This window comes from Triticum urartu, chromosome 5A (assembly GCF_056163025.1).
Source record: "Triticum urartu cultivar PI428250 chromosome 5A, HENAU_Tu73, whole genome shotgun sequence".
In the NCBI taxonomy this organism is placed as follows: Eukaryota; Viridiplantae; Streptophyta; class Magnoliopsida; order Poales; family Poaceae; genus Triticum; species Triticum urartu.
The window spans coordinates 144,309,771-144,379,353 of record NC_141877.1 but is presented as its reverse complement, the minus strand read 5'-3'; the positions used below and the strand labels follow the sequence as shown (position 1 = coordinate 144,379,353).

The following is a 69,583-nucleotide window of genomic DNA, read 5'->3' as shown; positions in this document are numbered from 1 at the left end:
CCTAAGAGCTACTTGAATTCCCACCTATGAAACTCCCGAACCTTTCCGGTTATGCAATCAGGTGTTGGGGATACAGGGGAAGCATAATATCTCACCCAAATCTAGCAAATCCTATATCCAGCTGTATCCATCCTTCAACACATAACCAAGAAACCTTCGGAAATCATCTACCTCAACCTTCGAAAAGCATCCGTTATACAAGTTATGGCGATACTCCCGAACTCCCGCCCCAGTACTGGGTGGCGTCGAGGTTATCTCACCAACGAACTGCATAAAAGAGATTTTCGATGTCGGCGTACTAAACTCAGGTATTTCAGAACTGCAACGATAAAATTATGACGACAACACCTCAGAGCTCAACTCCCCGGGACACTTCCACAAAACCCCTGACAGGAGGCACCAAGACAATGTTCTCATCATAAAACCATCGAAACGATTCCAAGATACCCGCGTGATCCTAAAAAAAATTTAGTGAAATTTGAGAAGAGAAGAGTCAAAACTCTACGTCAGGATGCCTTACCAGAGCGATGGGGAGACTGGGAAGTAAAAAGAATTCCTAAACTCTCCGATATATAATTCCTAATTGACTCAAAACATTTTTTTCTAGACACAACTCGGCCGCTAATAACGATCAAGCAATGGGGCTCCTAAGGTCGGGGAAGGCTCTGATACCAACTTGTAACACCCTCAATGCGACTATATCTCCCACGTGTCGAGACACGACTTAGAGGCATAATCGCACTGAAGGCATATGTCGCAAGTGAGGTAATCTTCACAAAACCCATGTAATATAATAAGGGAAAGAGATTACATAGTTGGCTTACACTCGCCACTTCACACAATTACATGAATAAACATTACATCAACCAAATACACTCATGGTCCGACTACGGAACCAAAATAAAGAAGAACCCCAAATGCGACAAAGGTCCCCGATCGACCCCAACTGGGCCCACTACTGATCAACTAAAATGAAACAACACAAAGGACAAGATCTTCATCGAGCTCCTCCTGAGCTGGATTGCGTCATCTGCATGGTCTCATCGGCACCTGCAAACTGGTTTTGGAAGTATCTGTGAGCCATAGGGACTCAGCAATCTCGCACCCTCGCGATCAAGACTATTTAAGCTTATGGGTAAGGTAAAGGTATGAGGTGGATCTGCAGCAAGCGACTAGCATATATGGTGGCTAACCTATTCGCAAAAGAGAGCGAGAAGAGAAGGCAAAGCACGGTCGATAAAAGTATGATCAAGAAGTGATCCTGGACTACCTACGTCAAGCATAACTCCAACAACCGTGTTCACTACCCGGACTCCGCCGGAAAGAGACCATCACGGTTACACACGCGGTTGATGTATTTTAATTAAGGTCGACTTCGGGTTTTCTACAACCGGACGTTAACAAATTCCCATCTGCCCATAACCGCGGGCACGGCTTTCGAAAGTTCAATCCCTGCAGGGGTGTCCCAACTTAGCCCATCACAAGCTCTCACGGTCAACGAAGGAATAGACCTCCACCCGAGACGTTCCGATCAGACTCGGTATCCCGGTACAACAAGACATTTCGACAGGGTAAAACTAAACCAGCAACACCGCCCGATGTGCCGACATCTTGATAGGAGTTGCACATATCTCGTTCTCAGGGCAACACCGGATAAGCAATCCGTACAACTAAAACCAGCCCTCGAGTTTCCCCGAGGTGGCGCTGCAAGGGGCTCTAGTTTGGACCAACGCTTAGACAAGCACTGGCCCGGGGGGGTAAAATAAAGATGACCCTCGGGATGCGCGACTCCCAAGGGAAAAAGGCTAGGTGGCAAATGGTAAAACCAATGTTGGGCATTGCTGGAAAAGCTTTACTTAAGGCGAACTGTCAAGGGGTTCCCATTATAGCCCAACCGCGTAAGGGACGCAAAATCCGGGAACATAACACCGATATGACGGAAACTAGGGCGGCAAGAGTGGAACAAAACACCAGGCATAAGGCCGAGCCTTCCACCCTTTACCAAGTATATAGATGCATTAATTAAATAAGATATATTGTGATATCCCAACAAATAAACAATGTTCCAACAAGGAACGAACTCCATGTTCCAACAAGGAACAAACTTCAATCTTCACCTGCAACTAACAACGCTATAAGAGAGGCTGAGCAAAGCGGTAACATAGCCAATCAACGGTTTGCTAGGACATGGTGGGTTAGAGGTTTGACATGGCAATTGGGAGGCTGACAAGCAAAAGGTAGGCATCGTAGCATTGGCATAGCAAAGAGCGAGCAAACTAGCATAGCAAAGATAGTAGTGATTTCGAGGGTATGATCATCTTGCCTGAAATCCCGCAAGGAAGAAGAACGAGTCCATGAAGAAGACAAACGGACGTAGATGAACGGATCCTCACAACACGACGTTACCGGAAACAACCCGAAGAAGCACACCGGAAAGAAGCAAACAACATGGTAAACAACCTTCACATAATCATGGCAAGATGCACAACCAAGTATGATGCATGTCCGGTTTAATTATGCATGGCATGGCAAAGTGCACAAACAATACTACAAATTAAGTGGAGCTCAATATGCAACGAGTTGCATATTGACGAAACACCACATCAATTATTTAGTTCACTCTCGGTTAGGTACTCAACAAAGTTAAATGTTGGTTAACATGGCAAGAGGTGAAACATAACAAAACTATACCATCTAAACAATTTAAATGGGGCCGGATATAATAAACAACAAATCCGGTAACTCCCCATATGCATTAGTAATTTAATGCAACAACAATTTAAACATTTTAATTGTTGTTATCATGATGCGGATGACATGAACAAGTTTATGCAAGTTTTTAAGAAAATGTTGATAAGAGCATATTATGAAGCATTTGCCACCGTGGTGGAAAGAAAAGGGGTGCCACGGCAATGAATCCGAAAATGATGCCACGGCAACATATCGGTTCTGGTAACTCGATTGAGATCCCGGTGCAAAAGAAAATGCGACGAGAGCGTGACATGCGATAGAATGCGGGGTGCTCCCGAATACCGAGTTCCCACATGTCGGTGGCAAGGCAAAAGAGGGGCGACGTTATCAAACAAGGGTGCATCTCATACAACATGCATCCATTTACGGGCATCGTCTCGGGGTTATACCTTTGAAGCGTGCATTATCGGAACGGATCGAGTTCGGTGGTAGGGGTACATTTGTCGAAGGGGGAAGTAGTTGTTCACGGTTCGTCGTGGGAAGTAGAGGAAGTAGTCGTTCAAGCGTCCGATGGTAATAGTACTCGGTCGTTTCGAAGAGGTACTTGGGGTCATTCGAACTTGCCGATCTCGTCATCTCGAAGGGGTACTTGACATTCTTAGCGATTCCGAAGACGAGGTAGAGGTACACTTGTTGTAGGGGTACTTGTCGGATCCACGACGACGGTAGAGGTACAAATGTTCTCGCGGTACTTGTCGGTCCAGTCTTGGTGTAGATGTACATCGCAAACGTAGTGGTACTCGCGGACTTCGGCGCCGGTAGTCGTACACGGGTTCGTAGGGGTACTTGGCGTTCTTGGTGATTCCGAAGAAGGCGGTAGATGTACTCGGCGAATCCACAAGGCGTGCACGGGTCGAAGTGGAACTCTTGACAAAATCCACGGGACTGACTTGGCATGCAACGAGCACGGCGCGATGGGCATGAAGGGCGGCGCTGGTTCTCTGCTCCAACAAAGCAGAACAACGGGCGAGCGGGCGGCCGACCTGGTGTCTTAGAGCAGCGGGGAAAGGCGGTGGTGAGCGACCGGATCGGAGGCAGAGGAGGTCACGGGAAGCTGGTCCGGCGGGATCCGGGCGAAGGAGGGCCGACCTGGGCGCAGGTCGCCGGATCGGGAGGCGATGGGCCTCGGCAGACCCGAGCAGAGCCGGGAGGAGGAGGTCGCGGGCGACGAGAGGGTGCAGTAGTTGCTGTAGCTGTCGGTGGCGACGAACTTGGAGGCGGGGCAGCGTGCAGAGCTGCGTGAAGGAGAGGCGGGGCCATGGTAGGCCTTCGTTGGCGGCGGAGCTAGGCTTCACCGGAGCAGGGGGGCCTCGGGCGTCATGGGGCGGCGCTTGGAGCTCGGGGCAGAGGAGGTAGAGTGCGTGACGGCGGCCTGGAGACGCGAGGGCGACCGGAGCAGAGGCGATAGTCAGCGCAGGGTCGAGGTTGCCGGGATCGAGTCGAGTTGGTGCATCCATGGCGTCCTGGTGGCTGCAGGCAAGGAAGCGCTCAAGGCGGCCTCTGGTTAGCTCGGTGGAGGAGAAGGTGAGGGAGAGAGACGAGGGGGAGGAAGAGAATGAGGGGATCGGGTCGAGGGGAGAGGGATGGCAGCGCGCGTGAAAGAGAGATCGAGGGAGATGGCGGCGGCGCTGGGGATCGAGAGAGAGGGTGCGCGAGGGAGATGAGGGTCGGGGCCTAGGGTGCGGTCGGGCTAGGTTTAGGATGCTTAGGTGGGCTGCGGGAGGCCTTGGGCCAAACGGGCCAGCGCGGATGGAGCCGACTTGGCAGGTTGCAGCCCAGCCGGGCTCTTTCTCTCCCATCTCCTCTCTTTACAAAAACAAAGAAAAAATAAGAGAAGGAAAAAAAAGAGAAGAGAAGGTTAGAGGAAGAATTTGGGCACAGGGATAATTTTCACGGACTCAGAAAAAATGTGCACGGTCCGGAAAAATAGAAAAAAGGTCAAGTTGAAAGATTAAATTCAAATTCCTTTGAATTTAATTCAAAAGGTTTGAGCTAGGATAGGTTTTTCGAAGTGCCCAAAAATGTTGAGAAATTAGGTGGAGCTCCGGAAAATGATGAAATGACATATGGCAAAGTTAGAGGCCAAGAGTTGAAATAATAAAAGGCTTTGGGATTTTTGCAAGTGTGTTAAGGTAATTCCACATAATTGGAATAATTACTATAGCTCTCTAAATATCGAGAGGATAAGCTGTAAAGAGAATCACCATGTGAATTCCCTCGATTTAAATGGATCAAAGATCCATACCATTTGTTTAGTTGAGTTTTAAAACGGGTTGCATGATGACATGATGCAATGCACATAATGACATGATAAGATGCAACACGCAAGCAAATGACATGGCAACGACAACGAATAACTGAACGACACCTGGCACATCGGTCTCGGGGCGTTACACAGCTCTTCATGTTATTCCGGATTGGACGCTTCCTTACCTGGCGTACAAGAACCGGGGCGAGTTGACAGCGGATGAGACTCTGGCCTGACAGATAATCCGGCGATCCAAGTCCATGACTATTATCAATGGCGAGTTGCATCATTGCAGTGTGTCAGGGGCGTTTCAATGATGTGTGTCTCCTGAAGAAGGCCGTGAAATTTTGCGTGAGATCCACGAAGGAGATTGTGGTCACCACGCCGGTTCAAAATCTCTGGTGGCTAAAGCGTTTCGTCATGGCTTCTATTGGTTAACTGCCCATGCTGATGCGGAGGATTTGGTCAGACGATGTGATGGTTGCCAAAGATTTTCAAGACGTGCTCATGTGCCGGCTCAAGAATTGAGAATGATTCCAATTACTTGGCCGTTTGCAACTTGGGGGCTGGATATGGTTGGGCCTTTCAAAAGGTCCAGAGATAAGAAGACCCACCTCCTGGTGGCGGTTGACAAGTTTACAAAGTGGGTGGAGGAAGAACCTATTAGCAAGTGTGATGCGGCCACGGCGGTTCAGTTCATCAAAAAGGTGATTTTCCGGTTTGGTTTTCGACACAGTATCATCACAGATAATGGTACCAATTTGTCCAAGGGTGCCATGAAGGAGTTCTGCGAACGGGAGCATATCCGGCTCGACATTTCATCAGTGGCACACCCACAGTCCAATGGTCAAGCAGAAAGGGCTAATCAAGAGATTTTAAGAGGCATCAAGCCCCGGCTCATGGTTCCTTTACAGAGAACGCCGGGTTGTTGGGTAGAAGAATTACCATCTGTGTTATGGAGCATCAATACAACACCCAACATATCGACAGGATACACACTGTTTTTCATGGTTTATGGAGCGGAGGTGGTTCTCCCCAGTGATATCCGTCATGATTCATGTCGTGTGACGACTTATGTTGAAGCAAACAATGAGACAGCACGGCAAGACGCTTTGGACCTGTTGGATGAAGAACATGACATGGCAGCTGCCCGTTCGGCGATTTACCAGCAGGATCTTCGTCGTTATCACAGTCGCCGAGTCAGAACCAGAACCTTTCAGGAAGGAGATTTGGTGCTTCGACTCATTCAAGATCAGACTGATATGCATAAACTATCCCCACCTTGGGAGGGGCCTTTCGTGGTCAGCAGGAATCTACACAACGGGTCATATTATCTGATCGATATTCGAGAGCATAAGGACTCATGTACATCAGAGGAGGAGACCAACAGGCCGTGGAACATAGCTCATCTTCGGCCTTACTACACCTAAGCCATTGGCTCTACTTATGTACATATTATGACAATGTATATATTATGACTAAATATAATAAATCGGAACCTCAGCTAAAGCGGGGTATCCGTTCTTTTACATCATGTGTGGTTACACGGAGCTGTTCTAAAGCGGCCTCCGGTTTACCCCTTGAGTTAGCTTTTTAAAAGTGTCATGTTATATCACTTGGGGGTTTGGTCGTGTCCGAACCAATACAATACCTTTTGATAGGCGAGAGCCACCAGATCACTTGGGGACTTGGTCACGTCTGAACCAGTCATGCCTCTTGATCGGCCTAAGGCCACAGAATCACTTGGGGGCTTGGTCGAACCCGAACCATTGCCATGCCACTTGATCGGCGTAAATGCCACGTTTCATTTGGGGACCTGGCTGACTAGAACCATAGTTACACCTATCGGGAGCTTGGTCGTGTTCGGCCATGGTAACGCCATCTGATCAGTTCAAATAAGTTTTGTCATTGCCTTTTGCTTTGCACTTTTCTTTGAAAGATATTTCTTTCTTTTTATCTGCGTTTTTTAAACCGACAAAGTTTTCAACCGGTTCACACTGTCAATTGACGGAACATGGTCCATTTTTTACAGCCGATTATTTGCTCGGTTTGATTTTTGTTAACATCCTATTATGGAGTAACACGGTGTTTATTATAACCCGGCACGGTTTACATGGTAAACCGGCATCATATATAGGAGCTGCTATCTCCTCCAAACAGAGTGGGTTTATAAAACTCCGCTTCAAGATTGGCCAAGCCAACTTCACGCTCAATGATGGCAGGTATTATGTATCTCAAAAATTTGGTCATATACTTAAAAAAATTCAGATGTCTTGATTTTATGTATGCAGACATCATATTCCGCCTGACGGTACAACCGCGGTGGTACTTTAAGATTTTTTTATTACAAAAAGTACTTTGGAAAGTTCATCACCCAAAGGAAGAGCAAGTTGCAGTAATTATGCACAGAGGCATATCAACATCAAAAGTATCAGCTAGCCTATTACAAGGCAACATGGTGCCCACAATAAGATCATTGTTTTTTTTGCAAGGAAGAAGCAGTTTTAAACCGGCTTCCGGTTCAAGCTTGGCCACCAGCCTGGCCTGATGGTTGTGGGTCATCCCGCGCCGCTTCAGCTCCAGTTTCTCTACCCAGCAGCTGGAAATCAACAGTTGTCCAGTCGATTCCCACTAATGCTCGAAAGACAGCTTCATCATGGATCAGCAACGACGGTTCAATATCGGGAGCATAAGTATGCTTATGGATTGGAGGGATAAGATTTTCCGCTTCATGAATTGGTGCAGCTACTCGCTTGTTTTGATTGTCATAATGAGCTTGATAGTGAGACAAGTCTGCTTCTTCAGCCAATTCACAAGCCAGCGAACGCACCTCCCGGTTTATTGCTCGCAGATCCGCTTCACCAAATTCTGACCCGTCTTCCTTCAGGCTGGGATAGCCCTGAGCCGCTTCAATAGGATCAAAATCTGGCACCCAAGCTTTAGCCCGGATTAAGGCGTTGATCGCGCCGGTTCGGGCAGCAGATTTCTTCAGTTCTTCAACCAGAGCAGGAAGCACCGACAGTTTCTGCAGAGTGTCCTGAATCAAAGTGGGCGCCGGTTTGTTGGGGGATGTAGTACAGATGATCCGTTGTGCACCAGTATATAGTTGTTCAATCAGTGTATAGGCGGCCTTCAATTTCTTCCGCACATCTGACCCCAGATGACCAATGCGTGTCCCTGCAGTGTCAAAAAGGATTAACAAACCGGTAGCTCTATAAGACGGTTGAGGCAATCTAGAAATTAAACCAGCTTACCAAAGATAGCACTGGTCATGGCATGCACATGCCGCTTTATGCTGGCCAATTCGTCTGCCACCGGTTTAAGTGCAACCTCAGCATCTTGTGCTTGTTTGGTTAAAGCGGATTTTTCAGTAATCCAATCCGCCCGTTCTTTCTTAAAGCCCTCTTTGAGTTGTTCCATGGCGCTTAAAGCGCTGGTTAACTCCTCTTTGGCTTTGGAGTTTTCAGTTTGTTGGGATTTCACATTTTCTTGGAGATCGGCGACTTGGCTTTCTTTCGTCTTCAGCTCAGCCTGCAGGCAGACAGTTATACGATTCAGCAAAACGATACAAGGATTAAAGTACCAAACACATAACAAGTTATGCACTTGGTACTTGGGGACTAATGCATATTTGATCTTCATCTTTCAATTGCTTACAAAGTCCCAAGATCAATACAAGTATTCAAATTGGCACTTGGGGGCTAATGGCTATTCGCTCGTATGTATTCTGAACCGGCCCTTGGGGGCTACATCAGCGAATTTCAAAACATTATGATTTATATTAGTAAGTCCTGGTTTGAAAGAAGATTACAAACCGGCCCTTGGGGGCTAGGAGAGTCAGTAAGAATTGAAGCATACAAACAGGAAAGAGCATATGGAAGTTACCTCATATTTATCTTTCATCATGTTAACCAGACCGGCTTCATAGTCACGGCTGGTATACAGCCGGTTCAGGTAGCCGGAATGGATATCTTGGGCGTTCAGAGCAGCATAAGTCGCCAGATCAGCATTCCACTTGCCTTTGCCAAAGGCAGCAACTTCTTCCTTGGCAGAGTGTTTGGACAAAGCGACAGGATTGTTTGGCTCTGTATGGCCAGTGCCAGTAATGACAACCTCATCATCCTTGGTATCGCCGGTTTGCACTGGGGCTGTTGGCTTGTCAATAGGTTTTGTTGGACCGGTGGATGTCTCATTTCGGATAGAGTTTGTGGGCTGATTGACAGGATTTGAGATATCAATAGGTGTGTCTTCAGCAATAAGATCGTCGTCTTGCTATGGTGGATCATTGGGTATATCCTCAGGAATAGCCGCTTCAAGATATGGTGTCATGCCCGGTTCAAGGACGGTATCTTCTTCGGCCGCTTTGTCTAGGCGAGCCTTCTTGCTTGGCCTAGGTTTGGCCCTGAAAGGAATAACAAAATCAAATACAACATATGTTTCAAGGCAATGTGCTGCAAATATTATGATAAGTATAGCTTACCCAAGCACCGTTTTGAGTGGTGGCAGCTGAGTAGCTGATGACTCGCCAGAGGATGAGTGGGAAGTAACCTGGTAATCGGAGTCAGATGGATTAAGAGGTTGACGAAAGCAGCCCGCTTTAGGACAAGCACTGACAAACAAATTAGAGACCTCTGAACGGCGTTTCCGAACCGGACTGTTCGGTAAACCGGCGGAGGTAACTACCTGGCCGCTGTGCCGAGTTGTGCGACGAGCTTCATGCTGTTGGGTCTTCATAAGAAATTGGGGATCCAAATAAGCAAGAGGATGAGAAAATTTAACTTTCCGGTTTGCCTGACGGATTTTTAGTGAAGGCAAAGGTTCTGAATCGGAAGAGAGAATAATTACCTCTACAGCATCAGCATGGCTGGCTTCGGCATCATCCTGACAAATAGCATCATCAATAAGACGCATGAAGAATAAGCCAAGTGAGTCAAGCCCTACCTCAAGGTCTGGATTATCCATGTCATCATCAGGGGGCGGGTTAGAGGATGCAGTGGTTCTTTTCCTGTGGGCAGTCTTCTTCACAGCTTTAGTCTTTTGTCGGGTTGCTCTTTCTAGTTTAGCTGGTTTTTCTGGTTTTTCCTGCGGCAGTTTTTTGCTCCAAAACGGATCATTGCCCTGGTTACACAAACACTGATATTAAACAATGACCAGATATATCAATAGCAGATTTAGCAAAAAGAAAAGTCAAACTCTTACAGCTGGCGATTTGTTGGTGGCACAGAAGGGAAGCAGACCGGTTTTAGCACAGATGTGTTCCGGTTCATTCAGCATCTTATTCACAGCCTCTGTGATTTCTTCATCGGTGAGCTGGATGTTGGAATGTCGCAGTGGGTCATCAACATTGCCAGTATACTCACACATCAAACCGGAGCGCTGGCTAAGGGGCAGTACGCTCCATGATATCCAACAACGGGCGAGGTCAACCCCTGTTAAACCGTTGGCCATAAAGGCTCTGAGCTTTGATAATTGAGGAGCATATTTGCTTCTCTCCTGGGCAGTCAACCTTTGCGGAAAGGGGTGTGTATTGTTGAGCCGCTCTGGACGAAATCCAGGCAAGGGATTTTCACCAGCAGGGGAGGTGTCTTTGCAATAGAACCATGTTTGATTCCATTCTTTGGGGTGGCTGTGCAGTTTGGCGTGAGGGTATGTGACTTCTTTCCTTTTCTGAATCGCCACGCCACCCAACTCCGTATTGGAACCGTCAGTAAATTCAGTACAGCGGTTTAGATGGAAACAATCTCTGAACAATTCCACTGTGGGCTCCTCTTGAAAGAACGCCTCACAGAGCACTTGGAAATGACACATGTTTGTAACCGAGTTGGGGCCAGTGTCTTGTGGATGGAGTTGAAAATCGGCTAACATGTCCCGGTAAAATTTAGAACCGGGCGGTTTAAAGCCCCAGGCTAAATGATCTACGAAAACAACGACCTCTCCTTCTTGAGGTGTGGGAGGACATTTGTTGCCAGGAGCCCTCCAATGGATGGTATCTTTACTGCCTAAGGCGCCGATCAGGACTAAATCGTTCAATTCAGCCTCTGTGATGCGAGAAGGAACCCAGTTGCACTCATATACTTGCTTGGCCATGATGAAATCTACAAGGTAGATAATCCCGGTTCAAAAAATGTTATACCGGAGACAGATCTATCTAAACCGGAGTTTTATGAAGCAACAACAACTGGCGGTTCAACAAGGGGACTAATGGTATATACCGGTTTGGCAATTTTTTCTACAAATTTAAACCGCCTGGCCTAAACATTGAAGCAGATGAGTAAATTTACAGAAACAGATTTCACAAGACTTCTCTACAGCAACGCATCTGAAGCAAGTTCAGAAAGGAAGGAAAATATTCAAGGTTCAAAAAAAGAACAGTACTGATCAATGGGCAGAGATACATATAGATCTATGGTCTTGAGGCATGAAACTGAAGGCGGATGCTAAAACCTACCACTACACAGAGCAAGGATTCACAGATGCATCTAGGATCTATCGTATGAACACGGAACAGGCGATGAACACTAGAAGAACATGAAACCCTAGAACAGATCTGTATTGAGAAGAGCAGAAAGCTTACCAGGGTTGAGGAAGACGCGGAAGGTCGCCGCGGTGCTTTGGTGCGTTCAGGTTGATGCAGCGGCCAAGGTTGGTGCAGAAGTTGACGGCGGCGGCGGAGCTCCGAGGATGGCGACGCGAGGAAGACGAAGAAGAAAGGCACGAAGGGGAGAAAGGAAATGACCTTTCGGTCCTATTTATAAGGCAAAAGGACATGTGTCAGGCGCGACAATCAAGGGGCCACGAAATGGAGCTGTTGCCTCGATTTCCGCAGATATATTAATCAAGGAAGCATAATGGATAAGATTCGTTATGACAGGTGACGTCACTCCGGTTTACAACAATCAGAGAAGATGACATCATGGCGGTTTACCAATTTATGAGAAGATGTTGAAGATGAAGTTTTCCTAAAGGATTGACATGAACCCGTTCAAATCAATCTGGGGCCTAATGTTGGGGATATTACCGCTGGGCGTAAACCGGCATATCTGGGCCGGGTCAACTTCATCAGTAATTCAACAGTACTAAAGCCCAAGAAGACAGACAAGGGCCTAAGGCCCGTGATCGGTTTTAGACTTGTAGCCGTAAACCGACATTTGTATATAAACTTGTATTGTAAGTTAGGAATAAGGAGAGACCAACCCGGATACGAATATGGACCGATGTTGGGACTCTATGAACCGACGGACGTCACCCGTGTATATAAGGGGACGACCCGGCGGCGGTTCAAGGACAGACAACAACTCGAGACATAGGCGAAGCTTGTTTGCTCCCTAGTCATCGAAACCCCATCAATTCCATCACAACTAGACGTAGGCTTTTACCTTCATCGAAGGGGCCGAACTAGTATAAACTCTCTTGCATCCCTGTGTCCGCTTTAACCCCTTCAAGCTAACCCGTCGCGATGGCTCCACGACTAAGTCCTTTCTCTAGGACATCTGCCGTGACAAAACCACGACACTATGGGTGACCTTCTCGTAGGGAGACGGGAGCGGATCCATAGTGGTGTATTGATATGGTGAATATGTGGACTCGTGTGCGCCACCTCAAAAGAGTTACTTGCAGTCGTAGTTCAGGATAGCCACTGAGCCAAAGCTGGCTTGCTGCAGTCAAACTCCACCACCCCTTTGTTGATATTGATACATATGTAGTTAGTTCTGATGTAAGTCTTGCTGGGTACATTTGTACTCATGTTTGCTTATTTTATGTTTTTGCAGAGAGACTTCAGTCTCGCTAGTAGTTCTGTGTGGACTTCGACGTTTAGCTTGATACCTCAGCTACGATCTTGTGCCCTCGACAGGATCTTGTAGATAGTCAGGTTTCTCAGTCTTTTTCATTTGTAGATGTCTGTACTCACACATGTCAAGCTTCCGCGTGTGCTTTGACTTGTATGCTCTGAATGTTGGGTCATGAGACCCATGTTTGTAATATCTCGTTCCTCGAAGCCCAATGAATAAATACTTTGAGTCGTAGAGTTATGTTGTGATGCTATGTTGTATTTACACATATCGAGTATATTGTGTGTATGATCACTACACCACGAACCTCTCTAACTACGCATACCTTCCAACGAAATAGCCATGTGTTGCTGGGATTGCCGCTACCACTTCCCATGACTATTAACCACTCCCTACGACAATTAAGGAAATATCATTTTCCAAAATAAAAATAAAGGAAACAACCCACTTCCTCCCGATAGGTAGGCACACCGCACAAGTCGCCCCCACCTACCTTCGTTCTATCGTGTGATCCCTGATCCAGATTCCTCCTGTTCGTCTCCGTCCTCGCCGCCTCAACTACGCCCCGTGATCTCGATGTTGAGGACTTCCCCATCTCTCCAGCACCTCCCTCCACTCCCACCCAGACCAATCTAGGATACGCCCCCAAACGCCAACCCTGCGGCATCGACGGAGCGTGACAATGTCGACCGCCCGGCGAGGCGGCGACTTGCCGGACTAGATGGTGCGGACCCTTCTGGAGCAGGAGAGTCTTCATCGGAGGCAAGACCACCTGCAGCTCCTTCATCTCCATCCTCGTAGCCGCCGTCAGCTTGTTCGTGCTTGTCCATCGATTCTGCCAGTACCACATCCTCGCCAAGGACTTCTCCAACCTCAATGCCATGGTAATTTTGTATTCTCTCGCCTCTCTCTTTGCTTGCTGCCAGTTCACTCAATCAGCCTAGGTTGTTGGTATTTGCGAGACAGGCAAACACTCATGCTGGCTATTAAAATGGAGACTTTCAATTTTGGGTGTTTTCGTAGGTATGTGGTACTACTTTGTGATATGTGGCTGGTTGATGAACCCTGTATATTCCCAATCCTTTGAACAGAGATTCTACTTGCGTTGGTTAGATGCTGGATTTCATCTTATACCTTCCTTGGAAGGTGACAACAAAAGATAAGGTCTGCGACTGGAAAATAAGTATGCTGTTTGGGCATTTTCATTTTAATATGTTCTGCTGATGACCGACTTTGTGTGAAGATTAAGGTGTCTACCTTGTAGAAAAAAATACCAATCATCTAGCAATTTCCTTTAAGTATTATAGTATTCCTGATCCACCGTTGTGGTTGTTGGCTTGCGCCGTTGTGTATGTACACGCTAATGACCGGCTGGCCGCAGCTAATTACTCATTATCCAATATGTTAATGAACTAGGACGAAATTAGATAATCCCAAAGCCAGCAGGAAATAGCCCATGTACGATCGTGGCTGGCTTATTTTGATCGATGAATCGATCAGATCATGACATGTGTATATGCATGTTCAGCACTTTCACCGGCTGGATATAGTAACTTCAGTTCAGATTTGATTGTGGCTGTCATCCTAGAGTGTAATAGCAGCTGCTGCTAGCAGCCTAACGCTGGAGCACTTGGTGTAGCGCCGCAGCATTGGTCTTCACAATAGTGTGTTTGCTGCGCACCGTCTTCCACGACGCGTTGATCTTCAGAGTCTTTGAACCTGGCGTCACAACTCATGTGAGTCAACCTTAAACTTAAGGTATATCATTACAAATTTATATTGTTGTTAGGACTTTTAAAGATTGCCAGTCAGTGTTTTTGTTCAATCTACTTAAATGTGCTAGCAAGTGCTTGTGAAATGAATCCATCATTCTTTACAGGACAAAAATTTCTTACATATTCATCTTTGGGAGTAGGGGTGCAGAGCGGCGTGCCGTGAAGTCCCAGAAAAGTGCCCAGCTAGTGCAAAATACTCTAACGCACTCTGATCAAGCTAAAACAGAATTTTCTCATTTTGAACTGGAAGTGGGGCGGATCGGGCACCGCCCTGCATCCCTATTTGGGAGAAAGTTCAGGGCATATATAGCGGGCTACTTCTGTAGAAGGAGGTACAACATGAATAATGTTGGATTGTAAAGCTGTAGGTGATTTAAGTGACATCATCTGCAGTGTAATTCAAAAAATCATGTTGAAAAAGATTTTGTATTCACTCAGATTACTATTGTTGTCAATCATATATATATATATATATATTTAAATGAAAATCACTAGAAAACACACTTGTTAACATTTAATACAGCCACCTGATTTAGCTTTGTGTGAATTATTTTCTATCAACTTCAAGTATTTCTGGACATTTTAAATCTCTGCATTTATATATGCACTATTTTGGTAACTTCAAATCTGTGTTTGCAATGAAGCATGCTCTATTTGTCGGCGGACATATTTTTTGGGCATTTACCTCCTTCATTATATTCTTTGTAAGGTGTTTATTAACTAATTAACATATGAATGGTCTGTTCATAAGGCTCTCTTTTCTCTGTCTATAGAGTTGAGTGCTATGGCTGGGACTGTAAAGAAGTGTTCAAATTATGATAGATCAAATCCCTTCACAGGTGATGACGTATGTTGGATGATGGAATGATTATTCTGTTCTGGTGCTTGCTTTGACTTGGGTGTTCAGAGAAGTAAAACTTTGAACTAACGTCTTTAGTGAAGCAACATATTGTATCTGAAGTGAAACTTTCTCTTTGATACGGAGATGCGAGCATCAAACTAACATCCATCTAAATAAGGTATGCTCATTTATCTACTGTTTGGAAATCAACATGCATGGTTGAGCAACAATTTATTATTGATCATTCATTTTGCAATATGAATGCTCATTGTAGTTCCTGCTTAGCTTGGGAAATCTAAACAAGAATGTTTCTCTTGCTACACTCCAAAGTACACTGACCTAGAATATAAAACAAAAATTGAGGGTGTTGAACTTGGTAATTGATTCTTGGTCGATACAACCACTAAAACAAACCTATTGTACATATAGCAAGATGAACTATCACATAGCCTTCAAGCTTCATATGTTGCTCTTTGTTTGAATTTTACTGCCCTATTACCTTGATTTTATTTTTTGGCACCTTATTTTCCCCATTTCTTTGTTGTTGTAGATTGCCAATATAAATCGATGATGCATGGCTCGGAAGTTGGTTGCAAAATCACGAAGGTGGCTACTACTCGATAGTTTTAGATTAGGTTATTAGAATGTCATTCAGGTCAATGTTTCAAACATTATGTTTTAGATGGCTGGCATGTTGATCGCAAGGTTGAGAATCAGACTACTACTAGATAGTTTCACATACTGTAATCTTTGTATCATGCTCTTTGTAAAGCAACCGAGTTGATTTAATATATGTGACCTTTCTAATTATTATATTTGTGTCTCCTATGCACTATCAACATTAACATAATAATTTAGAATTTTTATATGCAAAATAAATTAATTGTCCAAGCTATGCTTCTAGGAATTATAAGGATCTTTTTCTGGGCAGCCACCAACGCATACAGAGTGTTGTTAAGCTCTAGCTCTATACGTTGCCGCCTTACAACACATATTCATGCTGCTTACCAACGCATTTATATATGTTGTTGTAGACCTTTGCAACGCCACCAACGACAATGCATATAAATCCGTTGGTGTAGACCTTAGCAACGCTTATATGGACATACGACAACACATCAATGCGTTGCTTAAGGGGGTTCTTGTTGTAGTGGATTGAAATGCTTGGTATGTGTGAGATCCGACAACCTAGTTGTTCATCCTTGGTAGCCTCTCTTATGGGGAAATGTAGTCTTGTGCTTCCATGAGCCATAGTAGTCCACTACAGCCCGGTTCACCGGAGTCTTGCTAGCCCAGCACTACTGCTCCAGAACACTTGACTGACCGGCATGTGATTCACTTCGTTCCTGTGTCTGTCCCTTCGGGGAAATGTCACGCGGTGACATCTGGAGTCCTGCCTAGCCTGCTACAGCCCGGTTCACCGGAGTCCTGTTAGCCCAGTGCTACAGCCCGGATTCGCACGCTGCTGACCGACATGCTCGATGTTGATTCATGTATGCATGTCCCCGTAAGTTAGTGCCACTTTGGATTCACGACTAGTCATGTCGGCCCGGGTTCTCCGTCATATGGATGCTAGCGACACCATCATATACGTGAGCCAAAAGGCGCAAACGGTCCCGGGCCATGGTAAGGCGACACCCGTGGGAATACCGCGTGTGAGGCCGCAAAGTGATATGAGGTGTTACCGGCTAGATCGATGTGACTTGGAATCGGGGTCCTGACAACTTGGCACTCATCATGACCCATTTGGCATTGATGTTGTCAACCCTCTTCCCGGTGTTCGAGATCGAGTTGGCCTGGCCGGCCCCGATGAAGTTGGCGCACCCGGAGATATGGCCGCCGGTGAGGCGGAGGAAGAAGAAGTGGCGCAGCAGCGCCACGGACGGCATCACGCCCAGGTACGCTTCACAATAGTAGGTGAAGATAGACAAGAGAAGAATGGAGTTGGGATGGAGATGTAGCGCTTGCAGCCCGAAGTGGTCGAGGACCTTGAAAAGAAATTAGAAAAGGGGGAACCAACCCGGCGGTGATGCTGCTCGTGAAGAAAGGGAAGAAGGTGCTTCCCTCAGGCTCTGGCTCGTCGGAGGCAAGACGGAGCTCCGTCTTCCCCCTCTCATTGCTCTCCCCCGCCATCAGCAAGCGCGTGGCGGCTAGGTTCTTCTCCATGACGTTGGGCAAATCGAGGGCTGGCTCGAACCAAGCCGGCGCCGAGGAGAACTTGACCTTGCGCGGCGCCATTGGTCGCAGATGCGGAGCGAGGTTGGAGCAGATCTGGAGGTTTGGCAGCAAGGAGCGAGAAAGGGGGTCTGGAGCAAGGCGAGGAAGAAGCAATGAAGGCAAGCACTGTCTGTGTCAGCCTTTTTGTCAAGTCGGGCAGTTGCCGAGGCAGCGTGGGGAAGCGGAGACACCCACGTCTAATCAACCGCCACGCGTCAATCGAGGTCGCAGGCTTTTGGGGCCTGCGGTGCTTCGCGCTTGACCTTTGGCTTCACCTCGAAGCCAAGCCCGAGCGCGCCTTGGGCCCGGGGGCTACTGTCAGCGTTCTAGGAATGGGGGTCCCCAGACTTGCCTGCCTGCGGCCCACGGTGTGGCTGAGCTAGCAGGTCTGTACGGCCCATCTTCATCGATGAGGTATTCAAGACCCTCGTGAGGGGCCAAGCCTTGTGAGGCGGACGATGCAAGACCTCCTCAGGAGCGGCCTCGCCAGGCAGGCTCACGAGGGGCGGAGAGATCAAGGCAAGGCAAACCTCGCGAGGTCCTCGTGACGTGAGCCATGACGATCGAGACCAGGCGGGTGCCAGGCAGGCACCAGCGCGCGTAGCGTCCTTGTTTCCTCTTTGGTGCCAAGGGGGCAAGCGCATGCGCGGAGTACCAAGGCATCAAGCAAAGGTTTCCATATCAGTGCAACGAGACCAAGACCAGCAGGACGGCAAGATGGAGGTCGCCATGGAGCCCAAGATGGCGTCACCACCAGAGCCTTTTGCAGGAAAAGACTACTTTTGTCAGGATAAGCTGTACTAGTTGTCCCCTTTCAAATTGGCCATTGTTGGCTCCCTTCCCGCTCAATATTTGGGGAGAGGACCAGGGCCTATATAAGTAGAAATAGCCACCACAGAAGAGAGGAAAAAAGAGAGAAAAGAAGGACGACGGGGGAGAACTCATTCAGAGGCATCTCACCCACACAAGTTCGCCAACCACAAGAACACCTCAACCTCAGGAGGTTGTTCTTCCCCTTGTACTGTTCATCATCGGCCCAAGAGGCAATCCACGACCACCACACTGGAGTAGGGTATTACACCACAATGGTGGCCCGAACCAGTATAAATCTTGTGTCTTTTTCTTGTGAGTTCGTCGAGTTCGTCCGCGAGATCTTAGAGAGCTAGGGCGTGGATCGATAGGGAGAAAACCTTCGCGCGCTCCCCAGTGTTCGAACCTCGAGGGTTTTGCCGGAACCCGTGATCCGACACACGTCACCGATCAGTGCGGTGTCAAGCCGCAAAGAAGTTAAGTGGCAGCCATTCGCCACATGGCAGCCATTCCCTACAGAAGAAACCCACAGATGACACCCGTCTTGGGATGTGTCAAGAGAACAGGCGCGAAGCTGGCAAGATAGCCCGGCAAGGCTTGCTGGCAACCCACGATGTGATGTTAAGTAGTGCATTTAATGCACCTTATCAGCCCGCGGAGTTAGGTATGATAGCACTATTTGCTATCTTATCAGTGCATAATGACTACTTTGCCACTGTGGTTACCCCTTGATCTATAAAAGGAGGCCCATACCAACCATAGAAAGGGTTAGAAGGTTGGATAACTCACACCCCCATACGCGCGTACTCGTTGCTACCTAAGGCAACCCCTGCTGGACAAAGTGTACTACGTCCACCACCACCTTTTCCACCATCAATTCACCAAAGCAAGAGTAGGGTTTTACGCCTCACGGCGGCACGAACCTTGGTAAATCGCATGTGTGATCTCTGCCACACTGCCCCCACGCTCGTCTGCTCTTTGTGCGACGCGTCGACCCCCTGCCGAACCCAAAAGGGACCTCCTGGTCCCACAGGTGGTCGTGGTTTCCCACGACATCTTTGGCATTCCAGGTAGGGGTCTCGCTTGCGTGAACCTGAAGGCGTGCGCAGCGCGTCATCTTCATCACCATTTTCATCTTCGGCGACGCCATTGACCATGGTGCCTAAGAAGAAGCCCGGTCCTCCAGCTCATCCATCCACCTCGAGGGCTCCGCCACTCGCGGCCTCTAACGCTGCGGGGGGTGCGGAGGCGCACGAGGGCGCAGACGCTGCTAGGGAAGTGGTCGGAACAGGCGGCGCCATCACCATTTCCCCCGCGGCCGACGCAGGAGTAGGAGGTGCTGGAGGAGAGCTACATCAGCAGCACCACGATGGCCACGCTCCTGAGGTACTGGTGAGGGGGTCACTCCATCTGGGCCCCTCTCCCCCACCGACGGGCACAGCTGCAGGAACGGCGCTCAGACCGGGACGAACCGCCACCCTTCGGTCGCCCCCACCACGGGCGCGGTCGCAGCACGTGCACCTCCCCCGGGGCGGGCTGACCAAACCGCTGCGCCTGACGAAGCCACTGTCCCTCAAGCGCTTTCGCCGCAACACATCTAGGCAGTTGCCCTGTAGCAGCGGCGGGGGCGCAGTGCTACCACTGCTGGCATCGTCAGGAGCTGAGCGACGGTACGATCGACTTCATCAACATCCATGCCAAGTACGGCTTCAGAGACCATGGTGTGAGCTCAGCTATTGTTGAGGTTTTCGCCGCCCGCCGAGCAATTGGACGAATGGCGTTCCACCATCCAAAGCCTACTCGGTTTCGCCGAAGCCGAGGGCTCACGGCGAGCTGGTCCGCCACGACCTCCCCAAGTGAGAGCAACAGCTCGCGCTTCTGACAGCACGGAAGGGGCCATCCCCATGGTGCAATCTCCGCCGCGGCAGCCAGTACGAGCGCAACAGAATCAAGACCCCGACAACATCTCGATGGCCTCTTCTGACCCTCGAGCATGTACAGGCCAACGTCGAGCCCCGGAGGATAGTCGGAGGGGAGACGCGCGTGTCATCCAGCAGCGCTGTGACAACCTCCACCGGACCGATGGGTACGACGACCTCAGCGTTGACGAGCCTGCACTCGGTGTTGGCGGGTGCCTACCTTTCGAGGTTGGCTACCCTGCCTTTATACGAGAGTTGCGGCAAGTTCGTTGGTCGTCCGTTCGCACATTCAAGCCAGAGATACCTAAGAAGTACGACGGAAGGCTGAACCCGGCAGAGTTCCTGAGCATCTACACCATCGTTGTTCAGGCTGCCGGGGGGAGAGATGAGAAGGTGTTCGCCAACTACTTCCCTTTGGCTCTCAAGTCCAATGTGAGGTCTTGGCTGATGCACCTACCGGAGAACTCCATTTCGTCATGGGCTGACCTGTGCCACGAGTTCATTGGCGCTTTCACCGGCGATCATCAGGAACCCGGCAGGCCTAGCGATTTGCAGCTTCTCCAGCAGAAAGAAGGAGAAACCCTCCGTAAGTATTTATAGAGATTCAGCAAAGTTCATAGGAATATCCCAAATATCCATCCGGCAGTTGTAATAGCTGCCTTCCAATCCAATGTGCGCAACCGTCGTATCTGTTGCAAGATGAACGTGCGGTTGCCCAAAACTGTGAAGGAGCTTTACACACTAGTGGATAAGTGTGCTCGGATGGAGGAGGGAAGGAAGTTGCCTGGAGAGGAAGGTTGCACCAATGTTGATTCAGAAGATGATGATGAACCAACCAGTCAGAAGAAGAGCAAGAAGCGCAGTAAGAATCGGAGAGATAAGGCAGTGATGACTGTTGAAGGTTCGGGTACGCCTAGTACTGGCAAGAAGGCTAAAGCTGAGGCCCCGGCAAGGAAGCTACCGCATGCACTGACTGCTGGGAATCCGCTGCTGCTGAGAAAGTCGGGAAGGGTGATGGGTCGTACTGCAAGATTCATCGGACCAAGGGCCACGACCTTCAAGAGTGTTACCAGGTTGAGCAACTTGTCAAGAAACAGGAAGCAAAGTATGAGAAGCGAGATAAGGAAAAAGTTCAGAATGTTGCTGGCGATAAGAGCTGATGTGGTGAAGTAGGCCGCCCCGGCAAACCCTTTCAGAGCCAAGAAAAACCCATCAGATGTCGAGAGAAGGAAACATGTGATGATGAGAGTGATGGAGGGGATGAAAAGGAAACCAGTGACTAGGAGTTTCAAAAGGCCACAGACGCCCTGTGCATTGATGGAGGTGCATCTCTGCATGGTTCTCACCGCCAGCTCAAGCGGTGGGCGCGAGAAGTCAATTGCGTGGAGCCAGCGCCAGAGGCCCGGAAGCCGCTCAAATGGTCCCGTACGCCCATCATCTTCGACGAAGAGGACCGTCCTAGTCGTACCATGATACGTCTCCAACGTATCTATAATTTTTGCTTGTTCCATGATGTTATATTATCAATCTTGGATGTTCTATAATCATTTTATATCATTTTTTGGTACTAAACTATTGACATAGTGCCAAGTGTCAGTTGTTGTTTTTTCCATGTTTTCTACATCGCAGAAAATCAATATCAGACGGAGTCCAAATGCCACGAAACTTTACGGAGAATTATTATGGACCAGAAGGAACACAATGGGCCATGGTTGCGCCTGGGGGGTGCCCCGAGGGAGGCACAACCCACCAGGGCGCGCTAGGAGGCCCAGGCGCGCCCTGGTGGGTTGTGCCCACCTTGGGTGCCCCCCCCGGACCACCCCTTTGCTCTATAAATACCCCAATATTTCCAGAACCCTAGGGGAGTCGACGAAATATTCATCCAGCTGCCACAGAGTCCAGAACCACCAGATCCAATCTAGACACCATCTCGGATGGGGTTCACCACCTCCATTGGTGCCTCTCCGATGATGCGTGAGTAGTTCTTTGTAGACCTTCGAGTCCGTAGTTAGTAGCTAGATGGCTTCCTCTCTCTCTCTCTCCCTCTCTCTCTCTCCCTCTCTTGATTCTCAATACAATGGTCTCTTGGAGATCCATATGATGTAACTCTTTTTGCGGTGTGTTTGTTGGGATCGATGAACCTTGAGTTTATGATCAGATCTATCTTTTGATATCCATGGAAGTATTTGAGTTTCTTTGATCTCTTTTATGCATGATCTCTTATAGCCTCATATTTCTTCTCTGATATTTCGGTTTTTTTGGCCAACTTGATCTATTTATCTTGCAATGGGAAGAGGTGCTTTGTAGTGGGTTCGATCTTACGGTGCTTGATACTAGTGACAGAAAGGGAACCGACATGTATGTATCGTTGCTACTAAGGATAAAATGATGGGGTCTATCTCTACATAGATAGATCTTGTCTACATCATGTCAACATTCTTATTGCATTACTCCGTTTCTCCATGAACTTAATACACTAGATGCATGCTGGATAGCGGTCGATGTGTGGAGTAATAGTAGTAGATGCAGGCAAGAGTTGGTCTACTAATCTTGGACGTGATGCATATGTAATGATCATTGCCTGGATATCGTCATGAGTATTTGAAGTTCTATCAATTGCACAATAGTAATTTGTTCACCCACCGTTTGCTATTTTTCTCAAGAGAAGCCACTAGTGAAACCTACAGCCCCCGGGTCTCTTTCTCATATATTTGCCTTTGCGATCTATTTTCCTTTGCATTTATTTTCAGATCTATTAATCCAAAAACCCAAAAATACCTTGCTGCAATTTATTCTTATTTATTTTATTTCACGCTCGATCTATCAATCTACTACAAATTATTCTCACGTCTGTTTGCCTACCTGAGGCGCCGTACCCCGGAAGGGATTGACAACCCCTTTAACACGTCGGGTTGCGAGAAGTTGTTATTTGTGTGCATGTGTTGTTTATGTTGTGTTGCCTGGTTCTCCTACTGGTTCGATAACCTTGGTTTCATATCTGAGGGAAATACCTACCGCTGATGTGCTTCATCATCCCTTCCTCTTTGGGGAAATACCGACATAGCTTCAAGCGACATCATACCACCACGGTAGGATGTTTCTCGTTGTTGGTCTCTCCAACAATCTGCAACCTCAAGGTCACAAATATGCTGGTGGACGGCGGAGCCGGGTTGAATCTAATTTCCCCGGCAGTCATCAGCAAGCTTCAGATAGGAGAAGAAAAGCTAGAGGTTACCGGCACGTTTCAAGGAGTTAATCCCGGCAGGAGTCGTTCTAAGGGAAAGATCATGTTGCCAGTCACGTTTGGGGGAGAACTAAACTATCAAACTGAGAGAATTGTGTTTGATGTGGTTGATCTCCCCCTGTCGTACAATGGGATTCTTGGACGCCCGGCTCCGGCTAAGTTCATGGCGGCATCCCACTATGCCTACAACACTTTGAAGATGCCTGGGCCACTAGGAGTCATCACTATCCCATCAGATGAGAAGGATGCAATTATTTGTGTGGATAAGATGTACTGGGACGCAGTCGCGGCAGAGGCAGTGGTGGCTCCCGCTAAGGAAAGTAAAGGTAAGAAGAGAGACTGTAGAGACTCCGGCAAAGAGTCCGGGAAGCGTGCCCCCACCGAGTGCACGGCACCCATTGACGACGTGCCGGAGTGTTCTAATAGCAAGAGATCCAAGGCTGCTGCACCCCACGTGAAGAAGGTCCCGGCAGGGCTGGCTGGTGTTGATGGCACTTTTACTATCAGCGCCACCCTCGATGATAAATAGGAAAGCGCACTCGTTGCCTTCCTGCGGGCGAATATCGATGTGTTTTCCTGGCAACCATCTGATATCCCCGATGTTCCCAGGGAGGTAATTGAGCACCAACTTGTTGTCTACCCACATGCCCAGCCTGTCAAGCAAAAAGTCCGCAAGTAGGCCTTGGAGAGGCAGTAGTTTATTGAAGAAGGGATCAAGAAGCTTGAGGCAGCTGGTTTGGTGAGAGGAGTATTGCACCCCACGTGGTTGGCGAATCCAGTGGTAGTCCGGAAGGCTAACGGGAAGTGGAGGCTTTGCATAGATTTCTCAGATCTCAACAAGGCTTGCCCGAAAGACCCATTTCCCTTGTGGCGCATCGACCAGATTGTGGATTCCACTTCAGGTTGTGATTTGCTCTCCTTTCTGGACGCATACTCTGGGTATCAGCAAATCTTCATTTCCAAGGAAGATGAAGAGAAGACATCGTTTACCACTCCTTGTGGTACGTACTGCTTTGTCTGCATGCCATTCGGATTAAAGAGTGTCGGGTCCACTTTTGCAAGGGCAATCTAGATTGGTTTTGAGCCACGGTTGCATAGAAACATAGAAGACTACATGGACAATATCGTGGTCAAGACCAAGGATAAGCCACCCTTATTCAGGATTTGGAAGAGACATTTGATAATCTGCGCAAGATCAATCTAAAGCTCAACCCGGAGAAGTGTGTATTTGGTGTTCCCTCCAGCAAGTTGCTTGGTTTCTTTGTATCTCACCGCGGGATCGAAGCCAACCCCGACAAGATCAAGGCCATCGAGTAGATCCAAGCGTGAAGGATAGTTAACGATGTGAGGTGCCTAACAGGATGCATTGTCGTGCTAAGCAGATTCATTTCCAATTCTGCCGATCGCACCTTGCCTTCCTTCAAGATTTTGAAGAAGGTCGACCCTATGAAGTGGACCCCAGAAGCAGATGTAGCTTTGCAAGAGTTGAAAGCTTATTTGTCCTCTGTGCCTACCTTGGTTGCTCCCAAACCCTAGGAGCCGTTGTTGCTATACTTGGCGGCAACCAACCAAGTGGTCAGTGCGGCCCTGGTAGTGTAGTGGGAAGTGGATGAGGCAGAAAGTGAGGAGAGACTGACAGAATCAGAGAAGGATCGGGATAGCAATGAGCATTGCAATGAGAACAACCCCAAGGATGCAGCAAGGAAGGAAGTGGTGCAATGTCTAGTGTACTTCATCAGCTCCGTGGTACAGGGGGCTAGATCAAGGTACTCTGGCGTGCAGAAGTTGATCTTTGGTCTCATCATGGCCTCAAGGAAACTTCGCCACTATTTCTAAGCCCATGAGATCATGGTTGTTACTCGTTTTCCATTGCAAAGGATACTCCGAAACCCTGAGGCTACCGGCAGAATAGTGGAGTTGGCTTTGGAGTTATCCAGTCTTGGTTTGAAGTTTGAGAGCACATCGACTATTCAGAGCAAGGCATTGGCAGAGTTTATTGCAGAATGGATGTCAACCCCTGATGAGGAGGTGACAGACACGGTAATCCCGGCAAGGAATCGCCCCAAGAATGGATTATGCATTTTGATGGTGCTTTTCCCTACAAGGTGAAGGAGCTAGCGTGCTTCTTGTTGCCCCCTCCTGGGAGCACTTGAAGTACGTCGTCCAAATGCATTTTTCCCGGGAAGAAGAAACCAACAATACAACTGAGTATGAAGGGCTGCTTGCCGGGCTAAGGATTGCAGCCGAATTGGGAATTAAGAAGTTGATCATTCGAGGAGATTCACAGCTTGTGGTGAGACAAGTCAACAAGGATTATCAAAGTCCATTGATGGAGGCATACGCCAAGGAAGTGAGGAGATTGGAGGAGCGCTTTGACGGATTGCAAACAGAGCACGTACCCCGTGTGAAAAACAGCATAGCTGATCATCTATCAAAGTGTGTTGCACAGAAGCTTCCTGTGGAACCAGGTACTTTTGTTCTCCATCTCACTCAACCCTCTGTATCCCCAACAACAATGGCCCGGAAGAGGAGAAAGTTGGACACCAGAAAGCCTCTGCTGGTAGAGCCATCCGCTCCCGGCAGATTCCTGCCGGAAACAACTCCTCACAGCCTACAGGACCACCCCCTCTAGTCGGGCCTATGGACCCTGTGAACGAGGCTGGTGCTCCCACAGCAGAGGAGGTGCCGCTAGTCCTCGTTGTCGAGCCCCAGGCTCCAACTTGGGCAAGGCACATTGTCCACTTTCTCCAAACCGGAGAGCTTCTCGGCGACCCAGATGAAGCTGAGAGAGTAGCCCGGAGGGCCAGTATGTACCAGTTTGTCGATGACACTCTGTAAAGAAGGAGGCCCAACGGTGTGAAATTAAAGTGTGTCTGCCGGGAAGTAGGAAAGGAACTGCCGGCTGAGATTCACAGAGGAATGTGTGGCTCCCACATTGGATCAAGGGCACTAGTTTGGAAAGCATTCTGGCAAGGATTCTATTGGCCCACGTCCCTCCAAGATGCGGTCGAGCTAGTCACGACATGTGAAGCCTGTTAGTTCCATTCCAAGAAAACACACCTGCCTACCCAAGCTCTTCAAACAATCCCTTTATCATGGCCATTTTCGGTCTGGGGGCTCGATATCCTCGGCCCCTTCCCTTGAGCAATCGGGGGCTTTGAATTCTTGTTCGTTGCCATCGACAAGTTTACAAAGTGGCCAGAAGTGACTGCCGCGAGAAAGCTGACTGCTCAGTCAGCTATCATGTTCATGACAGAATTGGTGTGTCGTTTTGGAGTTCTGGCAAGGATCATCACCGACAACGGCACCCAGTTCATGAGCCACGCCTTCATGCAATATGTTCATGCCCTTGGATGCAAGATCTCATTCGCCTCTGTGGCACACCCCCGCGGCAATGGACAAGCTGAGAGGGCGAACACTGAAGTGATACGTGGACTCAAGACAAGAACTTTTGATATGATGCAGAAGCACGGTAGGCGGTGGATCGAGGAGCTGTCGGTGGTTCTCTGGTCCCTCAGAACGACACCAAACCGAGCTACCGGGCAGACTCCCTTCTCCCTGGTATATGGGGCAAAAGCAGTTATCCCCACGAAACTCATTTACGGGGTCGCCTCGAGTGCTTGCCTATGATGAAGTAGCCTAAGATCAACACTGGCGTGACGACGATGTGCTACTCGAGGAGAACCATCTCCGGGCTGCTACGCGTGCTGCACGCTACCAGCAAGCCCTGCGTCGCTATCATAGCTACAGGGTTCATGCCCGGTGTTTTGAGGAAGGTGACCTTGTCCTTAGGCGTGTTCAGTCCACTAAGGGTACACACAAGTTGTCGCCGAAGTGGGAAGGCCCTTACCGGGTAGTACGAGTTACCAGACCTGGCGCAGTCCGTCTGTAGACCGGAGATGGCACTCAGTTGCAAAACTCATGGAATATTGAGCATCTCCGCAAGTTCTACCAGTAAGGTGCAGTTGTCGGGCCCTTCCCGGCAGCCACCCTTTTGTACAGGCCTTGCCTCAGCTTCATGTAACCCCTTGTACAAAGTCGGGGCGATGACCCCGTGCAAGAGAAAATAAAGAAGCGCTGTGGGGGCCCCCAACCAAGATTGCATGCATGCATGAGCATTCCAAGATCACTGCATAAGCATTTCATGAGCATTTGCATATGCATATAGATAGGATCGTATCCTGCATTCATTCTCATCTACATGGAGTTGCGGGTTCCTGCCGCGAACTTGGCTTCGACAAGGAGTGAGAAGATTGCCCAGCACTGCGGTCCCTGGCGAGCCAAGCAGATAAGTTCCACCTCCTGTCCATTAGTGTTATGTAAAGCTATAACTTTGCATGAGAAAACCTCGCCTCTCTTTTTGAGACTTAGGTGCTCCCATCCATGACTCGAACGTTGCTTCGGTCAGGATGGTCGCAGTGGCCTTTGGTAAAAAGGAGTTGGCAGGCCCTCTATCTGTTCCCCTGTAGACACGCTCTCCGGCAGACAAGAAGGGTACCGGCAAGATAGTCTGCCGGGAAAAACTCGTTTATTTATATTAAAGAGGCATCTCACCTATGCATGGACATACACATGCACGGGTTCCCGGCAAGGCTCATCTTTTTCATTAATATGCTAATACAAGTACAAGCATTATAGAATACAGACATGGACTAGAGAGATTACATTATTTGAATTAAAATTTGGCTATCGCCTGTAGATTTGAGATTAAAAAAAGATAAGTGCCCCGCAATGCCTTTGCCCCTGTTCATCTCCTATAGGAAGAGGCCGAAGAGGCCGGCGGCGGACCCAGCTGGGGTTCGGCGCCTCCCCAAGATCAGGGTGGCGCCGCTCATCGGTAGGGAGGAAGAAACCGGAGGGCAGGCGTGGATGGTGATGCTGCTGGAGGACCAGATGGGGGGTGTGGAGTCACCGGCAAACATGACTCGTCGGAACAGTCGTCCCCATTCTTGATGCGTCGTGGGTTGCCGCTGCCATCCGCATCACTATCACTATAAGACCCTGGCGCGGCCATCACGTCGGACGCCATGCTCTCTAGGGCTACCCACAGAGAGCATGGTCGTCCCCAGGAGCCCTAACGTTAGAAATCGTTGCATGTCCCGGAGACATGTACGAGAGCAAGGAGCCCTCCTGCACGGCGAAAGGACGGCGCCCAGGAGGAGCCAGATTCACCCCTTCTAACGATGAATCTCCTCCATGGCTCCTCCCCAGCGCCGCGAAGGGAAGAAGAATAGGGAGCAACCGACTACCACGCGCCATGCCCGCTTCGAGCCACGACATGGTGTCGTTCGCATCCCCTCCCACTAGAGTCAGGGCCACGGGCGGCCCGGCAGCAAGAACGCCGGGATTGCCACCCCCGACGCGAATCGCCGCCCCACCCGAGTCCCCCTTTTAGATCCAGGGGAGACTTCGAGATGGAGCTCAGGGGCTGGCCCCAGGCTCTTCCCTTCGACATCGCCAACGGAAGAAGAAAATAAGAAGAGGAGGAAGGTGAAGATGAATGCCTCCTCCCTCCTCCGCCCCTCCCTTTTATAGGCAGGGCGAGGAGGGGGGATACTCCATCAACGGGCAACCACCACCCTCCTCCGCCAATTCAAGATGACCGGGCCCTCACCATGATGCTCTTCCACACCACGCGCCTCCGTTACCTACCCCACGCGATGCATGCAGCATACGTGGCCAAGGATAAGGGCGTGGTGGGAAGAGTGAATTGGTCGTTTCTACCCCGTGCATTAAAGTCATTCACAGGCCATTACTAGAGTGGCGCCACCACTATTGCCTTTACACGACACGTGGAGAAACTCGAAACTGGCCCAAAATCAAGGCTAGTGAAAAAGCAAAGAAGACTTCGAGAGACCAACCTCTTCAGCAACCCTCGCCTGTGCACTTATTAGGCCCTACCCCGACATCGCTCGGCAGCATGTTCGGGGCAGGCCCGGGGGCTTCTGTCAGTGCAACAAACCCTGGGTCTGTTGCCCAGACTATGCACAGGCACGGGAATAAGGATGGAGCACCAGCCCAAGCCAGAGTCCAAGAAACCAAGAAGTTTGAAGGACCAACATGCAAATTAGAGAGACCAAGAACAAGTCAAGGAAGCAGGGTATCGCCAAGAGAAAAGGCCTCCCTTGTCGGGCAGGCAAGCCCGGCAAGGGACGAGGCCGCCCCAGAAGCAGACAGCCAAAACACCCCGGTAGGGCCTGCCGGGGGCTCGCGGAGGCAAAACCGCCTCACCGACCACTCCACCATGATCCAGGTCGTCGATCAATGTGGTGTCAAGCCACAAAGAGGTTAAGTGGCAGCCATTCGCCACATGGTAGCCATTCCCTACAGAAGAAACCTATAGATGACACCCGTCCTGCGACATGTGAAGAGAACAGGCGCGGAGCTAGCAAGATAGCCTGGCAAGCCTTGCCGGGCAACCCATGATGTGATGTTAAGCGGTGCATTCAATGCGCCCTGTCAGCCCACATAGTTAGGTATGATAGTACTGTTCGCTATCTTATCAATGCATAATGACTACTTTGCCACTGTGGTTGCCCCTTGATCTATAAAAGGAGGCCCATGGCAACCGTAGGAAGGGTTAGAAGGTTGGATAACTCACACCCCCCATACGTGTGTACTCGCTGCTGCCTAAGGCAACCACTGCCAGGCAAAGTGTACTACGCCCACCACCACCTTTTCCACCATCAATCCACCAAACCAGGAGTAGGTTTTACGCCTCACAGCGGCCCGAACCTGGGTAAATCGCCCGTGTGATCTCTGTCGCGCTGCCCCCACGCTCGTCTGCTCTTTGTGCAATGCGTCGCCCCCTGCCAAACCAGAAAGGGGCCTCCTGGTCCCATAGGTGGCCGTGGTTTCCCGCAACACACCTATAGTGCTATATCCATGGCTCACGCTCATGTATTGCGTGAAAGTTGAAAAAGCTTGAGAACATTGAAAGTATGAAACCATTGCTTGGGTTGTCATCGGGGTTGTGCATGATGAAATACTTTGTGTGATGAAGATGGAGCTTAGCCAGACTATATGATTTTGTAGGGATAACTTTCTTTGGCCATGTTATTTTGAAAAGACATGATTGCTTTATTAGTATGCTTGAAGTATTATTGTTTTAATGTCAAATGATAGACTATTGCTTTGAATCATCTGTGTCTTAATATTCATGCCATGATTAGATTATATGATCAAGATTATGCTAGGTAGCATTCTGTTGGAAATATGCCCTAGAGGCAATAATAAAATGATTATTATTATATTTCCTTGTTCATGATAATTGTCTATTATTCATGCTATAATTGTGTTATCCGGAAATCATAATACATGTGTGAATACATAGACCATAACATGTCCCTAGTGAACCTCTAGTTAACTAGCTCGTTGATCAATAGATAGTCATGGTTTCCTGACTATGGACATTGGATGTCATTGATAACGGGATCACATCATTAGGAGAATGATATGATGGACAAGACCCAATCCTAAGCATAGCACAAGATCGTGTAGTTCGTTTGCTAGAGCTTTTCCAATGTCAAGTATCGTTTCCTTAGACCATGAGATCGTGTAACTCCCGGATGCTGTAAGAGTGCTTTGGGTGTACCAAATGTCACAACGTAACTGGGTGACTATAAAGGTACACTACAGGTATCCCCGAAAGTATCTGTTGGGTTGACACGGATCGAGACTGGAATTTGTCACTCCGTATGACGGAGAGGTATCTCTGGGCCCACTCGGTAATGCATCATCATAATGAGCTCAATGTGACCAAGTGTTTGGTCATGGGATCATGCATTATGGTACGAGTAAAGTGACTTGCCGGTAACGAGATTGAACGAGGTATTGGGATACCGACGATCGAATCTCGGGCAAGTAACGTACCGATTGACAAAGGGAATTGAATACGGGATTGATTGAATCCTCGACATCGTGGTTCATCCGATGAGATCATCGTGGAACATGTGGGAGCCAACATGGGTATCCAGATCCCGCTGTTGGTTATTGACCGGAGAGTCGTCTCGGTCATGTCTGCGTGTCTCCCGAACCCGTAGGGTCTACACACTTAAGGTTCGGTGACGCTAGGGTTGTAGAGATATTAGTATGCGGTAACCCGAAAGTTGTTCAAAGTCCTGGATGAGATCCCGGACGTCACGAGGAGTTCGGAATGGTCCGCAGGTGAAGATTTATATATAGGAAGTCCAGTTTCGGCCATCGGGAAAGTTTAGGGGGTAATCGGTATTGTACCGGGACCACCGGAAGGGTCCTGGGGGTCCACCAGGTGGGGCCACCCATCCCGGAGGGCCCCATGGGCTGAAGTGGGAGGGGAACCAGCCCCTGGTGGGCTGGTGCGCCCCCCATGGGCCTAGGGTTGGAAACCCTGGGGGTGGGGGGCGCCCCACTTGACTTGGGGGGCAAGTTCCCCCTTGGCCGCCCCCCCCTTGGAGATGGGATCTCCTAGGGCCGGCGCCCCCCTAGGGGCCCTATATATAGTGGGGGGGAGGGAGGGCAGCCGCACCCAAGTCCCTGGCGCCTCCCTCTCCCCTCGTAACACCTCTCCCTCTCATTGGAGCTTGGCGAAGCCCTGCCGAGATCACCGCTGCTTCCACCACCACGCCGTCGTGCTGCTGGATCTCCATCAACCTCTCCTTCCCCTTGCTGGATCAAGAAGGAGGAGACGTCTTCCCCAACCGTACATGTGTTGAACGCGGAGGTGCCGTCCGTTCGGCGCTCGGTCATCGGTGATTTGGATCACGACGAGTACGACTCCATCAACCCCGTTCTCTTGAACGCTTCCGCTCGCGATCTACAAGGGTATGTAGATGCACTCCCCTCTCCCTCGTTGCTAGATGACTCCATAGATTGATCTTGGTGATGCATAGAAAATTTTAAAATTCTGCTACGTTCCCCAACAGTGGCATCATGAGCTAGGTCTATGCGTAGTTTCTATGCACGAGTAGAACACAAGATGTTGTGGGCGTCGATTTTGTCAATTTACTTGCCATTACTAGTCTTATCTTGATTCGGCGGCATCGTGGGATGAAGCGGCCCGGACCGACCTTACACGTACGCTTACGTGAGACAGGTTCCACCGACTGACATACACTAGTTGCATAAGGTGGCTAGCGGGTGTCTGTCTCTCCCACTTTACTCGGATCGGATTCGATGAAAAGGGTCCTTATGAAGGGTAAATAGAAATTGGCATATCACGTTGTGGTTTTGGCGTAGGTAAGAAACGTTCTTGCTAAGAAACCTATAGCAGCCACGTAAAAAATTTGCAACAACAATTAGAGGACATCTAACTTGTTTTTGCAGCATGTGTCGTGTGATGTGATATGGCCAAAAGGATGTGATGAATGATATATGTGATGTATGAGATTGATCATGTTCTTGTAATAGGAATCACGACTTGCATGTCGATGAGTATGATAACCGGAAAGATCCATAGGAGTTGTCTTAATTTATTTATGACCTACGTGTCAACATAAATGTCATGTAATTACTTTACTTTATTGCTAAACCGTTAGCCATAGTAGTAGAAGTAATAGATGACGAGACAACTTCATGAAGACACGATGATGGAGATCATGAGGATGGAGATCATGGTGTCATGCCGGTGACGATGATGATCATGGCGCCCCGAAGATGGAGATCAAAAGGAGCAAAATGATATTGGCCATATCATGTCACTATTTGATTGCATGTGATGTTTATCATGTTTTACATCTTATTTGCTTAGAACGACGGTAGCTTAAATAAGATGATCCCTCACAATAATTTCAAGAAAGTGTTCCCCCTAACTGTGCTCCGTTGCGAAGGTTCGTTGTTTCGAAGCACCACGTGATGATCGGGTGTGATAGATTCTAACGTTCGAATACAACGGGTGTAAGCTAGATTTACACACGCAATACACTTAGGTTGACTTGACGAGCCTAGCATGTACAGACATGGCCTCGGAACACGGAAGACCGAAAGGTCGAACATGAGTCGTATAGAAGATATGATCAACATGAAGATGTTCACCGATGATGACTAGTCCATCTCACGTGATGATCGGACACGGCCTAGTTGACTCGGATCATGTATCACTTAGATGACTAGAGGGATGTCTGTCTGAGTGGGAGTTCATTAAATAATTTGATTAGATGAACTTAATTATCATGAACTTAGTCTAAAAACCTTTGCAAAATGTCTTGTAGATCAAATGGCCAACGCTCATGTCAACCTCAACTTCAACGTGTTCCTAGAGAAAACCAAGCTGAAAGATGATGGCAGCAACTATACGGACTGGGTCCGAAACCTGAGGATCATCCTCATAGCTGCCAAGAAAGCATATGTCCTAGAAGCACCGCTAAGTGAAGCACCCATCCCAGAGAACCAAGACGTTATGAACGCTTGGCAGTCGCGTGCTGATGATTACTCCCTCATTCAGTGCGGCATGTTTTACAGCTTAGAACCGGGGCTCCAAAAGCGTTTTAAGCAACACGGAGCATATGAGATGTTCGAAGAGCTGAAAATGGTTTTCCAAGCTCATGCCCGAGTCGAGAGATATGAAGTCTCCGACAAGTTCTACAGTTGTAAGATGGAGGAAAATAGTTCTGTCAGTGAGCACATACTCAAAATGTCTGGGTTGCACAACCGCTTGTCCCAGCTGGACATTAACCTCCCGGACGAGGCGGTCATTGATAGAATCCTTCAGTCGCTCCCACCTAGCTACAAGAGCTTTGTGATGAACTACAATATGCAGGGGATGGTGAAAACTATTCCTGAAGTATTTTCAATGCTGAAATCAGCGGAGGTGGAAATCAAAAAGGAACATCAAGTGTTGATGATCAATAAAACCACTAGTTTCAAGAAAGGCAAGGGTAAGAAGAACTTCAATAAGGACAGCAAGGGAGTTGCCGCGGTCGGTAAATCAGTTGCCGGGAAGAAGCCAAAGAATGGACCCAAACCTGAGACTGAGTGCTTTTATTGCAAGGGAAAGGGACACTGGAAGCGGAACTGCCCCAAATACTTAGCGGAGAAGAAGGACGGCAACACTAAAGGTATATGTGATGTACATGTAAGTGATGTGTACCTTACCAGTACTCGTAGTAGCTCTTGGGTATTTGATACCGGTGTGGTTGCTCATATTTGTAACTCAAAACAGGAGCTGCGGAATAAGCGGAGACTGGCGAAGGACAAGGTGACGATGCGCATCGGGAATGATTCCAAGGTCGATGTGATTGCCGTCGGCACGCTACCTCTACATTTACCTACGGGATTAGTTTTAAACCTCAATAATTGTTATTTAGTGCCAGCTTTGAGCATGAACATTGTATCTGGATCTCGTTTAATACGAGATGGCTACTCATTTAAATCCGAGAATAATGGTTGTTCTATTTATATGAGATATATGTTTTATGGTCATGCCCCGCTGGTCAATGGTTTATTCTTAATGAATCTCGAACGTGATGTTACACATATTCATAGTGTGAATACCAAAAGATGGAAGATTGATAATGATAGTCCCACATATCCGTGGCACTGCCGCCTTGGTCACATCGGTGTCAAACGCATGAAGAAGCTCCATACAGATGGACTTTTGGAGTCTCTTGATTTCGAATCATTTGACACGTGCGAACCATGCCTCATGGGTAAAATGACCAAGACTCTATTCTCCGGAACAATGGATCAAGCAACCAACTTATTGTAAATTATACATACTGATGTGTGCGGTCCAATGAGCGTTGAGGCTCGCAGTGGCTATTGTTATGTTCCCACTCTCACTGATGACTTAAGTAGATATGGGTATGTCTATTTGATGAAACACAAGTCTGAGACCTTTGAAAAGTTCAAGGAATTTCAGAATGAGGTAGAGAATCAACGTGACCGAAAGATAAAATTCTTACGATCAGATCGGGGGAGAATATTTAAGTCACAAATTTGGTACGCACTTAAGGAAATGTGGAATCGTTTCACAACTCACGCCGCCTGGAACACCTCAGCGTAACGGTGTGTCCGAACGTCGTAATCGCACTCTATTGGATATGGTGCGATCTATGATGTCACTCACTGATTTACCGCTATCATTTTGGGGATACGCTCTAGAGACAGCTACATTCACTTTAAATAGGGCACCGTCTAAATCCGTTGAGACAACACCGTATGAATTATGGTTTGGGAAGAAACCTAAGCTGTCGTTTCTAAAAGTTTGGGGATGTGATGCTTATGTCAAGAAACTTCAACCTGAAAAGCTCAAACCCAAGTCAGAAAAATGCCTCTTCATAGGATACCCTAAGGAAACCATTGGGTATACCTTCTACCTCAGATCCGAAGGCAAGATATTTGTTGCCAAGAACGGGTCCTTTCTGGAGAAAGAGTTTCTCTCGAGAGAAGTAAGTGGGAGGAAAGTAGAACTCGATGAAGTATTGCCTCTTGAACCGGAAAGTAGCGCAGCTCAGGAAGATGTTCCTATGGTGCCTGCACCGACTAGAGAGGAAGTTAATGATGATGATCAAGGTACTTCGGATCAAGTTGCTACTGAACTTCGAAGGTCCACAAGGACACGTTCCACACCAGAATGGTATGGCAACCCTGTCCTGGAAATCATGTTGTTAGACAACGGTGAAGCTTCGAGCTATGAAGAAGCAATGGCGGGCCCAGATTCCAACAAATGGCTTGAAGCCATGCAATCTGAGATAGGATCCATCTATGAAAACAAAGTATGGACTTTGACAGACTTGCCTGATGATCGGCGAGCGATAGAGAATAGATGGATCTTTAAGAAGAAGACGGACGCGGATGGTAATGTTACCATCTATAAGGCTCGACTTGTCGCTAAGGGTTATCGACAAGTTCAAGGGGTTGACTACGATGAGACCTTCTCACCCGTAGCAAAGCTGAAGTCCGTCTGAATCATGTTAGCAATTGCCGCATACTATGATTATGAGATATGGCAAATGGACGTCAAAACGGCATTCCTTAACGGCTTTCTTAAGGAAGAATTGTATATGATGCAGCCGGAAGGTTTTGTCGATCCTAAGAATGCTAACAAGGTATGAAAGCTCCAGCGCTCCATCTATGGGCTGGTGCAAGCATCTCGGAGTTGGAACATTCGCTTTAATGAAATGATCAAAGTGTTTGGGTTTATGCAGACTTATGGAGAAGCCCGTGTTTACAATAAAGTGAGTGGGAGCTTTGTAGCATTTCTCATATTATATGTGGATGACATACTTTTGATGGGAAATGATATAGAACTTTTGGACAGTATTAAGGCCTACTTGAATAAGTGTTTTTCAATGAAGGACCTTGGAGAAGCTGCTTACATATTAGGCATCAAGATCTATAGAGATAGATCGAGACGCCTCATAGGTCTTTCACAAAGCACATACCTTGATAAGATATTGAAGAAGTTCAATATGGATCAGTCCAAGAAGGGGTTCTTGCCTGTGTTGCAAGGTGTGAAATTGAGCTCAGCTCAATGTCCGACCACGGCAGAAGATAGAGAAAAGATGAGTGTCGTCCCCTATGCCTCAGCCATAGGGTCTATCATGTATGCCATGCTGTGTACCAGACCTGATGTAAACCTTGCCGTGAGTTTGGTAGGAAGGTACCAAAGTAATCCCGGCATGGAACACTAGACAGCGGTCAAGAACATCCTGAAGTACCTGAAAAGGACTAAGGATATGTTTCTCGTATATGGAGGTGACGAGGAGCTCGTCGTAAAGGGTTACGTCGACGCTAGCTTCGACACAGATCTGGATGACTCTAAGTCACAAACCGGATACGTGTATATTTTGAATGGTGGGGCAGTAAGCTGGTGCAGTTGCAAGCAAAGCGTCGTGGCGGGATCTACATGTGAAGCAGAGTACATGGCAGCCTCGGAGGCAGCGCATGAAGCAATCTGGATGAAGGAGTTCATCACCGACCTAGGAGTCATACCCAATGCGTCGGGGCCGATCACTCTCTTCTGTGACAACACTGGAGCTATTGCTCTTGCCAAGGAGCCCAGGTTTCACAAGAAGACCAGGCACATCAAGCGTCACTTCAAATCCATTCGTGAAAATGTTCAAGATGGAGACATAGATATTTGCAAAGTACATACGGATCTGAATGTCGCAGATCCTTTAACTAAACCTCTTCCGCGAGCAAAACATGATCAACACCAGAACTCTATGGGTGTTCGATTCATCACAATGTAACTAGATTATTGACTCTAGTGCAAGTGGCATTCTGTTGGAAATATGCCCTAGAGGCAATAATAAAATGATTATTATTATATTTCCTTGTTCATGATAATTGTCTATTATTCATGCTATAATTGTGTTATCCGGAAATCATAATACATGTGTGAATACATAGACCATAACATGTCCCTAGTGAGCCTCTAGTTAACTAGCTCGTTGATCAACGGATAGTCATGGTTTCCTGACTATGGAAATTGGATGTCATTGATAACGGGATCACATCATTAGGAGAATGATATGATGGACAAGACCCAATCCTAAGCATAGCACAAGATCGTGTAGTTCGTTTGCTAGAGCTTTTCCAATGTCAAGTATCATTTCCTTAGACCATGAGATTGTGTAACTCCCGGATGCCATAGGAGTGCTTTGGGTGTACCAAATGTCACAATGTAACTGGGTGACTATAAAGGTATACTACAGGTATCCCCGAAAGTATCTGTTGGGTTGACACGGATCAAGAATGGAATTTGTCACTCCGTATGACGGAGAGGTATCTCTGGGCCCACTCGGTAATGCATCATCATAATGAGCTCAATGTGACCAAGTGTTTGGTCACGGGATCATGCATTACGGTACGAGTAAAGTGACTTGCCGGTAACGAGATTGAACGAGGTATTGGGATACCGACAATCGAATCTCGGGCAAGTAACGTACCGATTGACAAAGGGAATTGAATACGGGATTGATTGAATCCTCGACATCGTGGTTCATCCGATGAGATCATCGTGGAACATGTGGGAGCCAACATGGGTATCCAGATCCCGCTGTTGGTTATTGACCGGAGAGTCGTCTCGGTCATGTCTACGTGTCTCCCGAACCCGTAGGGTCTACACACTTAAGGTTCGGTGACGCTAGGGTTGTAGAGATATTAGTATGCGGTAACCCGAAAGTTGTTCGGAGTCCCGGATGAGATCCCGGACGTCACGAGGAGTTCGGAATGGTCCGGAGGTGAAGATTTATATATAGGAAGTCCAGTTTCGGCCGTCGGGAAAGTTTCGGGGGTAATCGGTATTGTACCGGGACCACCGAAAGGGTCCCGGGGGTCCACCAGGTGGGGCCACCCATCCCGGAGGGCCCCATGGGCTGAAGTGGGAGGGGAACCAGCCCCTGGTGGGCTGGTGCGCCCCCCATGGGCCTCCCCCTGCGCCTAGGGTTCAAAACCCTAGGGGTGGGGGCGCCCCACCTGACTTGGGGGGCAAGTCCCCCCTTGGCCGCCGCCCCCTAGGGGCCCTATATGTAGTGGGGGGAGGGAGGGCAGCCGCACCCAAGTCCCTGGCGCCTCCCTCTCCCCTCGTAACACCTCTCCCTCTCGTTGGAGCTTGGCGAAGCCCTGCCGAGATCACCGCTGCTTCCACCACCACGCCGTCATGCTGCTGGATCTCCATCAACCTCTCCTTCCCCTTGCTGGATCAAGAAGGAGGAGACGTCTTCCCCAACCGTACGTGTGTTGAACGCGGAGGTGTCGTCCGTTCGGCGCTCGGTCATCGGTGATTTGGATCACGACGAGTACGACTCCATCAACCCCGTTCTCTTGAACGCTTCCGCTCGCGATCTACAAGGGTATGTAGATGCACTCCCCTCTCCCTCGTTGCTAGATGACTCCATAGATTGATCTTGGTGATGCGTAGAAAATTTTAAAATTCTGCTACGTTCTCCAACACATTCCACATAAAAAATTATCTTTTTTATCATTTATCTACTCGAGGACAAGCAGGAATTAAGCTTGGGGATATTAATAGGTCTCCGTCGTATCTATAATTTTTTATTGTTCCATGCCAATATTCTACAATTTTTACATACTTTTGGCAACTTTTTATACTATTTTTTGGGACTAACATATCGATCCAGTGCCTAGTGTCAGTTCATGTTTTTTGCATGTTTTTTGTTTCACAGAAAATCCATATCAAACAGAGTCCAAACGGGATAAAAACTTACAGAGATTTTTTTGAATATATTTGATTTTGGGGAAAAAGAATCAACGCGAGACGATACCCAAGGGGCCCACAAGGACGGAGGGCGTGCCCCTGGTCCTTGTGGCCACTCCATAAGGCGGTTGGTGCCCTTCTTTTGGCGCAAGAAAGCTAATATCCAGATAAAATCGTGTTAAAATTTCAGCCCAATTGGAGTTACGGATCTCCAGGAATTTAAGAAACGGTGAAAGGCCAGAATTGGGAAGCGCAGAAACAGAAGGAAACAGACAAAGAGATCCAATCTTGAAGGGGCTCTCGCCCCTCCTCCGCCATGGAAACCAATGACTAGAGGGGAAACCCTTCTCCCATCTAGGGGGAAGGTCAAGGAAGAAGAATAAGAAGGGGGCTCTCTCCCCCTCTCTCCCGGTGGCGCCGGAACACCACTGGGGCCATCATCGCAACGACAATCTACACCAACAACTTGGCCGCCGTCATCACCAACTCTCCCCCCCCCTCTATGCAGTGGTGTAACACCCCTTCTCCCCGATGTAATCTCTACTTAAACATGGTGCTCAATGCTATATATTATTTCCCAATGATGTATGGCTATCCTATGATGGTTGAGTAGATCTGTTTTGTCCTATGGGTTCATTAATGATCGTGACTGGTTTGAGTTGCATATTTTATTATTGGTGATGTCCTACGGTGCTCTCCGTGTAGCACAAGCATGAGGGATCCCCGCTGTAGGGTTTGCAATATATTCATGGTTTGCTTATTGTCTGTGTTGCGTGAGTGACTGAAACACAAACACGGATAAGTGGGTCATGGCGTATGGGAATAAAGAGGACTTGATACTTTAATGCTATGATTGGGTTTTACCTTAATGATATTTAGTAGTTCCGGATGCTTGCTAGAGTTCCAATCATAAGTGCATATGATCCAAGAAGAGAAAGTATGTTAGCTTATGCCTCTCCCTCATATAAAATTGCAATAATGATTACCGGTCTAGTTATCGATTGCCTAAGGACAAATAACTTTCTTGTGACAAAAGGCTCTCTACTAAAACTAACTTAGTTGTGTCTTTATCTAAACAACCTCTAGTTTTTATTTACGCGCTCTTTATTATCTTGCAAACCTATCCTATCACACCTACAAAGTACTTCTAGTTTCATACTTGTTATAGGTAAAGCGAACGTTAAGCGTGCGTAGAGTTGTATCGGTGGTCGATAGAACTTGAGGGAATATTTGTTCTACCTTTAACTCCTCGTTGGGTTCGACACTCTTACTTATCGAAAGAGGCTAAAATTGATCCCCTATAGTTGTGGGTTATCACCTACGCCGGTGGCCGCACCTCGCGGTCAAAATGTTTGAAACTTCTCCCCGTTTCTCAGATAATGGATGAAAACTCACAAAGTGACACACAAATGATTTGTACACCTTTTTTGCTAACTAACACCCAGATGTAGTTGTAGAACAGTTTTGAATTTAATTATATGCACTAAATGAAAGGCAAGTGCAAAAAATGACTTAAATATAGCAACGAGGCCTGAAATGGGCCAGAAAATCAAACCTAGGGTATATACGTGATTGTTTACCGTGAAAAAAATTCAAGGTGGAATGATGTAGTCACTGACGATTGGAGTCCGAAGTGCCGCGTCTCCTTTTGGAAACTATGATCCTTCTTGTGAGATGCTCCGATTTGGAAGGTGTGAGCATCAAAACTTGTACCATCTTTACGAAAAAAATATCCATGTGATCCTGAGAGAACGCCACGGTGACACACCGATTTTCGTTATTTCTGGACTCTATATGCATTTCCTGTAATTAGAATACCAACATGGCATACGCCTCTGGCCGCACCCTGCAGCCGAACTATTTGAATTTTTTTACGTTTCTCAAACAATGAATGAAAACTCCCAAAGCGACATACAAATGATCTTACTAACTAGCACCCATGTGTAGTTGCGATTATAGGAAATGACTCAAATATAGTAAACGATACCTCAAATGCACGAGAAAATCGAACCATAGGATACAATGGTGATTTCTTACCGTGGAAAACAATTTGGAGGCAAAACGATGAACTCTTGTTTTCATTCAAAAGAAAATATGATGTTAGTTCATGTAAATGTTTTAAAATAGCACACGGTTCACTCACGAAAGCTGTGTGCCTACCAAACTGTGCCCGACGCCCCCCTGCCACGCGAGTGATCTAAGTCGTGTGTTCTGATTGGCCAGAACCCAAACCCACGGATCATACGTCTGCACCATTGGATGCTCCCAGATCGAACGGCAATCCTCATCCCTTTCAATAGAAAATGCAGTCCGGTTAGGATTTGATTTATATGCCAAAATGCACGGCAAATGCCAAAAAAGTCTTAAATATAGCACACGAGACCTGAAATGCGCCAGCAAATCAAACCCGTGGTATAATGGTGATTGCTTAACGTGGGGAAAACTTAGAGTCGAAACGATGAACTCACATCTTCATTTCAAAATTAGTACGTCTTCGTTTCAAACGAAATTTTTCTATTTGTGCACACGAGTGCTTAGAGGCAACCATTTGCATAGGCCTTTTCACGCGGTGACCGGGGATATTTTTCACTCTTTTCACCTAGGCCGCCAACACCCCACACCGCCAGTCCGTGTTTCACTCAACTAGTCCACCCAATCTCCATCGCCAGCTCCCCCAGATCCACAGCAGAACCCTCTCCGGCGCCGGCGTGCTCACCCCGGCTGTGTGCCCGCTCTTCGGCGTCAAGACTACCTCCACCGCCGTTCCCAACACGCGGCTGCCCATGCCTCGTCGTCTTCGTTTGCTTGCCAGCCACCCTCGTGCATATCGATCATGTAACCCTCGCCTCTCCTGTGGTCTGGCCGGGTTTGCATTAAGAAGCATGTTAGTTACTGCTCTCCATCGCGGTGAGGCATATTTCCTCACAATCCCTCTTCCTATTTTCGTTCTATATGTTCCTAAATTGGCTATAAAATAACAGAGAGCGTATATATGTTCATTATCTACCTTCCTAACTAGTACATATAAGTTGTATTTGTTCCAATAAGTTACTGCTGATTTACAGATCGCAGGTGTCCGAGTCACACAAACTTAACAAATAAGCCGTACATTTTCTAAATTATTGCATGACATGTTTAGACAGCTTCATACCAAATTGTTAGTTTTATGCTTATCCTCCTTTCCCGAGTTTTGCATGTGTTCTCTGTAGATGCCGAGTAGCAGCGACAAGACTCATGCTTCAGGCAATGTATCTTCATCTGATTCCGACGAGCGTGCCGGTGAGGATCTGTCCGGGGCGACGAGGCGGCTTCTTGGTCGCGGTTGCGGCTGCGTCGGGGGGTGCAGGGGTGGGAAGCAGTCGGCTCCCCGGCGGCAAGACGGCGGTGGCAGGCGACGTGGGAGGTGACGGCGTTGCTGAGCGGATGTTGCAGCGCTGGCAGAGTCGCCGGAAAAAATGGGCGGCCGCGTCGGCAACGATGGAGGCGGACGAGGGTTGTTGTTGGAAGAGGGAAGGCCAATGTGCCACCGACCAGCAGGTCCGGAAGGAGAAGAAGGCGAGTGCGTGCATCCGTCTCGTGTCCGCACTGACGCAAATCCAGCTTAAAAATGGGCCGGAAATGAATCGCCTGCGGATGAAAAACGGACGTGCCGATCTAAACAACCGTCGACGGATGAAATGGATCGCCCCGTTAGAGTTGCTCTTATTGTAAGGATCGGGCCATCTGACGACTCTGCTCTTACATGGCAGCTCACATGCGGTCATGCATCGCAGTCTTCTGGAAACGTTTCTTAGCCGCCAAGAAGATTTTCAAAATGAGAAGTCCAGCTCTACGCGTACGTACGGCCAGCCTAAGAAATGGAGAACCATGCAACGACTCTTCTTCTGTTTAATTAATTATTATTATCTCGCCGGCCTCTCACTGTCGTGGTCGTTCAAAGCGCTGTTCATGGTCTCGTCTAACTTCACTACGTAATCGTGTTGAGTATCCTGCTGGCCAACAGCTTTGATTAACAAGGTGGCGGCCCACCGGAGTGGTTTGGCGCGTGATGGCACAACGCATGGTCGTCTTTGACCAGGCGGCCGGCTTTGTGCGCACACACACTTCTTTCTAGTAAATTTTATTAATTGGCTCTGTAGTTAAGCATGACTTGTCACCTATCGTGGGAGATAATATTGTATGACTCACAACCTACTTAGTTTACATCCAACTATTGTTCATATTTAAATTTTCCTCGCACAATTTTTTCTACAGCCAAAGCATGTATGACTAATTATTGTTGATGATTACTCAAGATACCCATGAGTGTTCTTACTCAAGTCCAAGAATAAGGTGAAGGTGTCATTTGATGATTTTGACAGGCAATTTCGAGAAATAGATCTTGGCAATTAGAAGCGGCAACGGGCTTGGAGTTCAAGAACTACACCTTAAAAGGATTCTTCATATAGTGATGAGAGTATTGAGCATAAATATTCTGTACCATATACATCTCAATAAAATGAGCCAAGAGGAAGAACCGAATACTAAAGCTGATGGCAATGCCCATGTTGAATGAGTACAAGTCACCATATAGCTTTTGGGTTGAGCCGTCATCACCGTTTGTCATGCATCAAAACGGCTATTCCTTCGCAAGTGCTTGAACAAGACACAATATGAACTCCTAACCGATAACAAGCAAACATCAAATACTTTGGGGTATTGAAATGTAAGTGTTGCATTCTCAAGAAAAAAACCCGGTTAGCCAAATTTTAACCAAAACTATTGAGGGTATATTAGTTGGATGTGGATCAAACTCTCACACCTATAGTCTTCAAACAAATTCAATGGATGTGTTGAAGAAACTTGTGGTGTCGTGTTTGATGAATTTAATGGCTCCCATGGAAAGCAAGTTGATCTAAATTATGTAGGTGATGAGAATCCTTCACAAGATATTGTGGCTATGGGCATTGGTGGCATTTCCCCCCTGCAACAAGTTCACACCAATGATGAAGAAACCTCACGTACCATCCTTGTTTCTCCCCGCTCTGAATCACAAGAAGATCACATTGCTCAAGATGAGCCAATTATCCAAGAACAAGAACACGACCATCCTCATCAAGATGCGTAAGATCAACAAGAACACGTCATTGTGCAAGATAAACAGCAAAATGTTTGGATACACATTTACATTCTACAAAGCCTAAACTTGCTAATTATTGAAGTAAAGTTTGTAGTTTTACCTATTCACTCCTTCTTTAGGTCCATTTTGGTTACCTTTTATCCTCCATCAATCCACCCTCCCCCCCTTGTCGGAAAAATATGTTCATCCATGTTGCAGACATTTTGCTTGTCGGGCCATCACGCGTGGGCCTTTCCTTCTCCCACTTCTTCGCCATCACATGTCTATTCCTTTTTGGCACAGTCCCTTGTCGATCCACCCCTCCACCCGGCTCATCGTCGTCATCCAATCCAATAGACTGATGATAGCTTGAGCCATCGTTGTTCTTCATCTTCTTAGTGGGTTTCTTGACATCTTCATAGAGGGTGCATAAAGTGAATGGCTTTTTCTAAACTTCATGGTACAAAGTGGCAGTGAACCCGAGCTAGCAATCAAACATTAATATAATGGCACAAACAAAAGCAAGCAATAAAAATGACGACCATGTGAAGCAAACAAAAATGGCGTGGCTTTCGTCCAACCCTAGTTTGTTGCCTATTTCATCATTTGTGCATACAAACTACAAAACATGTCCAAGGACTCTTGGATGGTGGACTAACTTTGCTGGAGAGAGCCCTTGTTACAGGTGGTATAAATTGGTTTTGGCTCCAAATAGTGTTGGTGTTAATGGTACCAAGCATGATTTTTTCCACTACTTTGATTCCTTTTGCTCGGTTCCACAAATAGGATACATGTTTGTGGCCAACCAAGCTCTACACAATAAGACATCTTCGTGAGTTGATAAAGATGGTCTTCTTTCCTTTGGAGCCTTGTTTTTCCGAGTGCCCGATAATTTCCCAACATTATAGAAAGGCGAATTGGTATCACCATTTCATAAGTTGGCGGTTTTGACCGTCATTTATCAAATCCATCATGAATGAGCCCTAAAGATGAATAACAATGAAACAAAAAGCCTACCATTTATCCTAAAATTCGTATGGGTCAAGGAAAAACCTCTAAATTTTGGTTTGAACTATCCTTAAACAGTTGGTGGGCATGTCTGGCGTCGAAGATTCCCGACGTTGTCCACGGTCGTCAGAGTTGCAGCGACTCGTATGCCATTCCGGGATCTGTCCTCTTCCACCTACATGAAGTCATCTGGGATGCCCCCCCCCATTATGAAGGCGGAATGACGTCGGGTGCGGGGCATGGCAGAGAACGAGAATGCAACAAACTACATCTGGACGGCATCCTTCTCCGCCTTCTGAACCTTCTTGCAGGCGTTTTCCCGGGCATGCCCCTCCCGTGGGGCGATAGTCTTCGTCTTGTTCACGATGTTAGGGATCCTGAAGGACTCTGCAGAGCCATCCACCATGGGGCGGGCGGACGATGGAGCGAGTGTTGACGACTAGGACGGAGGAGGAGGTCCATCACGTTGACACGGTGGAGAGCGAGGTGCAGATAGAGGATAGGGAGGAAGGACTCGGGAGAGAGGGCGGGAGGCATTTGGGGTGGGTTTGAGGGGGGCTGGACAACCCAGACAATATGGTTTGGGTTTGGGATCCGGTTGAGTGGCGTTTTTTGTTCCATTCTTGAACCATATTTGGTTTCGATTTTAACAAAAGAACTACTATTGCATGCATCTAAATAATTAAAGAAGTCCCTGCAAAAAAAGAATAATTAAAGAAGCCTTTTTGTGGAGTGCAATATTTGAATAGCTTGTGTGCCTCTAAGCTGCAAAATCTTCATGTGATTGGTCATATGCAAGTGTATCTGCGACAGATCCCCCGGCCAAGTGGTAGCTTCCAACATGTGATTTTTTGGGACAGAGATCCGGCCCACAGTCAACCACTGCTAAGTGAGAGGATCTATGTCAGACTTTTTGTGGTTCCTGTAGGGTAAGTGTTCGTCATCTCCTTCCATGTGTTAGTACCATTGACATTTTTGCAGGTGCTAATGCCATCTTTTTTGTTTTTCCACAAGCCTTGTGTTTGACATTATACATCATCACCTAATCAACACTATATGGCTTGTGCGCAGCAATTGATGCAAAGGCAAGAGTTGTTATCCTTCTTTTCGAAAAAAAACATTGGCATTTGCATGGCATGCTGGTTTCATCATGCAAATCATCAACCATGCATCAATACTTTTTTTAAGCATGTCGGCTCGATTCCGATAGTCGGGTTGACAAAAAGGAAAATATTTTATTTTTCAATCGAAATAATAGGCAAATAGATTACTATAATGGTATATATAAGGAAAAACATGTATGCAAAAAATTACAAAAAAGCCAATTTTGCAGGCCTAGATAGGTCTTTCTCTCTGCCCTATGGTTAACTCCTTTGAAAGTTTGCCCCATATGATGTAACTAGACAAAATATATCAAAAATATAACCATTTATGCTTCGCCATATCTTTTAGGCAGTTTTTTTTTGTTGTTACTGGAAATAAGATAACTTAAATAGTTGCAGTTATAATATTTGTAGGGCGCTCTCAATGCTAGTTTCTTAGCATGAGTTTATAGGCAAAAACATAGACGGGGCACACCAATTAATGAAGAAAAAGAAGGAAGATGTAGTTTAGCGAAGATACGGGTCTTGGCACGTTTCTGTGCACAGTGTAATTAATGTTTTAATCCGGTGCGTTTTCTTTTTCTATGTTTCCTCATTTGCTCTTCTCTACAACTATGCCAAAATATTAAGATGCATATGTGATCCATAAACCTTATTTGCAAAAAACAAAATGTGATCCAGAAACCAATTAAATGCAGCATCACTTAGAAACAACACCTAAGAGACGGTGCATTGGGGTGATTGTCTCTAATTTATTATCACCTAGGATGACAAATTAAGAGCTAATGCATTGGGAGCACCCAAAAGAAGAAGCTCACTTGAAGTTAATGCTCCTAAGCATATAAAAGTATGTGATGATTAAATTAATTAAAATAGGGTGCGTTGAAGAAAGATGACATCTTATATAATGTACTGTTTGAGAACAGGGTGTCCTCCAGTTGGCTAGGCTCGCAAGGAGCGAGCTAGCCCAACCGGGCTTAAATCCTCAGTGGCTCGTGGTGCTAGTCCTGAATGGTCTCCTTTTTTTAATAGTATAAAATAATGTATTGTTTCTTACAACTGATTTTAAAATTATCATTTCCTTCGTTGATTTGCTAAGCTAGAACCTAACATATGTTAATCCTAAAAAAAAGAACCTAGCGTATGTTTAGATTATCATACGCGCCAAAAAAATGGGGTTTTCTGTTAGACCCATCTCTGTCAACAGAAGAAAATAAAAGAAAAAGAAGAAGAAACCCTTGCACAACATCCATTGGTCACCCAAAAATGGTGTTTGGTGTTGTGCTGAGCCACAGCGGATGCCAAGTCTTACAGGCCTCGCTTCTCCTTCCTTTCGCAGGCAATAAACCCCCGACGAGTTCTCTCATTTGATTGTTTCCTCTCCAGACGCGAACCTTCCTTCTTTTCAACCCAAAATCACCGATAATAAAAGCCGCGGTTCCCCGATCTGTTCCGGTCTCCAAGAACCCGTCTACCTCTCCGGTCTCTCTTTCCCCGCGAAATTTGTCTGCGATTTCGTGGAGCGATTCCGCGGCTTCTCGCCGGTCGCCGCTCTCCAGGATGCGCAACCTCCTCTCGGTACGATCTCTTTCCCTGTTGTTTAACCTCGTGTTAATCGTTGATTCTTGTGGTGGTTTTGGGGGCGTAAATGTGAAATTAAGAGGTCCTGCCACGGGGTTCTTGTTTTCTGTTAGCCAACTTTGAGTTCTTGGGGGGATTTACTGAATTGTTGTGTCAAGACTTGGATTATGCTTAGGATTAGTTCGTGACTGGATCGGCCTTGATGAACCGCGTCCCGACTCCAACTAGATGTACTGCTGAGTTGATGTTTGTTAAACTTTTTAGATGTTTATTTTTGGAAAGTTCAGCCTTTAGATCTTTTGTGGAATTGAGCATCTTGTTGACACTGGAAATTTCAAGGCGAAGAGAAAGCGTGTGCACTGCTAAATTTTGTTCACCATTTGTCATGGACACGTTGATATATTCTTCAAGACAACATAAGTTTCCAAAAGTCTCTTATTTTCTGCGTGGAGGGTAACACAAAAATAACCTTCAGTTACTTTCCCCGTGCCTTGATTCCAGATAGTTCGTTCTTCAGTAAGTTTTTTTTTTTGAACTGTTCTTCAGTGAGTTTTGGTAAAAGGTACTATCTTTGCCTTTATAAATTATAACACTGAAAAAGTAATTCCATAATTACATTTGCCAATTTAACAGAATTCGTTTGAGCTCAACAAGGAGGAACGTCCCCCAGGGAATGTCGATATTGAGCTAGGTTTGCAAGGCGACCTGTCGGGTTCCGCACAGCCAGGTTTCGATGGCTTCTATGAACAGGTGCCTCCTTTTCCTTTTCTGTATTTTCGAGTCTCTTTGTGTGTGGGCATAGCCGGTATAATTCATGTGGCATGGTTTTCTTCTTGTGAGTTGAGCTCTGTGTTATTATGACATTCAGGTCAGGGAGATTAATAAGTTGCTTGAGACGTTGACAAAACTACTGAAGGATCTTCAGGTGAGTAAGAGTACCAAATTGGAGTTGTTCAATTTATCTAAGTTCAAAATAGGGTCTCTTATAGGAGTTTGGACCACTAAACCTCAGTAGTACTTCAGAGTTTGTGGCTTTCTATATTGTCAGGTGTCACATATGGCCATATGCCTATATGTTGTCAATCGAGTGCTGTTTCCTTTTCATTCAGAGTATACCGGCTTCTGTCATAACAAGAATGCAAATAAGTTGATCTTTAAATAACGTTATCTGTCGCCCAAACCAGTTTAATTGAACGGTTATTTTAACAATCATGACATCCATCTCTATAACAGTCTTGGATCTTTATGTAGAACTCAAATGAGGAATCGAAGGTTGTCACTAAGGCATCAGCTATGAAAGGTACTAATTTTGATTGTTTTCTCCAAACATCAGAGGGCAAACATGATTTCCCTTTCTCCAATTTCTTTTCCAATTTGCTCCTTTTTATGAATTGCAGATATCAAAAGGCGCATGGAGAAGGATGTTAATGAAGTGACAAAGGTTGCACGGCTCACAAAATCAAAACTTCAGCAATTGAATAAAGAGGTGAGTTATTTTGCGCTATGCCTAGGACTTTTACCAACTAATGCATGAGAAGTACGCATAGTAATCCAATAGTATTCCTCTATTCTTATAGATTTGATGTATGCATTTCTCCACTATAATTAATCACACGCTCCTCTGATTTCTTTTTACAAGAATCTTGCAAACAGAGAAAAGCCGGACTTTCACAAGGGATCAGGTGTGGACCGATCTCGGACCTCAGTGACAATGTATACTCCTTCTGGCATCCTCTTGCTTGTTTTTCTTTTCACTTCTATTCTAGTTTATGCATTATTGATTCCACTTCATAATAATCTTATGTGCAGTACATTGACTACGAGGTTGAGAGAACGCATATCAGAGTTTCAGGTACGCATTTCATCAACTCTTGCACAGAGTCTACCTGCTAAATATGTTATTTTCTTGCTTATAGACCGTAACTGCTGCTACTAAATAGCCCATGTTGTATCAAAAAGGCAAAAGCTAAACACAAACCGCCTTTAGTTCTTGTGGCCTGTCTAACATTTAGTAGTCCGATAAAGCTTGAAAAGCGCTTCAAAATGTCAGTTTATACTACTATGTGATCATACATGCTACTGGTAAATGAGCATGTTATGAAATATGTTTTCAGACACTAAGAGAAGCAATCCAGACGGAGTACAGGGAAGTTGTAGAGCGGCGTGTTTTCACCGGTCTGTTGCCCTTAACTCTCACCATGATGCCAGCCCTTTTGCATTTCAGTTGAGCTGACTTATTTTATCTTTCACTCTGCAAATTTCCAATGAGCAGTAACGGGCGAGCGTGCTGATGAAGAGGTATAAATATCTATCTACTCTCATTTACTTCAAGTCACAATCACTAAGCGAATCCGCATACTGTATGTTGCTAACATTGTGTCGATTTCTTTCAGACTATTGACAAGCTGATAGAAACAGGCGACAGTGAGCAAATTTTTCAAAGAGCTATTCAGGAACAAGGGCGTGGAAGGGTGATAACTCTTTGCCTTGTTTAGTTCTAGTACCAACAGCAATGCATGTTTTGACCTGAATTTCCTGCATTCGCAGGTGCTTGACACACTCCAAGAGATCCAGGAGCGGCATGACACGGTGAAAGAGATCGAGACTAAGCTCCTTGAGCTGCAGCAGGTAAATGACTAAATGCATGAGCACTCTTCCAGAATTGGAAATTTAAAGCCTGGGCATCATCAGTTCACCTGGTATCCGCCAAATGCAGATTTTCCTCGACTTGTCGGTACTGGTTGAGGCGCAAGGCGAGATCCTGAACAACATCGAAGTGCAGGTAGGGAAGATTGGTCCATTTCATATAATTCTTTTCCAGCATCGTAGTACTTTTTTGCAAGCTTCAGTTTGTTCCTGACTTTTTCTGATCATGTCTCTGCTGCCTCAGGTTACAGGTGCAGTGGAGCATGTTCAGACTGGAACAAACCTCCTTCAGAAGGCGAGGGTCCTGCAAAAAAACACGCGGAAATGGACCTGCATAGCGATCATCATCCTGCTGATCATCGTACTCGTCATCGTCCTCTCGTTGAAACCGTGGGCAAAGAAGTAGGGAAAAAGAAGCATCACGCTATGCTAGGACAATATACGATATTCCATATCGGAAATGCACTTTGGCACATGGGAGCATATGCTCCTGCTATTGGAAAAATATTTCAAAATGTCAAAAAAATTCAAACAAAAATTTAACGTGTACATCTTCATATTCTATGCAGGCACGCCAAGTTTCACATAAAACCAGCATTTTTTGTGGTTTGCGTAAAAAAGACAAAAAAATGTCTAGTGAAAAGCCCTTTGCAACACAAAAATTATCTGTTTTTCCACGAAACAACTTTGTGAGTATATAGAATGTCGAGATGTACGCCCAAAACATTTTGCCAAAATTTTGTGACATTTTAAAATACGCTTAAAACACATTTGAAAAAACAGGAGCATATGCTCCTAGGTGCCAAAACGCCGCTCTCCATTTCATATGATATTTATTGTATAGCTTTTGCTGTGTATACATCAATGCCATATGGTGCCGGAGCCGTCATGTATATTTCTCTGATTAGTTTTTGGTGGGGTGTGAACTTTGTTCGATTTTGTGGTTCGAATAACAAAATTCAGCTTCTGCATTTTTGCCTTTTGTGGCCATAATGAGTGTCATTCTAAGCCGCCAAATGATGACCTTGCGATAGAGTAGTTGTGATATAATGCAATCTTTGTTCTTTTAGACACAATTTATTAAAGAGATCCAATAATTTCGAATTTTCTCCACATAGAGATATCAAAGCGCTTTTTTTTCATACGGTTAAATAGAGATTACTCCATATAGAATTATATGCACCAAATGCGCTACAACCCTCGACTCAGTATGGCTCGACCAAATCACATATAGTTATGTACACCAAACGTGCTACAACCCTCACTCGGCCTTGCTCGACCAGATCAACGCAGAAGCAGGCAATGGACGAAGGTTGGCGTGAAAAGTTTGAGCGACGATGCCTTATGACATTGTAAGCTTTGGGTGTGGCCCCGGTGGGCTTGTAATTTTGGGTGTGGCTTTATCTAACTCTTGTATAAACTCTTTTCTACTGTTTTGAAAAGAAATATAAAAACGTTTAGATCACTACGGAGTAAGTATCAATCAATGCATCGCCCTGCTTTGAATCGTTGTAAGTTGATACGTCTGGATTTAATTTACAGGTGTATAATACCAGTCGTAGTATAGTTTTCGCCTGGAATGAAAACGACAGCGGGAGGTGTGTATCGGGTTTACAGGGGTATCTACGAGCTAAACGACGATCCAAACGGGGCGTAAGGCTTTTGCGCTTTCTCGGAAAAACGAGTGAAGCTGAGAAACATTTTCCATCGGTTTAAAGCCTTAAACCACACTCTCTTCTCTTCCTTTTAACCCTACTCTCTTATCTTAACCCTCGCTCTCCTCTCCTGTGTCTTCGTCCCCCTTTCGCTTTCGCTCTCCCACCCGGAAAAACCACGCGACAATCCGGGCAACGCAGCCATGCGCCCGCTTATCCGAACCGCCTGTCTCCGCGCTCGTGTGCGCGCCATGGCCACGCTTCCCACCACCGCCGCCTTCTCCTCCACACGCGCCCCTTCCCCATGCCCCTCTCCTTCGCGCGCCCGTCGCCTGCTCGTCGCAGCCCGCTTCCTCCCCTCAGCACCGCCGCCGCCGGCAGGGGCACGGGCGCTCCGGACGTCCGCGGCGGCGGCGGAGGCCGCCGTCGAGGTGGGCGGCGTCAAGATCGCGCGAGAGGGTGAGTTCTCCTGCCCCTGGTGCTGACGGCGGGATCTTGGGGACGGTTAGTGGGCCTCGGAGGAGGAGGGTTCTAGAATTTGGCAGTGGGGAGAGAGGTTTTTAGGCTTGGTTAACTTTGGCTGCTGGCATTGTTCCGCACTAGAACGTTTTTTTTACCATGACCAGGCATAAAAGTAGTCTTATAACGGGATTTAGGAGGAAGGTGAAGTTGATACGCCTAGTGCTCACATTCTTCCGGAGCTTACCGGCAGTATGAGTGCCACGCGGTCGATCGAATGGTTGGGTTCCGGGATGGAATGTCGTTGATTAATGTGCTAATATCCCAATGGAATTTGGTGGGGAGTTAAATCGCAATGTATCACAGCGCCGTGTCAAGTCTCAAGCTAGCAGGCGCTGACTTGTTTCGATGTCCTTTGTAGATGTCGTCAAGGAGGATGACCCGACGAACAATGTGCCAGACACCATTTATTCAAAAATAGGTCTTCAGCTGCACAGGAGGGATAACCACCCTCTAGGGATTCTCAAGAATACTATCTACGATTACTTTGACAAAAGTTTTCCTGGCCAGTTTGTCAAGTTTGATGACCTCTGCCCTCTTGTTTCTACTAAGCAGGTATGATCTACCAATAGCTTATTGCTTATATTAGCTTGAATATAAAAGCTGAATGTTAGCTAAGAAGACCCTACATTTTTATGGTAATCACTTAAACATGGTGCAGCACTTGTGCCTAACTAAGGGCAATTCTAATTATATGGTCAAATGAAACCTGGCACTTGGGGTGGAAAAGAGTGAGGAAAAAACACTAAGATTCAAAATTGTGAAAGGGTCCAATTGCTTGTTCCTTTGCTCTCCTGCTATCCTCCCTTTTCTAGTGAACGGTCACTTAGTTGCTGTGTTCTGGTTCTCCAGATTAAAAAACCAACTATGGTTGTTCTTACCTTCTCACTGACCTTGAGGTGGTGCATTCTGCAGAACTTTGATGATGTCTTGGTCCCTGCCGACCATGTAAGCCGGAGTTACAATGACACATACTATGTCGATTCTCAAACAGTCTTGAGGTGTCATACCAGCGCTCATCAAGCAGAGCTGCTAAGAGAAGGGCATACACACTTTCTTGTAATTGGAGATGTTTATCGTAGGGATTCTATTGATTCAACTCATTACCCTGTCTTCCATCAGGTAACTGTATTTTCCCAGATTGTACTTAAATGTTTTCAAAATGTGTTATGAATTCTATTGATCTTTCACACATACAGATGGAAGGCTTTCGTGTCTTCTCTCCAGATGACTGGTCAGGCTCCGGAATGGATGGGACAGCATATGCAGCTACAGACCTCAAGAAAACGCTGGAAGGCTTGGCAACACATTTATTTGGTAAAAAATGCCTTGGCTTGCTCCTTGTCATCAAAGGCAATGATAAAATAGCTTCACATGTCAGCTAAACTAGATGAAAATATGTTGTGTGCAGGTGCTGTGGAGATGCGCTGGGTTGATACTTACTTCCCATTCACCAACCCATCCTTTGAACTCGAAATATATTTCCAGGTTTGTTGTAGTAAGTGAATCAAAGTAAAACATGTTACACAACTTGCGTCTTCATGGTGCCTGGTCTGAAAGAACTGTATCACCTTTTGTAGGGTGACTGGTTGGAAGTTTTGGGATCTGGGGTCACTGAGCAGGAAATTTTAAAAAGCAATGGTAGGACAGATCATGTTGCATGGGCCTTCGGACTAGGCTTGGAACGACTAGCAATGGTCCTCTTTGATATTCCAGATATTCGACTGTTCTGGTCAAATGATCAGCGGTTCACATCCCAGGTATTGCTGCTACTATTGGATTGTTGGTTATCTCACTGTGTTCACATATTAAACAAATACTGCATACTGCTGAGCCACAAATCGTGTGAAAAGTAATTATCGATGTTGAAGCAATATAGCCTCTTAATCTATCTCTGTCCTCTGACTTATGTGCTGATCTATTCAACAGAGCTCATCTTTCTATGCCACCCCCTTTGATCTCTAGGATTACTAATTTGCTGTATTTATAGATTATAAATTTTGGAAGACCGAGTGTTTGATCTCTAAATGAAAATCCTGATAGTGTTGATTTTAGTTACTAGTACTAAACTTGAAATTCTGATGTGAAGAACTTGTGCTTTCTATTTCTAAGAGTTTCGCAAGAACAACTTATGTTTCCTAATGAGTGTTTAACACTTGACATAATAACCGATATGTTTGTTCCTGAGTTCTGACATATGCTCAAAACTCAGGTTACTCTCTTTACTTCAGTTGGTATACCTCTGGGCCATCTTTTTAGTGCTATTGCAGTAATATCAGAAAATTTAGTTAACAGAACAAAACTTTGTCCATAACTCTATGCTGAACTGATTTTCTTCATATGCACACTTTCAACTTTATGGCTAAGATATGTGTATTGTTATTATTCAGTTCTCTAAAGGCAAGCTTGGGGCCAAGTTCAAGCCATTCTCGAAGGTATGCAATATCATTTACTATGTGTATCTGTATATCATCCGTGGATAAAATCAATTTGTTCTAGAATAAAAGTGGTTCTGCATCTTGCGAAATGCTAGAAGGTCACTAGGATGCTGGAGATAATTGCTCCATCTGGTTGAGCTCATTTGACTATGCAAAGTACGCCCACTAGAACAAATTAAACCAAATCTTTGTGCACCCATTAGTTTGGATCATCTAGCATTAGAAATTACAGCTTAAATTGTTTGTGACATCCATCTAATTGGTAAATGTGGCTAAATTTGGATTAAAAATTGTATCCTAATATGATTTGCATTGATTGCCGCAATTCATGTATATACACTTGCGATAATTGCATCAAGTTACCCTAGCTGACTTTTTTCTGTTCTACAGTTTCCACCCTGTTACAAGGATATGAGTTTCTGGATAAATGATGAATTTACAGAGAACAATTTATGTGAGGTTGTCAGAGGAATTGCTGGAGATCTTGTAGAGGAGGTATGCACTCTGATTTGGACGCATGGCTGTAAATCGAATTTGTGTTAAGCACTAGCCATGTCCAAAATTTCTTAGTGAGATAACCAACAATTACTTGTCACTCAATTTGTGGCTCAGCAGTATGCAGTATGCAGTATTTCTGTATTAAGTGGTACTCCAAAGAGTAGCATAACATTTCTGCTAAAAAAAAGAGTAGCATAACATAGCTCCAAATTAGACGAAGAATTTGCTCTAGTCTCTGCAAGCTTATGGCAGCCTTGCTTTGTACTCTATCCGGCAATGGTTTAGTTAGTGCCAGACTTCCCTTGCATTGTTTGTAGCTCCTTCTGCTAGTATGGTACATTAAGGTTCTAGTTCATTTCCATGGCCCCAACTCTCGTCAGTGTCCACAACTCCACGTAACATGCATACCTATAGGCAAACTCTTTCGCTGTTTAATTTCTATCTTAAAATGTTAGCGGTGATTGTTGGGAGCTTAAGCTTCTTCATCTAGTATTACTAGTTTGCGGTATCATGTAATTTGATAGGTCCATATCTCGCGCAATCTGAAGGGCTCTCTTTTTGTTTTACAGGTAAAATTAATAGACAATTTCACAAACAAGAAAGGCATGACGAGTCATTGCTACAGGATAGCCTATAGGTCAATGGAACGGTCGCTTACAGACGAGGAGATCAACGACATGCAGGTACGTGCAACCGAGTTACATTATACTATGATTTTTAGGTGCTGTCTTGATTTGATCGGATTCTGATCTTAACTACAATTTGGGTTGCAGTGGAACGTGAGAGAAGAGGTGAAAAGTAAATTGAGAGTTGAGCTGAGATAAAACAGAGCTGGCTCACGTGTTCTTTGTATGTAAATTTGTTGAGAAGTTTATTAATACATGGAGAAATGGGGGCCATTTTGCTCTTGTAATAACCCACATCTTGTCTTTCTTTTCTTTATGAAGGAGAAAAACCCCTTCGCATAGTTAGCACGTTAAATTTTGCTGGATTCCAGCCATTTGAAGATAATTATCCATTGCTCAGTTCTGATTTTTCACTGATACTCCATCCGTTCCTAAATACTCCCTCTGTAAACTAATATAAGAGCGTTTAGATAACTAAAATAGCGATCTAAACGCTCTTATATTAGTTTACGGAGGGAGTATTTGTCTTTTTAGAGATCTCAAATGGAGTACCACATACGGATGTATATAGACATATTTTAGAGTGTAGATTCACTCATTTTGCTTCATATGTAGTCACTTGTTAAAAACTCTAGAAAGACAAATATTTAGGAACAGATGGAGTATTTGGCAGACCGAACTTGATGAACAGCATTTTCCCGCCACTTATCTTTTCTTCCTTGGTACATTGTTTATCTAGGCACATGCATCTATGGTTACATCAGTTCTATTTTCGAGATGGTGGAGCTGATTGTGCAATTGATTGTGCTGTGTACCGTCATGCAGTTTGGCACTAATGGTCCATTTTGTAATACAAATAAAATCATGATCTCTCATGACAAAAAACACCATCTGGATGTAAAATTGCAATGTCTGAAGAAAATAAACGATGTGAAGCTCAGACTGAAAATCAGAACATTATTCTGTACTCGCAACTTTGTGACCTGAAGAGAAAATCTGATCAGTACAGGCTAACCCTTATTCTGTACAGGCTAACCATTAAAGCAGCCCATGCTAAAAATTTACCCTTCCAAAAATCAGTACTACAATTCTGACAGACCCTCATGAATGTTGAAAGAAATGCCGATAAATGAGTGGAGCAAAATATGCTCTCCAACTAGACAAATGTTGAACTGTATTTTTCTTCAATCTCTTGCGGTACTAAATAGCAGACATTCCAGCGAGTTCCCGCAGCTTCTCGCACGCGACGAAAGTGATAGCTGTTTGAGGGCCTAACCTTGCGAAGGTGGCAAACCCACTGAAATTTTTGCAGAGTTTGTTAGGAATTCACAGTGGAAGAGGCTCAAATAGAACTAATCCGAATGGATCGATTCAATCTGTAGTAGCTGTAAATCCCGTAATAATGTTTCAATGTAAAAAATGACGATAACTAGAGCTTTGGATTGTGGTTCGTATAATCATATCGTACTGATCTTTAACTAGTTGCTGTTTTTCATAAGTATACTGGTAAAGTTTATATTCATCAATTTTTTTCTCTCAAGAGTTGCAAATGATTTAACAAAATAGCATGATCAAGACTTGTTGAATAAAGCGAAAAAATTATATATACTCCCTCCGTTTCTAAATATAAGTCCTTTTAGAGATTTCAATATGGACTACGTACTGATGTATAGACATGCTTTAGAGTGTAGATTCATTCATTTTGCTCCGTATGTAGTCCATATTGAAATCTCTAAAAAGACTTATATTTAGGAACGGAGGGAGTATATATGTTATTACGGAGTCCTCACCCTTTATAAAGTGACTTTACACCCTCTGTCAGGACAACCTGTGAACCAAGAAAAGAATGTATAAGATACATTAGCGGCTTAAGATTTGAGATCTGTGACGTCCAAATAAATGAAAGCATTTTTCTTCACACTTAATTCCGAACATAAACTATAAACATGGCATGGGGTTCTAGAAAATGTGAATCCTCTTATAGTTGGTGGGGATAACTTTCTATATTCCTGTTTTGAATAGAGTGCCAATTGTTGGTACTCTGTAAAATAATGCATTTCTACTCTTCAAATATGCTCCTTTCTCATATTGTGCCAACTACTATCTACTAACCATGCATTTTGGTTCTGTGTTAAGCGACTAAATTTAATATTATTTACCAAAGTTTTCCAATTTCATTCACAGACGCACACTTCAAAATACAAATTCACAGCCAAGGATGAAGATTAACACCTGGTAAGCACAGTGGAAACCATTCCTGTATACTCTGGCACCTTTGGACTCCCGTTGCAGCATTAGCCTTGTTTTGATCATGTCAATAGGTGCAGTCACAAGTGTACCAGCTGTTCCAGCGATGCAGCTCGACCTTTCAGCCACACAGAAAAATAGCTATCAACAAATTTCATCCAAGTATAGGCATCAAAATGCAGGATAAATTTCACAGTACATGAGATGTAATTGAAAACCTTCTTCAAGTGGTGTCCACATCAGCAAGACCTAAAGTAAATAAAGAAGAAAATTCAGTGGTGGCTCAATTAGTAGTACATGCGACAATTTCATTGCTTTCAATCAAAAGACAACAAAAAAATAGTGTATACCTGTTTGGCCTCATCATAAGTTGCCATTTGTGATGCCGTGAGGCAGCCTGCTCTCACCATAGCTGGGCCAACTCCTTTCCAAAGCGCTTTGACTCCTTCCTCTGATACAATTTCCCTCGTCACTCCAATTGTACTAATTCTGCTTGTACTCATCTGTGATCTCACCTATAGGATGTGCCCAGATCAAGATCAAATCCATAAAATTATTTCATACTTTGAATTAAGTATCACAGTACTGTACCTTTAAAACCTCCATCGGGTTTGTCAATGCAGTTGCTAGGGCACCAGCAACTACTCCGGATGCAAATTTAAAAGCAAAGTTTGTTGAACCAAATGCGTAGCTGCAGACATGTTTGCAGGGCTCATACAATCCTAATCGAAGGCCACCATAGATGAGGGATCTAGTCAATGCTGGTGCAAATCCCAGATAGAGTGATCGAGGCCCTTCCCTTTCTACCATTTGTGTAAATATTGCCCCCTGATAGGTTTCACTAAAACTATTAAATTTAGCATTAATAGGTGATACATAGATGATGCGACACCTGAGGCTATGCTTACCATTCCAACTAAGTTTCCTCTTTGCCCAGCAAGCTGCATTTGGAGTCTAATTTTGATAACGTCTGCAAGATGAAAATGATGGTACATATATAAAGGGTTTCTTATTTCTTGGAGAAACAAATATACGTAAAAGAGTGGCCATCCTTTTACAACGTTATCATTTAGCAGTATATCAGTAAACAATTCACTGTTATCAAGTCAGAAGCATGACTCAATTTTCAATCCAGGTGCTACTTGACAAATATCTCCGAAAAATCACAATAAATCTGGGCCGTGCGACCTCCTTAGTTTTAGTCAAGCCAATATATGTTTAATTTGCTTTGGCTCCACATACATATGTCCCCTTTTGTTTGCTGATGTTAACCATTATCCACTATGATCCCGACAAAAAGGCTCATTTGTCACATTCTGTTTTTTGGTATCAAACCCTACTAAATGTTTGAATGGGGAAATACACCAAGCCAAGAAGTTAAAATGAATGCACTGATTAGGAGAAGTAATAAGCATAGACAGCATATAATACATGCATTCCATTCAAATACACGTCTCATCTATATCAACATATAGACCATCACCCATGAGGACAGATATTCCCAAAGCACAGCTTATCATGTGCTATGATGGATGAGCACTTTTCAACACAGCCTGTTGTGCTGGGAGAACTATACCTTAACCTAATTCGATTAAAAAAACTGTTGTTTTACTGACACGGTTATTTTCTACAGGGAAAAAATCCCAAGCTTCTATCTACTTAAACATAGTTTCCAGTTCCACCACACATAACAATTCATTGCAAAATCAGATGTGCTTTTCTTTGGAAAGAGCTGCCAATTTTTCATTGACACAATAGAAGAGTTTACAAGGTCTTAGGGTACAAAAAAGGTGCATCTCGACACTGCACGGCACTGCGGCTCAATGGGGACAGAAGCCTACTCTCTCGATGTTATGTGGCGAGCACGCGGCATCACCCAGCATTTTGCCTCATCCTTTCAACTTGTCAAGGAACCGGCCTTGGTCATCTCCTTTCCTTTGAAGAGGCGATGGCGAACGGTAGAATCTGTCGCCCGGCTTCTCAGCCAACAATGTCTAGCACTGATGGACGCAAGTAAACTAAGCCTAAAGCCCTGAACTATGGCAGATTACTGCAAGGCTAGAACATGGTAAGCCCAGAACTATGACAGATTACTGCAAGGCTAGAACATGGTACTAGCAAATCTGTTCTCCCCACCAAACCCAACCCAATATATAATACTGTGAGTTAACAAGTAGCGTGCAGGAGCAATTGGCTGACCGAGCGGATGCGTGACGGCGGTGGCGACGGCGACGGCGGCGCCGCTGGTGCCGAACTGGTACAGAGCGTAAGGCGCCGCCCCACGGGGCGGCGTGCGTGCGTCTCCGGACATCGGCGATGTCATTCCTCTCCGCGCCGGATCCCCCTGGCCGAGTCGCGCGAGACGAAGAAACGAGGGAGGCGAGGCGATCAAGCAGATGGGGGAAAACAAGATTTGAGCTCGGGACGGAGGGAATCGGGTATATATTCTTCTTGCAATTCCTGCTCCGGTTCTCGTGGGGGAGAGCCGAAGAACTATCGCCAGAATCACCACAGGACGACAATTAGATTGTGCAATCGGTCAGTCGTAATGATGTAGAAGATTCGTTTCTGTTAGCATCAACAAAGGGCATTTGGTCTAGTGGTATGATTCTCGCTTAGGGTGCGAGAGGTCCCGAGTTCAATTCTCGGAATGCCCCAATTTTTCTCTTCTTTTGATTTTCTTTTATGTATCATGTCTTCTTTCTCTATTTTTGACTTATCTCTTTGTTTTTTATTTTGACAATCATCTTCTCCTTTATTCATTTGTAAGGATCGTAGCATCGCTTACAATAAGAGGAATAAACACATCTGAGGCAGTGTCCTTCCATATATTTGGAGGAGAAAAATCTAGATATCCTAGCCAGTTCATGAGCTACTTGATTTCTTTCTCTGTTACAATGATCATAGATGACATGAGTAAAGTCAAGCGATATTAAATTAATAGTCATCAAAGATAGCAGAAGCTATTGAAGAAGAGTAACCATCGATTAAGGCAGCAACAACCTCCACACTATCAAAAATTGATCTCGATTTTTACTCCACCCAACTGTATGTGTCGGGTTCATTTCAAACCTCCCTGCAACTGCCTCTGCCGTGAATGAGTCAAAGCAAAGATCAATCTTTTCATTTGTACTCCCTCCGTTTCTAAATATAAGTATTTTTAGAGATTCCAACAAGTGACTACATACAAAGCAAAATGAGTGAATCTACACTCTAAAATATGTCTACATACATCCGTATGTTGTATTCCATTTGAAATGTCTAAAAAGACTTATATTTAGGAACCGAGAGAGTAGTTGCAATGAACTTATCTCTTTGTTTAATAATATTGCACCAGCCCAAAATCTTCTCTCATGTTTCTTCTTATTTATGGGGCTTATTTATGATCTTTTGATTTGGTGTTTTCATTTTTGATTCCTTTTGCAGGGAAAACCGGCGACTCATTTAACTGTAATTTCCTCCTGTGGGGAAAGCCGAACATCTGATAAAGGAGCTCCAATCGCGAACGGGGAGCAAATTTGATTGGAGAATGGAACATGACATACCTGATTCCACAGGTGTATATTACTTTATCGTTATTATTACTAGTATTCTACAAAACTCATGCAATCTGGCAAGCAAAGCCTCCTTGCTGTTTTCTGATGCACCAACTTCTGGCAAACAAATATATTTGGGCTATACAATGCAAATTTTCAAGCGAGGCCATCTCACAATCTACTCAAACTGATTGCTGATTCCAAATCCAAACACTTGTACGAAAACCCACAGACATGGATGTGTCTATCACAAGCGAGGCTTGAGTGATGTACTCCTGTCTCCCTTCACAGCGCTAGGGTTGTCCAAAGAATTTGCCAGCGCTCGGAATTTACCATCAACCGCTGAAAACAAAGACAAGAGTTATATCAAAATTTACCATCCATTAGGCATCCGTAGAAATAAAACTGCAGATATTATGGCCACACCGCCACACTGACTTTATCTCCAGACAATTATCGCCACCTCATTCAGATATCCAACACATTTTAGTAATTCACACAACCTTGAAAAAAGAAGGAAAAAGAAACATCGTGATTCTACCATGAACAAATGTGAAAACTGGAAACCTGGGAAACGTGCAAAGAAAGTGGCACCTAAGTAGTTTTCCTGACAGTCCTATGGAAGGGGAGGATGCATTTTGAACAAACCTTATCATGTCTTTCTCAGAACAATATCACGCATCAAGCTATCTGGAGCTGTATGACGAGCCATAGGAGAAACGATGTAAGACTTACTACCACACACGAACTCATGGGCAAGCACACAAAAATATAAGCATAATTTTTTTTACCTGGCATGCCCGTGAAATGCTCAAATTGACCCATTGCTTGCCTTATGAACATCTCCAAACCACTAACAACTGTGGCCCCACATTCTGCAGCTTCCTTAAGAAGTCTAGTCTCTTTCGGTGTGTAGACCGCATCGAAGACAACAGCATAAGATTTAAGCGCTTGCTGCAAAATTATATCATTAGTATATGAAACTAGAAATGCAGAAGATATTTCACTGTAATTCAGACTAGCAAAACAAGGAGATTTAAACCTTGGATAGAGGAGTTTCATTGACATTTGGATGCATTCCTATTGCTGTTGTGTTTGCAAGAATCATCCCTTCCTCCGGATGGTAGTTTTCTAACTCCGTGAGAGTCAAAGCAGGCCCACCGATTAAGTTACCAAGTTCTTGAGCACGTGCTGCAAAGTACAATGAAGGCTATGTTTAAGATACAACACACTCAGAATAATTCAAATGTAATGACAAACTGTATAGCTGCCTAAAATATGAAGCAGAGTAAGGATACAATATGAAAAATGATGTGTCTTTTAATATGTAGCATGTGCTCTATGCATGCTGATCAATATAGATAGCACAGGGTCTAGAGCAAATGCATACCGAAAGTGCGGTTTGCTATTACAACTCTTGCTCCCTTCTCTTTTGCACCGTAAGCAAGTGCTTTCCCTGCACCACCAGCACCAATAACAACGAAAAGCCTTCCAGCCAGTGGTGACGTGGTAGAATGCGTTGGTTGTGTTGCTGCCAATTTGTTTAAAAGCCACTTAAATTGAATACTGATCAGCAATAATACAATGGTTCAATATATAGTGGCATGTAGAAACCTCTTATTCCATCTTCAATAGCAGAAATTGCACCGACATAATCAGTATTGTAGCCTACAAGTTTCCCATCAGGTTTTCTAATAATTGTATTAACAGCTCCAATGTCCTGAAGAAAACGGAATACTCCCAAACGTTAATCTGGGTGTCTTAAATGGTTCAACAATCCAATGAATGGAGTAGCAGAAGAAGGGAGGATGAAATTACCCTGGCAATAGGATCAACCTCATCACAGCACCTAACTGCAGCTTCCTTGTGGGGAATTGTACAACTGCAATCCAGTTCATAAGATGGAAAGAATTAACTTCTGGTTGAAATAGAGTACGTGATGTGGCTCACTAAGATTAAGTACCTGAAGCCAGCAAAGTCTGGTGAAGAGTAGGTCGAAAGAAATTTAGCCAAGTCATCCACCAAAAATGGCACATACACAGCATTCAAACCCACTGATCTGAAAGCTTCATTATGCAAAATCGGGCTTTTACTGTGTCCAACAGGATTTCCAATAATACCAAACACCTTAGTATCTGGGCCTATCTGTCTAATGTTGTACACATTGATCAAGTCTGCAGCGGTTGGCTGTGAAGGTGCAGATTCTTTTCCTTTTTCAAGAGAGCCAAAAGTAAGGTATCCACCGAATTTGGGGCAAAGAACACGAGAAATAAAACCTCTGTCGTTCATCACCAGTCCTATGATCGGCACCTGCTTTTCCTAATGCATTATTCAAATAAAAGATAGTGTGAACTAGGAATCCTGCTAAAACACCTGAGAAATGGAGCATGGAGTCATGAACATGTCACGTAGCATAATATCTCACTCAAGTGCGAGAACCCCTAAATCGATGTCAGTGCATCAAAAGTGCATTATCAGCTAAGAAATTTACAGTTTTGTCTGCTATTAAGGGCCATCGAAGTACATTATCTACAACAAAACTTATACTAAAAATAGCAATATTTGGATGTTCTTACACTGGATATGATGATATAAGTACAGATATACTAGAGAAGATTCCTCATAGAGAATATTATCCTTTTCGATCTTAGCTTAAGGTATCATCACTTCATCAGCAGATGTTGGGCTAAATGAGGTATATACAGCAGTCTTGCAGACCAATACTATAAACACGAAAAATAGCAACGGCTAACACTAGTGTGTGCTGAGCTTGCTTAGAATTAGACAGCGAACTTACTTGGCAGTGTACAAGTATTTGAAACATTCTTGAAACATCAACAATTTCAGTAGCAGTGGTCGCAATTTTTACTATATCAGCTCCTGTTGCTTGAATCTGAGCCAACAGGCTTGCAAGCTCTTCTGCCGAAGGAGTGTTATCATAGTTATGGGATGAAACAATGAGCTTACAGTTTTCAGGTTTCTTTCCGGACATGAATTTAATAAATTTGTCAGCAACCTGCACAATAACAAGATTATTGTAAGCAGCTACCAACTTATTCATAGGTGCAGAAGGCAAGAGTAATATCCCCGAAACTAATCAATGCTAATTAGTAGTAGTGTCTTGTTAACCTTGGACAGGGTTCATCTTAGTGCACGTGCCTCTTAAGTTAAGAACTTGGTAGCATCAGCTCAAACTGGCACACACACACACACAAAGCCGGTGGAATATTAATTCTTCTATTCCAGAGCATAAAGATTTATTTGTCTAGTGAATTAGCCTTGTGATTCGATTCGCAGAAGAGAAAGAAATGTTTTACTAGGTGCAAACCTTAAGCTCAATATCAACGTATTCAGCTCCCAGTTCCATTGCCAATTGAAGTGCCTCAAACCGCGGTTCATCATCGCCTTCATATTCACCACCTTCCCACTTTGGCCTATGAAACCAACAGTAAGCAACATACATTTAGATGAGCCAGCGACGCAAAATCGACATGCAGTGTTTACACGCAATTAACCAAACAAGTGCATACTGTTGTTTTGCTTATGATGATACATGGCGAAGTTAAAAAAAAAAATCCCCCATTAAGTTAAACCCCGCTATAACACCACCCAAACCAATCCAGATAAGAATCAACAGAGAAGCCCTCTGCTCCCAGGACTGGCCTAGATGAGATGATCCCCGGAGGGAGGTGGTGTGACTCACTCACCTGTATGTGACGAGGGCGGGGAGCGTGCGGGGCTTGGCGAGGAGCGCGGGCAGGTCCCGGCGCGGGGCGAACCCGGCTAGGCGGTCGAGGCGGAGCTCAGCCAGGTCGGCGCCGAGCGCGGCGGCGGCGGCCACCTCCGCCGCCATCTCCCGCGGCGCGCGCGCCGTGGCGGGCACGCAGAGCAGCGTCCGCGCCACCGCCGCCGCCGGCGGGACCACGGCCGACACCGACATCGCCGCCGCCATGGCCGTCGTCGTCAGAGGATGGGCCGCACGTCTTGGCGGTGGTTGGTGAGAAGGGCGAGCGTGCGCTTCAGCTCGAGGATGATGGATGCCTCGTTCCTTGGAACTGGCGGCTGGTGGAAGCTCCTGTTTCTTCAGTGGGCCGGGCGGTTGGTGGAGCTGAACCTGGTCTGACTGCCGTGCCGCGCCCGCGTTGGAGCAGGGCCATCGGCAAGCCTTTTTTTTTTTCTCTCTCTTCAGGATAGAATGAGCTTTTTTTTTTGAGGTTACGATAGAATGAGCTCATGGCAACTGATCATCTGATCAAAACCTTTTTTTTTAAAAGACCAATCCAAGGGCTAACCCTCGTTGACATTTTTTATAGGAAAAACTCCGTGAGCACCGCGCGTCCGAGTCGGGACTCGAACTCGGGTGGGCTGGCAGTAACCCCAACTGCCCAGCCAACGGGTCGACGCCCCGTCCTCATCTGATCAAAACTCCACCACTCAAATTTTAACAAGTTAGGCGAGTTAGTTTCCCCTCACATCAAAAACTTTTCCCATCTCCCTCCGGGGCCCCTACCGTGGGCGGCTCCGGAGAAGAAACCCTAGCCGCCCCTTCTCTCCTTGATTCCCTGGCTGCCGGTGGTGGTGGTGGCGCCCAATCATCAAAGGCCATGGGCGAGGGTTGTGCGCCCCGGCGGGCCTCCTCCGCGCGGGGGAGGCTTGTCAAGCAGGTGGCGCGGTGGTTGTCTCCGGTGTGGTGACGCACATCATGGAGCGCTGGGAGGGGTGGAGCACGGTTGTAAGGTGAGGGGTGGCGGTCTTCTCGGGGCGCCGGTGTGGGTGTTGGAGGTCGCGACGCGGCGAGGCCTTGGTTGCAGCGGATCTCAGCTAGGTGTTGCGGTGGCCGGGAGTCGCTGCAGAGCCCGGGGCGCGCAGTGTGCCTCCTATTGACGCTGGTGTGGTTGTGGAAGGGGACGCCTTGGGGAGCCGATGGCTGCGCGGTCTAGATCTAGACGCTCGGACCAGTGACTCGCGATGGGAAGCGATGTGGTGGGAGCTTGCACTCGCGTGCAGGCGGTGCAGCTGAAAGAGCATGGTGTCACATGTTTGGTTTTGATAATTAATGACAATCCATATGGACTAATGGTTGCCTTGAGTTATATTCGAAGGATTTGTTCATAGGCAATTCTTGAAGACCATATGTTAGCTTCAAGGTTGAAAGGAATAGATTATGTGTTGACCAAGGTGTTATTTAAGGAGTTATTCAAAGATTGGTCATGTGAGAGTTGAGCCAATTGCAAACATGCCTTGAATAAGAAGGCTATGTGAACATTCATGTTTAACTTCAAGACATCATCTTAATGAAGAGAGAAGGTAATAAGATACAAGGGCGATCAAGTCAAAATACAAAGAGTGGATTCATGTTGACCAACACACAAAGCGCAGAAAGATGTACTGAGTGGGATAATGTGATCCCATGGTATGGTAAGATTGTCCATTACGCTTTGTGTACTAATTCATGATCTATGCGAGGTTTATTTGTGGGGTTAAGCATATTTTCAAGTGCTTGCCTCAAAAGGAAGATCTCATATATCCCATGGAGGATGACATCAAGTGGTGACCGTCATCAAGATTGAGTTGTGGAAGTTTAAGTGGAGCATCACAAAGAGATCACATGCCTTGAAGCTTGCCGCCCATTCTCGTGTTAATGGTCATGTGAAGATGTGCCTAAGAGAGGTTCACCCATAGTGGAGTATGGGGGAACAATTTGCTAGTCTTCATCGAGTCAGTGCAATCAAGAAAGGTGGTCCAACTTGAGGAGGTCAAGATTGTCATCATCTAGCTCCAGTGGATTATATGCAAGGCAAAGGTATAACCTTGATAGGTTGTAACGCCCCGAGACCGATGTGCCAGGTGTCCTCCAGTTATTCGCTGTTGTTGCCTTGTCATTGCTTGCGTGTCATGCATGTCATATCATGTCATCATGTGCATTTCATTTGCATACATGTTCGTCTCATGCATCCGAGCATTTTCCCGTTGTCCGTTTTGCATTCCGGCGCTCCTATGTCATCCGGTGCCCCTTTCTACCTCTTTTCGTGTGTGGGTGTTAAATGTTTTCGGATTGGACCGAGACTTGTCATGCGGCCTTGATTTACTACCGGTAGACCGTCTGTCAAGTTTCATGCCATTTGGACTTCGTTTGATACTCCAACGGTTAACCGAGGGACCGAAAAGGCCTCGTGTGTGTTGCAGCCCAACACCCTTCCAAAGTGGCCCAAAACCCACCTAAACCTCTTCCATCCTCTCAGTCGTTCGATCACGATCGCATGGCCGAAAACCGCACCTCATTCGGACTCTCCTAGCTCCCTCTACCTATATAAACACCTCCCCCTCCGAAATTCGCGGGCAAACCCTAGTCCTCTTCCACCTCGCGCCCGGACAAATCACCCTCGACGCCCGGACATGTCCGCCCGCCGCCGCGTGCCCAACCGCCGCACGCCACGTGTCCGCCGCCGCTCCACCTCCGTCGCGGCCCGCGGGGCCCGAGGCCGGCCCGCACGGGCCCATCTCGCTCCGCCGCCCGGGAGACGCCACCGCCTTCGCCCGAGCTCCTCCTGCCCGCGTCGCGCCGCCTCTCCATCGACCGCTGCCGCGGCTCCTTCCCGCCGTGCCGCCCTTCGCCGGCGCGGCCCCGCACGCCGCCGCCCTGCCGCGCCTCGTCGGACGGCCGCACCGCCGCCATCGGCGTCCTGCCGGACCTCGCCCGCGCCGTCCCGGTCCCTCGCCGGCCACCTCCGTCGACTCCGGCCACCTCCTCTCGTGAGCTCCGTGAAGGAAATATGCCCTAGAGGCAATAATAAAGTTATTATTTATTTCCTTATATCATGATAAATATTTATTATTCATGCTAGAATTGTATTAACCGAAAACATAATACATGTGTGAATACATAGACAAA

The 69,583-nt window shown here is 46.1% G+C and overlaps 4 protein-coding genes, 2 long non-coding RNA genes and 1 other non-coding gene across 15 annotated transcripts; 5 read left to right on the top strand and 2 right to left on the bottom strand.

Moving 5' to 3' along the window:
• Positions 1-13,236: 13,236 nt before the first annotated feature.
• Positions 13,237-16,215, top strand: LOC125508460 (uncharacterized). 4 transcript variants are annotated; one of them, XR_015604128.1, is made up of 3 exons: positions 13,237-13,673; positions 13,756-15,583; positions 15,956-16,215. It is a non-coding gene; the product is annotated as an uncharacterized LOC125508460 (long non-coding RNA). The 4 variants fall into 4 exon arrangements; XR_015604130.1 differs by having other exon boundaries at positions 13,237-14,525; positions 14,669-15,583; XR_015604129.1 differs by having other exon boundaries at positions 13,237-14,896; positions 15,338-15,583.
• Positions 16,216-48,205: 31,990 nt separating this feature from the next.
• On the top strand, positions 48,206-51,734 carry LOC125508458 (syntaxin-132). 2 transcript variants are annotated; one of them, XM_048673173.2, is made up of 13 exons: positions 48,211-48,523; positions 49,160-49,276; positions 49,395-49,451; positions 49,778-49,826; positions 49,924-50,012; positions 50,166-50,239; positions 50,336-50,378; positions 50,641-50,701; positions 50,799-50,824; positions 50,920-50,997; positions 51,074-51,154; positions 51,243-51,308; positions 51,417-51,734. In XM_048673173.2, the coding sequence occupies exons 1-13, from the start codon at positions 48,506-48,508 to the stop codon at positions 51,576-51,578; spliced, it is 921 nt and encodes a 306-aa protein (XP_048529130.1). In that variant the 5' UTR covers positions 48,211-48,505; the 3' UTR covers positions 51,579-51,734. The 2 variants fall into 2 exon arrangements, with proteins under 2 accessions (XP_087381813.1, XP_048529130.1); XM_087525687.1 differs by having other exon boundaries at positions 48,206-48,523; positions 50,166-50,378.
• Positions 51,735-52,952: 1,218 nt separating this feature from the next.
• LOC125508457 (phenylalanyl-tRNA synthetase class IIc family protein) lies at positions 52,953-57,321 on the top strand. Its single transcript, XM_048673172.2, has 10 exons — positions 52,953-53,286; positions 53,708-53,901; positions 54,262-54,468; positions 54,546-54,663; positions 54,758-54,834; positions 54,927-55,106; positions 55,737-55,781; positions 56,175-56,279; positions 56,852-56,965; positions 57,056-57,321. The coding sequence occupies exons 1-10, from the start codon at positions 53,031-53,033 to the stop codon at positions 57,104-57,106; spliced, it is 1,347 nt and encodes a 448-aa protein (XP_048529129.1). The 5' UTR covers positions 52,953-53,030; the 3' UTR covers positions 57,107-57,321.
• A 485-nt stretch (positions 57,322-57,806) lies between these two features.
• LOC125508459 (Mitochondrial substrate carrier family protein) lies at positions 57,807-61,828 on the bottom strand. Of its 2 annotated transcripts, XM_048673177.2 has the most exons (8): positions 61,355-61,826; positions 60,064-60,125; positions 59,747-59,983; positions 59,506-59,670; positions 59,355-59,404; positions 59,141-59,273; positions 58,699-58,736; positions 57,807-58,205 (listed from the first exon to the last, which is right to left on the bottom strand). In XM_048673177.2, exons 1-8 carry the CDS (start codon positions 61,476-61,478, stop codon positions 58,109-58,111), a joined length of 906 nt encoding a protein of 301 aa, XP_048529134.1. In that variant the 5' UTR covers positions 61,479-61,826; the 3' UTR covers positions 57,807-58,108. The 2 variants fall into 2 exon arrangements, with proteins under 2 accessions (XP_048529134.1, XP_087381814.1); XM_087525688.1 differs by lacking the exon at positions 58,699-58,736 and having other exon boundaries at positions 61,355-61,828.
• LOC147970621 (uncharacterized) lies at positions 61,118-61,984 on the top strand. Its single transcript, XR_015604126.1, has 2 exons — positions 61,118-61,223; positions 61,340-61,984. It is a non-coding gene; the product is annotated as an uncharacterized LOC147970621 (long non-coding RNA).
• On the top strand, positions 61,741-61,812 carry TRNAP-AGG (transfer RNA proline (anticodon AGG)). The gene has a single exon. It is a non-coding gene; the product is annotated as a tRNA-Pro (tRNA).
• A 701-nt stretch (positions 61,985-62,685) lies between the features above and the next one.
• MEE32 (dehydroquinate dehydratase, putative / shikimate dehydrogenase) lies at positions 62,686-66,808 on the bottom strand. 4 transcript variants are annotated; one of them, XR_007283502.2, is made up of 12 exons: positions 66,399-66,784; positions 66,020-66,125; positions 65,489-65,707; positions 64,655-65,010; positions 64,510-64,573; positions 64,306-64,411; positions 64,082-64,222; positions 63,734-63,882; positions 63,483-63,645; positions 63,286-63,387; positions 63,130-63,194; positions 62,686-63,033 (listed from the first exon to the last, which is right to left on the bottom strand). XR_007283502.2 is itself a non-coding variant. In XM_048673171.2 (11 exons), the coding sequence occupies exons 1-10, from the start codon at positions 66,641-66,643 to the stop codon at positions 63,344-63,346; spliced, it is 1,593 nt and encodes a 530-aa protein (XP_048529128.1). In that variant the 5' UTR covers positions 66,644-66,783; the 3' UTR covers positions 62,686-63,033; positions 63,340-63,343. The 4 variants fall into 4 exon arrangements, 2 of the variants coding, with proteins under 2 accessions (XP_048529128.1, XP_048529127.1); XR_015604125.1 differs by having other exon boundaries at positions 63,130-63,387; XM_048673171.2 differs by lacking the exon at positions 63,130-63,194 and having other exon boundaries at positions 63,340-63,387; positions 66,399-66,783.
• Between the last annotated feature and the right edge of the window lie 2,775 nt (positions 66,809-69,583).

Excerpts from the sequence above, each read along its gene's own strand:
- LOC125508458 (XM_087525687.1), top strand. Across the intron at positions 49,452-49,777 it reads AACTACTGAAGGATCTTCAG|AACTCAAATGAGGAATCGAA; the intron begins GTGAGTAAGAGT and ends ATCTTTATGTAG. Across the intron at positions 50,013-50,165 it reads TTCAGCAATTGAATAAAGAG|AATCTTGCAAACAGAGAAAA; the intron begins GTGAGTTATTTT and ends TCTTTTTACAAG.
- LOC125508457 (XM_048673172.2), top strand. The coding sequence starts at position 53,031 with ATGCGCCCGCTTATCCGAACCGCCTGTCTCCGCGCTCGTGTGCGCGCC. Across the intron at positions 53,902-54,261 it reads CTCTTGTTTCTACTAAGCAG|AACTTTGATGATGTCTTGGT; the intron begins GTATGATCTACC and ends TGCATTCTGCAG. Across the intron at positions 54,664-54,757 it reads CTTGGCAACACATTTATTTG|GTGCTGTGGAGATGCGCTGG; the intron begins GTAAAAAATGCC and ends TGTTGTGTGCAG.
- MEE32 (XM_048673170.2), bottom strand. The coding sequence starts at position 66,643 with ATGGCGGCGGCGATGTCGGTGTCGGCCGTGGTCCCGCCGGCGGCGGCG. Across the intron at positions 66,126-66,398 it reads CCCGCCCTCGTCACATACAG|GCCAAAGTGGGAAGGTGGTG; the intron begins GTGAGTGAGTCA and ends TTGGTTTCATAG. Across the intron at positions 64,223-64,305 it reads TATTGAAGATGGAATAAGAG|CAACACAACCAACGCATTCT; the intron begins GTTTCTACATGC and ends ACAAATTGGCAG.
- LOC125508459 (XM_087525688.1), bottom strand. The coding sequence starts at position 61,478 with ATGACATCGCCGATGTCCGGAGACGCACGCACGCCGCCCCGTGGGGCG. Across the intron at positions 60,126-61,354 it reads CGCCGTCACGCATCCGCTCG|ACGTTATCAAAATTAGACTC; the intron begins GTCAGCCAATTG and ends TTCATCTTGCAG. Across the intron at positions 59,671-59,746 it reads ACCCGATGGAGGTTTTAAAG|GTGAGATCACAGATGAGTAC; the intron begins GTACAGTACTGT and ends CACATCCTATAG.